The sequence below is a fragment of the Pundamilia nyererei genome, unplaced genomic scaffold (assembly GCF_000239375.1).
Source record: "Pundamilia nyererei isolate P.nyererei 1_Seehausen unplaced genomic scaffold, PunNye1.0 scaffold00018, whole genome shotgun sequence".
NCBI lineage: Eukaryota > Metazoa > Chordata > Actinopteri > Cichliformes > Cichlidae > Pundamilia > Pundamilia nyererei.
In genome coordinates, this window is record NW_005187419.1 from 4097129 (window position 1) to 4169217 (window position 72089).

At 40.5% G+C, this 72089-nt stretch overlaps 1 protein-coding gene across 1 annotated transcript; it reads left to right on the plus strand.

The window, feature by feature from the left end:
- The first annotated feature begins 27163 nt into the window (after positions 1-27163).
- Positions 27164-44439, plus strand: LOC102214671 (neurexophilin-1). Its single transcript, XM_005726204.1, has 2 exons — positions 27164-27685; positions 40281-44439. The coding sequence occupies exons 1-2, from the start codon at positions 27629-27631 to the stop codon at positions 41052-41054; spliced, it is 831 nt and encodes a 276-aa protein (XP_005726261.1). The 5' UTR covers positions 27164-27628; the 3' UTR covers positions 41055-44439.
- The last annotated feature ends 27650 nt before the right edge of the window (positions 44440-72089 follow it).

Consider the following 72089-nt stretch of genomic DNA (forward strand, 5'->3'; position numbering starts at 1 on the left):
AATTGACTAAGAAAATATGTGACATATTTAAGATGAGTAGAAGTTCTCTTAATGTGGACTTTTGATTTTATATACACAGACACATCATCAAAGAACTACTAAATAAAGATTAGGTACAGGGACACAAAAATGATGTTTTGTATCAAGAATGACAAATCACTGGATTAAAGGTCATGACTGACACACAAACAAACTACCATGAGTAGCACAGCAATATGCATGACCAAAAGTCAGGCTTAGTCTGAAGAAGAAGAAGAAGCAGCTGTAATTTCCTGTCACACTGTGAGACAAGGTGGTGGCAGTTCTGGTGTTACTGGTTTGGTTGCAAGTTATATGTGACATCTGACAGACTAGGCCAAGAGACCCTCGCAGCGCCCTTGCTTAAAAAGTAAAGTAAATTGTGTATAACATGTTATATATCAAACTGTATGCAGAAGCAGAGCTGACAAATATCAACCACTAAACTTTCACAGTATTTTAAATGTGTAAACATTGGTGAACAAAACAAGAATTCCAATGCTGGAACTTAAATTATTTTCTGAACCTTTACAAATCTTACAAACCTTTAAAATGAGTGCACAGAGCTTCTGAAATCATTCACGATTCAATCAAAATTGAAGGATTTTTAAATGAATTCTGTCAGCAGCAAAGCTGTTTGGAAATGTCGACAGCTTTGCAGTCCACAGCTAGTCCTGTTTCGGTGTGTGCAACTTGTCAAACCTGCAGCATCACCAGCTGGCTGAAAGACACATGATGAATCATGGAGAATCTATTCTAGGCCTAACCATAGCATAGTCAGACTTGACTGATACGGTGTAATCAAACCTATTTGAACAAACAAACAGAAAAAAACAAGGGTAAATAGTGAAATTGATCAGTTTCATTGTAAACGTTCATCTCAATTTACAGAGCAACTTCTTGATTTGACCCACTGTGGTTTCTGTAGTTTAAGTAAGTTTTCCTGTGCACTGACTGTGTTTATCAGCCAAATTTTAAGAGTGCTCACTTTCAAGCTGTATAAAGTGATCTAGATAAACTGTTTACAGCCACCCTGACATCTGACTACTCCTGTTTCTAGATCTGTCAAGATTTAAGCAATGCTGCCAAATATCTGCAGTTACTTTGATAAGTGTGCTATAAGAAGTGACAGAACTTATAGGTAAATATTTAAAACCAGACCCCAGATGAAATAAATATGTTTTAATTGTGGAAAAAACATTATTTTTATGTTCTATCTAAATAAATAAAATTGTACACACATACAGTTAGTGATTAAAGCAAAATTGTTATGGACTCAGACCTGCATTTGATTAGGCAATATATTCTGAATCAGCGAAAATAAAGTATGAGTTGTGCTGTGATCATCTAACTATAAATCTTTCAACCTCCACTGTGAATTTTCAAACATTTCCTACAATCTACTCCTCATGTGAAAAGAAATGTGTATTTCATCACCACAAATGCAAACTGGAACTGCTTAAAAACCTGGACGCATTTCACGTCTGTGAGATTCGAAGCCGTGTGAGACCCGAGTGAAGTGAGGGGGTGGAAGGATGACAGGATCATCTGTGAGCAGTGGGGGAAGACCCACAGTCGCCTCTGTTCAACGAAAATCTGCCGTGTTGTCAAAGAACATAAAGACAAGTCAAAGGTCAAATGTGGACACATTATGAGAGCAACCCTGAAATCTCCTGAATCAATAAGCCACTCTCCTATCACATACTTTGATGTTATCTTAGAGACTCACCATGGAAACCAATAACACACTGCTCTGCCTAATTGCATGAGAAAACAGAGAAACTCTGCTGATGGCAGATTATTGAGAATAGGGGGAGTGTAGGTGATAGGGGAGGTGGAGGCAGACAAATTGAGCAGCAATTACAGTAATCATCATTAGAGATTTCTGTGTTTCATTTGACTATAAATGACAAGTCTGTGCTATTACACAGACTGGGACCAGGTGAAATGGACATGTTTGTCAGCCCCCCGGGAAAAAAGATATTTTTAAAGAAATGATTGCATCATCACATTTTTGTTTTCATTTTAATCTATCATAGAGTATCAGAAAAGCACAATCAAGACATGATCACAGCTGATTCACAGCTGTGGTCGTCTCTGTGTGCGCTTCGTGAGTGGCGATCGTGGTTGAGGCAGGGATGACTCACAGCTTGCAGTCTCTTGCAGAATGAAAGTAACTGAAGAAAAAGCTGCAGAAGGGAGCTGGGCTTTCCATCTTTTATATTTTCACGTAAATTAAAGTACACTGAATTTGCTGAGTAGAACCAGAAAACTAAAAATAACCTTGTACGCACGAAAAAAAAAAAAGTAGATGACGCAGAAGCCTTTTTTTTACTTTTGAAAAACTGTGTTAATAATGTATAATGAAGGTTCGGGAAAAGAAACGGCTTTGTCGATTGAAATCAGTTAAAAAATTGCCTGGCTTTGAACCAATAACAATTTTCATGCAATCTGTAAACTATCAGTATACAGTGACCTGCAGAAATTGTGTATGTGGTATTGCTGTAGTTAAAATTATTCAGCCCATCAGAAGTACAAAACTTGCCTCACAGTATTGGATCATAACTGTAATTGCAGTACTAGAAAGCAGGGAAAGCAAAAAAACAGTACTACAACATGCAGATTAAACTAATTTGCCTCAATAAAACTATCAGTCATAGCCCGACAGCAACATCTAAATGTTGCACTCAATTGAGTGAGTCCAGAGTTTAGGTTTTAAAGCACACATAATGTTTCACACATATAATCTAGCTGCGGTTGTAGTCAATGATTTAAAGGACAAGATAACAAATTTACCCAGTACAGATGTGTCTTTTTGAGCCCTAAAACTATTTTTATTCATCATCTTATTCATACATCTAAAAGACAGGACATTTTTTTAATGATGACGGGTACAAATAGTCCTTGTACAACGTGAAAATACATTCTAGCTTTCACAAACTCTGTGAACTGAGCAGAGTTCCTATTTACCAGAGTTACCATCTTTATCAGAAAGAATTTCCCTGTTTATTAAAATGCAAAGGTGCAGTCAAACAGGAAGAGACTGGCAGCGGCTTTGCAACTAGAAACCATTCAATGTCAATGAAACTGTAGCAATGACAGGCAAAATAACAGGTAGCGTCACAAAGATTATAGGTTCTGAGTTAAACATACCTCGGCTTTGAAGCAAGCAACTTGACTGACTACTACAGAGTTTGATATACACAGTTAGGTATGGAATTACCACCAGCGAAGTAAAATGAGGCAACTGAGTTGCTTTACGTTTAGAAAGGGCTTAAGCGTAGGGCCTTTTTACACAGTAATGTCAAAAAGAACATTTTCACATGATTCTGTGAAAACTAAGTACACCCCATGCTTCAAAGACCAATCTCTAAGGTTGTTGTGAATGCCTTTTGGCCCACTCTTCCTCATAGTCTTGTTTCATTGAGGTTGCTGGGCATTTATTTTAGCAGAGTTTATGCAGACCTCACATTTGACTCTAGAATACTTTGGTATATAAAATGGTCAACTCAATGACGGCAGAGTGCTCGGGTCTTGTGTCTGCAAAACAAGTCCAAGTCATCATACTGTACCTCCACCTCTGCACTAGTTATGATGTAACATCACCTCTTCTGCCTCATCTGTCCAAAGCATATTATTCCAGAAGACTTGCTGCTGTCATCTTATTCCATGCAATATTAGGGGACACAGCTGAGCTGGCTGTCCAGTAACTCAAGTCACTGAAGCTGACTGAGCCTCTCAACTGTGTTTGCAGTGCTGCCGCCTTTTGGAACATTTGCAATTATCTAACAAAAGTAATCCAGTACTGGAGAACCATCCACGAAGTCTATGCTCCAGTGTTAGGATGCTGTAGTATTCTGCTATACGGTATTTGTATATTGATTTACATGTACCTGTGTCCGTGCAATGCACCAGTCCATGGCTGTGGCCTGCTAGCCAAGCTGTTAGCCTTTTAGGCTTAGGCCAACTAATGTGTGATGTTAAAGTGGAACTTCTTTCAGATACAGTCTGAGTTTTTTTTTTCTTTTTTTCTGATGTTCTGGTGTTTAGAGATAATACAATTAACTTTTTTTTTTACTTTAAAGCTCTGGTTTTGAAGGATATTCACTTGATTTGGCTGATTCATACAACTAACTCATCATACCAGATTTACATGAACTTTTAAATGGACTATTGCTCTGAATGATGGATATGGATTTTCACTCAACAAGTCACTTAAGAAAGCAGCCAGTATAAACTCAGGGAATGTTTATGCCGAGTAAAAGCAGGTTCAATGTTCATTTAGGTACCCGACTTTTGTTTTAAGATAGACTCCAAAAATGTTGAACTGCAATTTAAACAGACTGAGAGCACTGATGGAAGTCTACACAGGCATTAAAGTTAAGGCTGCCCTCAGTGTACTCAGTGGTTCCTCACATATTAGTGACTATGAGGTTGTAATTGGACCTCAGATGTTACAGTAAACACGCACTGAGCACACACCTTAATAAGGTCTTATGCACTTACTCACACTCACTCACACACACACACACACACACACACACACACACACACACACACACACACACACAAATGTAAGTGTACATTTTCACTGCAATGTACAGACGCACACACCTAAGAGCTAATTCTGCTGGGAATTAATACCGTATAATATTACAGTAATGCATTACATTGATATGTTAATATGATATATGATGGATGATGTTTACATTTTTACATGATGTGATCTAGGAGACTAGTGCTACACTGTCTAAATGGCTTTGGATTTCTGAATCGAGTCTCTTGAAATCAACGTTTTTGGAGAAATGATTAACTGTGTAACAAATTCAAGTAAAAGAATCACTATTTTCAAGTGCTAAATTCTACCGAATCTACCTGCATACACACAGCATAGAAACAAAAGTAATAGTGTAGTATGATCACGAAATTAATGCCACCCAACACCAGAAACTGCAGAAGTGTGTACACCTAATGTGATTTTAAAAGTACAGTGGCGCCCAGCAGTCAGTGGGCTAAGCATTCGATGTATGAACATGTGTACGTGTATCTCCACCAGGTTGCCCTGATAGATTTTTCTAGTCGCCATAGATTAACACACAAAGTTGAAATATCAGCCGAGCCTCAGGAGAGCACCTCCCAGCACTGCCAACTGTGCAGAGCGGCTAGCTGCAGAGCTCCAGCAGAGGAGATCTGCAGGCTGCAGTATAACATTTCACTCTTATGCAGCAGTGGTCTGGATTGCGGTCATACCCCTTAAACCCACCGGTGACAACCGTTTACATACCAGCCGAATCGACTGCATTATCAATCACACATGTTAAAACTGGATCGCCCGCTGTTGTGACAAGCAGCAGATGTATTGTATCTACAAAATGGCTGCGGGTAACAATGCAAAACTCTGGAAGTTGAAATAGAATCCAGAGTTTAACTTTAGTGAACTGCCTTTGCATTTTTGACCTGGTTTATTTTTTATTTATTTATGCAGAAAAGGTCGATCCTACTGGTTGTTATCCGACAACAGCTTATACTCACAAAGAGACACATTCAGAGCTGAGTGCTTCTCAGTGCAACTACGGACCTCAGTGAATCATTTAGCTGCTCCGCTGGAGCTGTTTAGTTTGGAGGTGTTTTCACACTTGAACTGATTAGCATGTTGTGCACTTAAGATCACTTGAGAGGTGTTTTCACCCTCAGAAAATTGCTTCCATACACAAGAAAATAACTATAAATCACATCACGTTCGTGTGTATCTCTCCATGTCATCAAAAGCACTTTTTGTAATTTCACATCGCAATCACTGAAGAAAAAGATGATAGATGCTATTTTTTCACACGAGATTTTATTACAGTCAATTTAAAATCATGTTACAGTTATTGTATGTGCTTGGCTCTCTATACATGAAGGTGTGCCTCCAGAGCCCAAAAGTGAAGTCAACACAGACGTGCCAAACGTTAGGGTTCCCAGAATGATTAGTTGAGGCCTAAAAAGTAAGTCAGCCCTCCTGACCTCTCATGTTAAAGCTGACAGCTGAAACAAACAAGTTTATAGCTTGAAATAAAATAAGGATTTGGTTGTTGCAGCTAATTTCTTGAGTAGAGATGGGTTTTTTATACTATTGCAATTTTTTAAGTTAGAGAAGTTGTTGCTCAGACTGACAGCTTAGCTTACATAGGCCATGCATTAGCTGGCTGTCTGCAAGACTTAACATCTGCTAAATAAACTAATTGAATTGGATTTCTCATGTCTGTTTATCAACCTATCAACCTGCATTCAACTCCAGGCTGCAGCGTTTCTGTGTGAACTTGGTCTCCCCATGCTTGTGTGGGTCTTCTCCAGGTACTCCAGCTTTCTCTCACAGTGAAAAACATACGGAGGTTAAGTGACTATAATCTGGCCATAAGTATGAATGTGAGAGTGAATGGTTGTCTGTCCCTCTGTATCAGCTTTGCAACAGACTGCTTACCTGTCCAGAGTGTAACATGCCTTTTGTCCCATGACAGCCAGAATGCGCTCCTGCAACCCTGAACTGGATAATAAGAGGAGATATATCGAAGTTTATGTGTTTATGTTAATGTGGCTTTCAGGGTGATCAATCGTACTAACAGCTGTCACATAAATCTGTACTCCATTTTTGGTGAATGAAGTTAAAGTCTCATTTGAATGTTACTTAGAAATAATTACCTAGTATGTGTGTGTTAAGCAAGCTTGCTCATGACTTAGTCCACATAATCATCCTAATACAGTATGCCCACATCTGGTTCCAAAAAATCTAGGCTTCAAGCTGGAAATCCACAATTCCACAAACAACATTGTGACTACATCCATAGTTTCAACACTGTAATCTTTTACAGTTTCATCCTCTAATGCGTACGCACACTGCAAAACGTTGCAGTACCTAAAAATATTACGCACAGCTGCTTTCATCCATGCATGTGGAAACGGCGTTAAAAAGACGCTGGCTACACCACAGCACCCTTTTATTATCAAGAGTTTTGAGACCAACATACACACAGACTCATATGCAAAAAGCACCCTACAGAACTTTGCTCAAAGACACCGGAAGGACAATTCAATTAATTTTTGCCCACCTACCTTTAGTCCAGAGATTCAGACACAAAACCATCTAGTTACAAGCACTCAATTAAAATAAATCAAATTCTCTAATGCATAATGCAGCAAAGCACTCACTTGATTAGTATTACACTTCAGTAAGACCAGTGCTATGCATTAAAACTGTCCCTTTTGCATAATTAATGAGACACTTGGTTCCAAGTACCAATTACGAGGGGTACAACGGCAGAGTCCAACTGAACACTGCAGCCATCTGGTCCAGAGCTCGCCTGCCTAACCAGGAGAGAGGCATAAATAAAGCTGGAGCAGCCGGCCCACATGCAGACCCACACCAGCTGTGTCTTTGTCAATATGCAGCCATGAACAGGATGTTTCCGGCTTGGATGCAGGGACAGGAGGGAAGATGAGAAAGAAGGGGAAAACATGTTGAGACAAATAAATGGAGAGAGGATAGCAGACAAAAATTAGATAGAGTTACAGTAAGGACACAGGAAATGCAGTGGGGGGGAATTACTAACAGAAAAGAGAAGTTTTACCCACTTTGAACAATTATCAAAGAGAATGCCATAACACTGTGGTGTGCCGCCAGCATCAAACAGAGGATTTCTTTGACACTGCTGTTTAGACACAAAGAGAAAAATATGCATAAAGTGCCACACTTAAGCCAAAAATATGCATTTAAAAATGATGAGTGTTCATGAAATGCAGGTTTTCTCAACATCCAATCAGAGCAGTTCATGTGGGAACAAACAAAAAATAAATAAACAAAAGCACCGACATACAATCAGCCGAAGCATGTGGACAAACAAGCGATGGAAAACCAAATACTCCTGAGGGCCACAGAAAGGCCAGACCGTATAAAAGTACCCTTGATTACAGACACGCTGATGAAGAGTGGCTCACAAAACACAAAGGTCGACGCTGTGGCAGAAGAAGAAAGAAGGTAAGAAAGAGGGGAAAATACAAATACGCGGCTCTGTTGGGATACATCAGTGTGTGTTTTGGGGGTGGGTGCTGGAATGTGTTTGACAGTAAATCACTTCCTGTGAAGGAAAAATGAAAGCATTAGAGGATCGGAGGAGAGAGGAGACAGCTGGCAGGGAGTGCTGAGTAAATCAGGACCATCTTTTTATCATGTCACTCAACGACTGTCTAAGATACCTTGTAAAGCAAGCAGAACTGCAGTGTGTACATACACTGAAACACGACAGTGGTGCTTTGTGTAAATGGAGAGAATTAGATGAGTTTAAATTGAGATAATCAACTACAATCAGTGTTCAGCAGCAATCTTCTTTGTCCATCAAACAGCAACCTAAGTCATAACACTGCAAATCCATACACAGCCTCAGCATGTTCCAATCAAAGAGGAGGCTTGGGAATTAAGCTACACAATAGTCATGAAACCCATTAATCTGTAATAAACTTCGACCACCTACAACTGAGATGCATGCTGAGGGCCACTGCAGTAAACAGACAATTACAACAATCACAAGCAGAACTGTACTATTGTGCAGCATCAGGTATTTAGATCAAAAGTAGTCTAATATATGGAGAACTAACTGGACTGGGTGATTTTTCACAAAACAAACAACTACAATAGATGTTGCTGCCAGCTAAGGGTTTTCTATCCTTTTTTTCTCCATCCTCTTTTTTTTCTTGGATGGCCGCCTAGCTCGGTTTAAACAGAAACAGAAGCCTGTAATGAGAACTGACTGCCTTTTACTAAACAAAAGCATGAAATGAAAATAGTCTAATGTCCCTTTTTCTCTTTGGTTTTTTATCATTTGAAATCTAACGCTGACAGAAAAATTTTACACTCAGCTGTGAAAAAGCGTGCGTATGCATGTGCGCTTTCACGTGATTCTTTTCTTTTCCCACAATTCCTGTGTGTGTTAGTTTCTGTGATGGTGTTTTGAGCATGACATTTAAATGTGTGTGGAAGATGGAGAGCACCATTAGGTGCTCTGATGCACATCCTAAACCTATTGTCTAAGCCTGATCATCGTTCACTCTGATCGCCCTCTACAGCAGAACCTTGTGAGCCTTTAAAAACAGATTAATAAAAATAATTTTCTCCTCCTTCTGACAGCAGCCTGGAAGGCATTACAGCAGGCAGACCCCGGACGATCTCCAGGAGCAGGATTAGCAGCATTAACCAGACAAATTAGGGTCTCAGTGCCTTCACAAAGCCGAAAGAGAAACTCTCCCTGATGTTCATAAACAAATCTCCCCAAGTTGTTAATCTAACTGCTATTCCACTTTGAGGCCACCCGTGCTCAGCATGCCCTTGCCACCTCTGCATATCGACTAGCTGGCTGAGCGTGGCAGAGTCAAGGTTGTGTTAACCTATTGGAAGTGATGGAAAAACAAACAGGGGAGCACAAGTGTATAGAACAAAAATGGATGTGAAAATAAACAACAACAGTGCTTCAGTTTTAGCACTAATTGCACTTTCCTGGTCTTATTTGCTTTATGAGCCAAAGTTTAAAAAACTCTCCAAAACACCACAGATGTGACACTGAAAGATTTCAAGCTCAGAGCCATTTACATTTGCAGTGAAAGGCCTGCGCGAGTACTAAGAGGTTGTATTACACCACATATCAAAGAACATAGGTCATACCACATCTCCTGGTGTTGCTGCTGCAGATTATGTGGCTCCAAAAGAGCAGGAGGTTTGTTTTTAGCAAGGTTGAGTTTCTGTGGATCACAGTCAGCACACCTAAGCTCTATCCATCATGCCACAGGGCAACACTGCTGCTAGAGCAGGGCAGAGGCCTCGACCCAAATAACACCAGATAACAAAGTATAGGAAGCCTTGCTTGTGATGAATAACCCTGGTGAAAACCTCCCCTCTACCAGGTGGTGGCTTGTAAATAAAACTTCACCCTTCGGCTTGTTTCGCTCCGTCCAACATACCTCCTTCATTCAGCTTATTTGTCACATTTTCACTCTTAGTGCTAACAGAGTAACTAAAGTTCAGTGAGTGGCTTACATAAGCGGAGAAACTTTGCTGATCCATTAGATGCTATGAAGCATATTTTCTTTGCATACTTTATACTTTAATGTAATCAAAATGCAAGCAAAAACAAAATGTAGATAAAAGTTGTCGTACATGTATATATACCTAAATTAAATCTTATGAAAGCAAAACTGTTGGCAGCGAAGATTTGAGTTGGTGTTTGGAAACTAAAATCTACAACAAGCAGGTACATAAACTGGAGTGACATGCACATGTTATAGGTCATGACCCCGTGCTAGCAGGATTCTTACATGATGGGCTTAAAGCAACGCAAATTACAGCCCTCAATACCTGCTGTGATAAAAACATATATTTCATAAATGTTTTCCAGTTAATACTTCTCCCCATATATGCTCTTTTTCATTTCCTCCAACTCCCTCAATCTGCTGCTTCTACACTGAAAACGGGACAATTGTCTGAAGACGAAAGTTGCGTTTTGCAAAATCTTATGACAGTTCTGACAAATTCCAATTTGAACACTGACAAGCATGCAAGTGGGATGCAGACTTTGGGAACCAATCTTGTATCTTAATCCCCTATGGTCCAGATGAAAATATAAAATTAGCATATAATCTTGAATGTCACTTTTCTCCCATTAGAAAAGAAAAGCTCTGTCTCAATTTGACAGACGTTAACAACTTCTCTACAGTGTGTCAGAAATAGGAAGTTGCTTCTTGTCTAACATTATGAAACTATCTCATTTGGCATTTTGGTGCCAGTTTAGCCTTTTATACTAATAACCATAAGTCGTGTACATTATTGCATTATTGTACATATTGCACCCCGTTATTATTTATTTAACAAAAACTAAGTGAAAATGCAGAAACATTTGCATTTTCAAAATGCAAAGGTCACCCCGTGATTTAACAGTACAAGCAACTATAGCAGTAATGACTTGAAGATTTTCTGTATGACTTTATCAGTCTCTCAATCGTTGTGGAGGATTTTGGCCTGCTTGTCTTTACAGCATTGTTTCATTTCACTGAGGTTTTTGGGCATTTGTTTATGTACAGCTCTCATAAGGTCCACCCACAGCATTTCAAATGGGTTGAGGTCTGAAATGTGACTTGGCTGTTGCAGTGCCTTTCTGTCATTCTGTTGTAGATTTGCTGGTATACTTGGGATCATTACCTTGTTGCATGACCCAATTTTGGTCATGCAGCAGGACAGGCATCCCAAACAGATGACCTCACATTTGACTCCAGAATACGTTGGTGTACAGAGGAGTTCTTGGTCAAATCACTGATTGCAAGGTCATGTGATTGCATAACAAGAATCGAAGTCGTGCTGCCATGTTCCTTTTTGAGAGAAGAGGTTTTCTCCTTGCAACTCTTCCAAACAAGCCACACTTGCGTAGTGCTTTTCTAATTGTACTGTCATGAACTTTAACATTTAGCATGCTGAGAGTCTGGGGTGTTCTTTGAGTATTGCACAGGCTGACCTTGAAGTGAGTTTTCTGAAACATTCCCTTCTGGGAAGGTTGGCATTTGTCTTGAATGCTTTTTTACTTGGAAAAAAAATCTTTTTTAGTGTAGAATAATAGATATCAAATTGTTCGGAAAGCTCTTATTAACGCTTCTCAGATTGACAGTGAGCAACATTTGCTCTGCTACGACCACTGCTGATTTCCTCCGTGGCGTTGTGTCAACACACACATGAATGCTCCAGATCAGCGAACCACCAAAACTGCTGCATTTATAGAGGTGGTCATACTCACTGATGATCATTTAATCAAGTGGATTTGATTAATTGGCTGCTACTGATCCTTTTTATGGAAACAGTAGAGGTGCACTTGGTTTTTCACAAACTCTTTCTGCATTTTGATTTGTGTTAAATAAATAACTGTGTAATATGTCATGTTTTGCAGTTCAGCTGAGCTTATATTTACCCAATTTTAGGACCTGCCAAGACTCAGATAACTTAATTTGTCCTGATAAAATCTTATAATTTAAAAAACCATGTCCTTTATTTTTATCATAACAGCAAACACGAGTGGATTTAAAGGATGTGAACATGGAGCTGAATGAAGAAAGCAGAAATAACATTTAGTGGACAATAAATTTCACAAATTTGTTGGAGAGTAAGGTATAAACTGCAGACTTTAAGAAAGACTCAGTGATGAATAGAGAACAAAGTAACTGTGACAAGAAGAAGGTCATAGGAGAAGATGGTATAGGGTCTATGTGATGCATATCCTGCCAAAGCAGAATAATTACATTGATAAGACTGGTCTGCGGCAATAAACCACCCCCATGCCCTAAATGCAATCAAATGACTCTAAAGCCACTTTGTATTCTTTAAACACAGCCACACTGCAGTTGTTTTTTGCTGTAGGTTTAATCAATCACACTTGTGAGTCACCGTCAGCATCATAAGCACCTAATGAGTCTCACAGTGACAAAGTGCCTAGATAACATAACTCCCATAAGACAGCTAGTCACGTACAACTTTTTCATTCATCACCACGTGGAAATTGTTTAAAAGCCACACCAGAGGCCTATGTTTAGCATCTGTATGCACACAAACAATATGTACACAAAGTTAGAAAGTCAAGGGCCAAAACTCCACTCATCAGATTCTCTTCCATCACTGCTGCTCATGAAGAATCACTGTTTCTGAGCAATTTTATACTACGAGAGTGAAACATTTCATATCCTCTTATGTTGCTCACCAGATAATCCACCTGTAATCTAGGCCTGAGAGCCATCAAGAGGGCATCTCTGCGGGATCTGGATGCTGTCGTCATGCTTGACTTTATCACTCGAGCCACTTTCATGCCTGACATAGTGTGGAATGCAGTGCAGATTGCTTTTACTACCATGCAAGAGAAAAACCCATCTTTGTGACCACAGAAAATAAGATATATATGATGATGAGATATAAATATAAAAAGCAAATTATATAAGAGGATAATATGTGAACTTTGCTGCACTGATTCTTTGTCCTTTGTTGGAGTAGCTGTGTTTACCCTGGAATCATCTGTGTGCAGTTCAAGGGCAAAGGTTTGAAGTATAAAATAGCTGCCAGATATACACATGGTCAAGATTAGCACTCTGGGAGAAGTGTGTGTGTTAATGATAACAAGGATGTTGGGATAGAGTAAGACTTTTCTTCATTTGTTTTTTGATGTGGCGAGGCACTTTGTGAAAAGAGTGAAAATATGTATATGCATAAACCCACTCGCAGAAGTGAAGAAAGGCTGATGATCCAGTGCTGACAGTAAAATCAACAGCTTGGCATTTTAAATTGTACTGGGCAGCTTTTCAGTTGAAACTTTCACAAAAACAGCTCCACTAAAAATTGTGTAACTTGTCAGTAAACTGTAGATAACAAGTGGGTGTACGTAAAGGGAGCATTTACTGCGGACAATCATCTGAGGAGACCAACTCTTCTGATGTGGAAACTAAAATTTTGCAAACAGAGGATTCCCATTTTGTCACACATGCACTTGCAAAATAAGACTAAAGTGAGCAACAGGACATACAAACAGTCTCAAGGTTAGTATCTTAGCTGTTTACCTCCTTCAAAACCAATACCACATTTTAAAAATAAAGTAAGGACTGGCATAAGGGGGACATATGTAGGTTAGTTTTGCAGCATGGATTTTGGGAAGAGTTTCTGCTTCTTGGCACTTTCAGCAAATTGTAAAACCGCTAATAACAACATTTATATTTTAATGTTCTCACTGCAGTCAGTCCAGAATCGTTTGCACCCAAGTAAAGAATCCAGTTAAATAAATGGTCGCTTAGACATAATCTTCAGTTATTATATAAACCACTGTGACCTCACAAGCCTGTCACTTAACCACTTTTACACATATAAAACAAAAAACAAAATAAGATTTTAAGAAGCAGCTTAGCTACATTTATTTATCCCGTAGTTTTCACTGATGCTATGATGAGCAATTTGCTGTTTATTCCACTTTATAGAAGGATACAGTCTTTTCCTTTTAGTGTTACCATTGCCAAAAATTCAGCTTTATAGATTTCGGTAGTTGTTAGTCCAAACAAATATTCTTTTATCTTGTTCTTTAGAAAGCCAAATTAATCTTCACAGTGTCGTGAGCATTTTTGATTAAGCCTGGGAATGTGCAAAGTGTTCAGCCAGGCTGAGTGGTTGAAGAACGATCCAAATCAGACACAGCATGTGCATTTGTGGGTGCTTTGAACACAGCTCACAGCCTATACTATGCAGTCCTGTGAAAAACTAAGTGACTAAGCATGACCGAGACTATGAAGGCAGATGTTTTGACATTTTGATGGTCTGGAGCATTCAGGTTACCAGGAGAAAGATTCTTTTCTCTAAAAAGAATATGACAGCATGGTTTAAGTTTGCAAAGTTGCAACTGAACAAACAGGAACACTTCATAGATTGGGATAAAAGTGGAGCTGATTGGCTAGAGTGCACAGTACGACATCTGGAGAAAACCAAATGCTTTAACCAAATACTCATACGCAGTATACACGATGTTTTTAACTTCTGTAAAGAGAAACCAACTCTGAAGTGCTTTAAACCAAGAAAGTGAAACATTCATCTCAAGGACTCAAAACTGGACTTGAGAAACCAGTGGGTGACATTAGAGTAGCTTTGTTCAACTTTTATAATGTCAATGATAATAATGTATACATGTTATTTACCAGAAAAAAAGGAAACCACAATAGCTCTACTTTTGATCCAAAAAGTCATTGCCAGCATGGTGAAAAGAGAGCGATGAATTAAGTTAATAATTCAATTTTATGACAGTCTTCCCCCGTTGAACATTTGAAAGGTCACTGGTTGTGATTGTGCATTGAACTAAAGACTAAACTCACAGAACTCATCTCAACATCGGTTAGATGCCAGCGTCGTGTTTTGGTCCAGGGAGCTGCACAGGCAGATGGAGGACATGTCCTCCCCACCGACCACAACTCCACAGGACTCAGTGCACAGCAAGCTGGGACAAAACATAAAGATCTGACCCTTTGAAAAACTTGGCAAACTATTTCTTTTTCTCCCCAGCCTTGTTCAGTAAGGCTGTTTTGTCTGCAGAATGAATAAATACACTTCAGTACTATCGGTTTTCCATACAGCACAACTCCCCTGGTCAACAGAAACATGTCAAACCAGGCAAATAAATAGCTCCCCTGTAACCCAAATAAGGTAATTGCTCGAATCCTGTACCCCTGCCTGCTCTTTTCCTGAACATGAGAATCAGTGTAAAAACACCCAATCCCCCACCTGGGCCTGAGGACAGGAGACTCAGTCTGCCCTAAGCACTTTAACACCTCCACCTTTATCCACTCGCTTATCCCTTTCCCATTTATGAAGCAAGACAGGCTACTCCAGTCGCCCCACAAAATTCATGCCAAATACTGTGCAACATTAGTTTAAATGAATGCTTAATAGATATCCACAGGGAATTATGGTCATTCAAGGAGCAGATAATAGGACACAGTAAAACAAACAAACAAAAAAAACATACACACACACACTCACAAAAAACCCCTTATAATAGCATTGCAGTAAGTAGGATTAAACATACAAAACCCGCAATTTAAAGTGAAGCAAATTACAGTATATAAAGGGCACAAATTAAAACTATGTGTGGTTTAAAATATGATGTGCTAATTGGCAGCTTGCAATGCTGCATGATTACACAAGCAATGAGGTCAAGACGTATTTTAAACTTGAAATCTCAAGCGCAGACATAAAAAACACATTATTACATGCTGCATGCCAAAAAAAAAAAAAAAAAAATCCACATTTGTACTTTTAAACAAAAAAAAAGCAAACGTCAAAGCTCAGCTGCCCAAACAGCATAAAGCCCGACTGCATTCACAAGCTTGTCACTTGTAGTTGAATGTAAATAAAATGTTAGGATGGATAATGAGCGTGGAGGTAGAGGTTGTCCAATGCACACACCTTTAACCTCAACCTTTCTTTAACACTGACCCTTGCCTGAACCCAAAGCTCACACCTTCTCCCCCCTAAGTCGCTGCACCAACCAGTAAGCAGATGATTCCCCCACCCCCCACTTCTCCCTGGCGGATATTCAATAGGTTCAGTGGAGATAAACTGTGGTGCACAGTAGTTGTACACACCGGGCTCAGAGCTGTTTGACTCTCTGACCTCCTCTATATGACCCCAGAGGCCACAATAACGTAGGTCTGCTCCACTGGACTGCTGCGAAAGAGTGGAATCATTTACCTTCATACAGGGACAAGTGTGAGAGAGTGACGACTGGGGTGCTCTTCATTTCGGGGCCTGAGGAAATGAAAAGTGTTTTCAAATGTTTTCACAACCTAGGAGGAGGGGGATGTGGTGATGCTGGGTGGGGAGGATGGTCACAGTGGCGGTGGTGGTAGCGAGGGGTCACCAACACACTCTATTACAGTATAGTCTCAGCTGTACGTATGCCAGTGCCAAACTCTTAAACACAAATCTGTTTTTGATCAAATAACCCAAATCAGCTAACTTTAATTTTGTGTACTGGAGCCACTGTGTAATATAATCCAATCTTCTGTTTTGCAAGTCCAAAATCTCATTTATACTATCCTCTAATTCAACCTCTCCCCTGGCTCTAATGAATATTTATGCATTCTAGTGTGTTTAGATTCGAATTTTACACGGTTATCACTTGGGGCATGTCCGAGTCTTGTAATTGTTTCCATCCACATACAAGTGTTTACGTTACAGAGCTTTCCCAGCAAAGTAAATGTTTTCTATGCACATAAACAGAGCCTCTAATGGCATCAAGGATGGTTCAGTAGTGTTATGGTCAGGCCAGGTATACAGTAGTGTGCCACTTTAGATAATTAGTGCAAAATTGTGAAAACTGTTGTAAAGTTTTGTCTGAATCATGGACATGCTGGTGAGCAGTGACCTACAAGCTACATGCCCTCAAGTTAAAATCTTCTAAATACACTTTTTCCTCTTTCTTCTTGTATTCCACTATATACAAAACCTGATTATAAACTGAACCATTTACTCTTATTTATTTACTCTTATTTTTTGAGTATAGTAATTTAATTTTTGCTCAATAACAATTCCTGTTTTTTTTCTTCTCTCCAGAAGCCTATACATCCTGGTCTTTTTTTTGTCTGAAGAAATTTTGTTAAGGCTTTTCATAGCCTTGCTACCATCTAAGAATTCAGATTTCTGTGACTTTAAAGTACAACCCTGTTCACCAGTGTTAAGGATTGTCCGTAGCGATAAATGGTTGTTCTACAGAACTTTCTAATTCTGACCATTTCAGCTGCCTGTTACAAAATTTTACTGTTTTTTTGTTCACTCTTACAAGTCTAACAGCATTATTTTTGACTGAAGCAAATTGGCTGTTTTCGGGGGAAAAAAACACACTGCACGCTATCTGCTCACCACCAAAAAAGCATTCAGACACAGTTAAGAACTTTCAGTTCATCACAGTGACTCATTAAACAGCTAAAGTGACGTTTTCTCCAAGAGAAATAGATAGAGACCAGTAATGGAGGTTAAAAAAATGACTGTTGGACTCGCTTTATCCGATACCCAGAAATTATCATTTTGTTCTGCAACAGCCAGCTGAGAAACACAGTCGGCGTACAAAGCTTTCACTGCCCTAATGTGACCTAAAAAGGTTTATAGCATACATCACTTTCAGTTTAGTCTTGATATTTTAATATGCATTTTCAGAATAACAAGCTATTCAGCAAGGAGAGGCTCATCATGTTCCAAATAACTGTTTGAAAAGTAGGCATACAGTCAGAGGGCATCACATTTTCTGTCATTTTTCCAGCATGCCCATGCAAGATGAGCTCTTTTTTCAGCAATCAGTAGCAATGATTAGTCTGATACTCGCACCAGCCCAACATCACCCCCACTGTGGTCCCTTCAGTGGCACGCCCTTCTTTAAAAGCTTTTTTAATTATGGCAGCCATTAAAGCAGGCTGGCTCTGGGCTCTAACTGATGGTAGTGCATGCACCACTGCTCCTCTGAGCCAGCCACATGCTTACTAGCACTTACACGACCATACACACATACATGTATAGTGCACACAATGACTTGCACACATGCATACAAAATGCACTTATGGGGACAAAATGGTTTGACCAGACAACCAAACTGGCTCCAATGGCATTAAATCTGTCAAGTCATCTTTTTTTTAAGGCTGCAAGAGTGATGGTGGCATGGCCTTATCTACTCAAGAGACGTGGAAAGGAAAGCAAGAAAAGAGCTGCTCCCTTGAGCCAGACACATGCTTACAAGCACTTATATGGTCATACACACAGACATGTATCGTACATACATCAGACTTGCAAATGCACTTATGGGCACAAAATGCTTCGACTGGACAATCAAACTGAATTATGACAAACCGATAAGGTAACTAAAAAGCAGCAAGGAGCAGTGACATAAAGCACTGATGTTGAGGTGTGTTTCTGCTACTATTCTAGCTGTTCCACATCAGTAAAATAGAGAGGGTAAAGCCAGGTGTACTGGATGTCTCATCCACTTAAAACACAGCACACTTTCAATTATTGATCTCCTATCATGAAATAAAATTGAAGAGCCTGACATCATGTTCTTGATGAGTTGTAGTGCTATTGCCAGAATATCACAGGGAACCCCAAAGTAGGCTTGAGTGCCTCAGAGCCAAGCAACTAAAACAACATGAGCAGTTCTTGCTTGACCATGTAGAAGTGCAAGTGTAAGTGCTCCCAGGCCAGTTCAACCTATGTAAATGCGTCTGAATGTGTCTGGGTTTATAGGATCCCATGACTGTCTGGTCTACATAAGTAACTAATCCAATTGTCACTGTTCTAAGAGACACATTTGACCCCGGGGCTTCAAGGGGTCACGCTTGCTTCCTGTTTGGACCAATGGGAAGTCTCTAACAGCGGTCTGACAGGCTGCTACAACCACTCTCAGGTTACACCGCCATGGTCTGTGAGCCACGGTGCTCCCGAAGGGTAGTTTTTCGGAGGCGTCCATATGTGATGTGCAGAAGAAGGGTGGGGTTCTGAGAAGGTTGCACAGAGCTGCAACCCTACCCACTTCAAAGGGTCACTGTCATTCACGTCCCTGAGGGCATCCTGCTGTTCTCTCTCTGCCGCTGCTCTACCGATCTGCCAAATACATAAAGGCGTTTACGCAGGTCCAGCACAAAGGCCTTGAAGTTGGACACCTTCCCACTATTCCCTCTTGATGGCCTTCCCTCTGTGTCCCTGATTGTCAGAGCATTTCAGCTGATGGTGGCTCCACTTTGATCAACCCTAAAAAAGCGGTGTAACTTGAGGACACCACATTAAGATCTATGTTAGCCCTTCAGATAAAGCTACATAGAACATATGGAGCAACCTGCAGGGGCTATACTCTGTGTAAAAGTGCACTCATTTTATATATAGGTTGAGACATATTGCAGGCTTGTCTGTAATAAGGGTGGATAAAAGAAACGAAGATGGTCACAACAAAGCCTCTCTTGTTCGTGGTATTATAGTTTAGCACGTGAAAGAGCATGCTGACTGATAAGACTTTAAGAGGTTAGACTGACGATTTTCATGCAGACAACATTCAGAATTTAACACTTTAGGTCAACTGTGTGACTTCAGATGGAACTATAACCTTGACAGAAAATGATATTGATTCAATGGAAAATAGAATCCTGATTTTACCACTTAAAAGTCTGATTTATTGCTGTTTCAGTGTGTCAGTGACAGCACCATAGGATGTAACATAGAACAGACGTACAAGTTAATTGGCCATAACTCTTAATCCTGCTCATATGCTCTTTTAATCTCACGGTTTCCAGGTGATGGATGTGTTAAGCGAGACAAACCACTTAAAGACACCTTCATTTGGAACACTGGGGGATGACCTTGTGACACAGCTTCCATTTTTCTCTGTTGGTTAACCGATTCTGATTGCCATCACTCGTGCTGATTAAGTAAACCTCAGTGTTAATAGAAGCAGTTCTGACAAAGGTTCAAATGTATTCAAGCTGGGCCCTGGAGGCACTCAGGCATAATACATTGCTCTAGTAATGATCCAGGAAATGTTTGTGAGTAGACCAACTGGCTTGTTTAAGGTCAAGGGTTATATAAAAGTTGGATTGGTTTAAAATTTGTAATATGATGGACACAGGAGAGTTTCAGTGAATGTCATGCCTCTCAGTGGGTAATCCTAAGCCGGCCCTCTGGGCTCCCTGAGATGTTTATTTTTAGTATTCAAGGGAGGTTTATCATTATAACTAAAGGGAAAGTGCCAGAACTGAAAACCAGCGGTGTTAAAGTTTAGCCACTCTCACCTCCCATGTTGTGAAAACCCAAGCAAACCGATACACAACCCTGAGCCACTAACATCTTTAGACATGCTTGCCCCCAAACACATGCTGCGAACGGGTCAGGTGGCGCTCTGTCACCAGTGATCAGGAGCATATGAGCAGATCACAACGTATCCTGACTAAAACCATGAAAATGGTTCATGGATTATTCCAGAGATCAGGTGTCATCCAGTCCAAGCATAACCTGCTTTCATTTAAACTACATCCCTGACAGTTTGGTTTTATGTTGTAACACTTTAAGAGTTGCCACGAAATAATTGTAAGTTGTCATGTAGTTATGGTGCTGCTGTTTGGTGTATAACAGCTTGGTTTTAATCTTGATGACAAGGCATTTTTGACAATTTCCAGAGTATTTTAAGAGAGTTTTACGGCATAGAAAGTTTAGGGAGTTTCCTCAGCCTTCAGAGAAAAAATATAGCTCTTAACACTCTCTTGGCGGTCATAGAAAAAGACACTTATAATTCACCCTAACAATCTGAAAACATTGTAGGAAATAAAGAGTAATGACAAGAAAATTTCTGTAACGCATTAATAAACTCTGACAAAACAGTGAAGTAAACCATACAAAATGACACAATCTAAAAATCGCTATGGACCTATGAAACTTAGACTGTAAGTGAGGCAAAAAATAAAAAGCTCTACCAGCTGGTGGTGACAGACCACACCATGCTGTCTGCTTTGTATCCATTTTAAGAAATGTCAGTCTCGCCTTGTTAGGATCAGCTCTGTGATGCTTTAGCAGATGTTACATCAGTAATTTTTTCTTTTGTCTTTTTTGGTATTTAATCCTCTCAGTCAGTTCTCCTTCTTACATGCCTTGTATTTTTAAAAAAAATATTAGTGTATCTGACTGATGATGTTCCTTTCTTTGAGTCTTAAGAATATTTTAATGGCTTCGCTCAGAGTTTCCCCTGTTGCTTTACCTTTCTACCAACAGCAACATCATTTGTACTGAATTCAAGCATTGATGTGTAGCGTAAAAATGGCCTCATAATCTTTTAAACAGTCAAACTTCAGCACTCTGCATACAGCTGCACAAGTTTTAAAGTAAACTGTTATTTAACCACAAAACTGCAGCAAACGTTACACACTGCTTTTATACTGAGTGTATCATTTCAGTATCAAAAGGCATAAATTAGTCTCTATGTGGTTTTGTCACACGAAGATTTAAAATAATGAAACAGAAAATGTAATCAGGGATTTCCCTGCCTCAGCCTGGTACTGACAGAGATTTCTTCCTGTTAAAAGGGAGTTTTTCTTTCCCACTGTTGCACAGTTCTTGCTCATAGGGGGCTGATTGTTGGACTTCTCCAATACTTTAGGTTTGATGTTAAAATATTTATTTACACAGCGCCAACAGAAAACCACAACAATCATATAACCTTCTATGAGCAAGCGCTTTGGCGACAATAGGAAGGAAAAACTCCCTTTTAACAGGAAGAAACCTTCAGCAGAACCAGGCTCAGGGAGGGGCGGGGCCATCTGCCGTGACTGACTCGGGTGAGTTACAAGGTCTTCACCTTATAATATAAAGCGCCATGATCTGACTGTTGTTGTGAAGGTTCCTAGTTTTCATTCATGGTAGAAGCCTTTACATAATATGATCATAATCACTAATAGATTTTGGGGTTTTGTTTTTTTATTTAAAACATCTTTTTATAAACTGAAGTTCTCAACAAGTGGAAACGTTGGCATGTTTGTAAGACTAAATGAAGTGCACAGTGGGAAAAAAATAATTCTCTGGGGATCATGTGTTGTACCAAAGTTCATTAACATACTGTATCAGTGTGGACTGAAATGTTGCACCGAAACACCGGGCAACAAACCACACCGCAGTGTGGCTAAAAGATTTGAAACATTTGTACTGAACCAGCCTCTGTGTCTGGGCCTCCTTGTCATCATCTGGAAACAATCAAGTAATCCTCTTCAATAAGGAGAAAAAAAAATGAAAGAAAATTATAAATCTGACAAGTCCCAAATGTGTCTCACTTCCCTTCAGCAACTCAATTAACCCTCTGTGGTGCATTTAAAGTTTACGTCGGATCTCAAGACAATCCTGGAAGGAAAAAGGTCATCTTGTGAAAATATTTTGGTGAAAATGAGAAAGAGAATTCAGAAGCATATTTAATACTGTACGATCAAATGGGGGATAAAAGATTGGTATATGGGGAAATATCCAATAAATTTAAGAATGGAAAGGAGGAAATGAAACATAAAGAACAAGGGATTTATGTGGGATTAATGGGTCCTGAGAGTGTAGACCTCCCCAGAGGTAAGAATTTAATTCATTTTCATCAATCCAGACCTCCACATCTAAAACTCTCTTTATCTGGCAATTTCATATTTTTCTACTTCCAGCATCTGTCATCACTCTTACTCTGACCTGTTCTCTTATTGTGACCTAGCTTCTTCTCAGTAAAGGCAATGATTAGCATGAGACGGAATGACTTACTGCACTGTCACAGAGCAGATCAGGAGGCTCAATCAGCCGGATGTTAGCTTGAAGTCCCTCATATATTTATGTATCCAAAAATTTAAGATTAACACTGGAGAAGAGAGTGGTGATGTTGATGGGAGGGGCTGAGAGTAAGAAGATAAACAGAAAAATAAATCTTTGTGTTGACCTGCCATTTCCTTATAGGACATTTTGCTCCTCCTAATGATACCACTGTGTTATCTTCTTTCAACGAACGGAACATCCAGTTGAGTCAGACTGAAACAAGATAGAGACTCAAATATACGTCAGACTTGAAGCCTGATGTTATCGGTTTCCTCTAAACCGCCAACAGCAGCCAGAAAAAGACTCCCAGCAAAAGTGTTTCACGCAATAGAGCAAATTGTCACAGTGAACAAACACTGACACAGCACCGTGTTCATGATGCCTCCACTGGTGGATTGATGGATACTGATATCAATGCAAGTGGAGTCCAGACAGAGCCTTAAAGTGTAACCTTTGGTAACAGCACCCCATAGTGGCAGCTGGTGTTGCTCATTCCTAAATCACAGCTGGGCCATTGTAATATGTGCATTTTATCAAGCACATCTGTATTAAATCAGAGAGAGGACAATTAACAAATATAAATATGTTAATGCAACCTGTGTAGTTTGGGTTTTATTTAAGCAGTTTCTGCCATACTAACATAAAGACCTAAATGTGAATGACATGAAAATTCAAGTCCCCAAACGTTATGATAGTGCTTTTTTTTAAAATCCATGTTTATTTTTTTATTATTTATTTTGATGCCCACAATTCAAAAAGGTGTTTTCACAGTCATTTTGTGAACCTTCACAGAGAGCTCAGTTCTTTTTTCAGGACCCTAGTCTCTATAACATCTCTGCTAGAAATGTGAAATGTGTTAGAAATGTGGTCAGAAGACTCGGATAGTCATTCATGCATCCTTTGCTTTCTTAAAAATCTCTTATTCATCATTGGCACCTGGGAAAAACAGACACAGAGATGAGCAAAAACAACAAAGAGATCCAAAGAAGATGAGGACAGGGGTGGGAAGCCATATATCGTTAGCTTCATAGCATAAGTGCCTAAGTCATTTTTTGGTCAAATTGAGATTTTTGCCTAACTTTACTCCCCTACCACTGCTGCATCATCCTGTCCGTCTGCCTATGTCATCACAAAAAAATGACTTAGGCACTTATGCTATGAAGCTAACGATATTGTAATGACCTGGCTGGGGTTGTTAGCCAGGTGCATTCTGGGTATTGTGTTGTCTCTGTGTTTTCTATCGTTCTGCTAGTTCCTATGTGTTTGATTTGCATGTTGTGTTAGTGTTATGTTAATGTAAGCCACAGTGAAGTTGATGTGTGTTCTGTGGAGTGGGTTGAATTGGCATGGTTGGCTGACACCGCGACTCTATGTGGTGGGAGCGTGATAGGGGTTCGGTGTCAGCAGTGTTACGTTGTTGTTGAATAAGATGGTGAATAAATGCCTGGTGTGAACCACTACTGCCTCCTGCTGGATTATTCGGGAATTACCAGTCTGCTGCTGAGACGCTCGGGGTCGTGCGGTGTATAAGGCACAAGCGCTCTCCATTCGCTGTAAAGTTTAGCGATAGCTGCTAGCGCCCTGCTAGCCGTTTTAGCTAGTGAGCAGTTTAGCTCCACTAACCCACGGTCGTTACAATATGTTAGCACAGCCATGTCTCTCCATATTCATGATTTGCGTTTTGCCCAAATTACATTATTTTTGTTATTCATAAAACTTGCATTTAAAGTTTAATCATGGATGACAGCTCAGCTGTCAGCCTTGTTCAGAAATAGATATAAGTGACCTTCGAGGATAAATGTGAACAACCTACACAAAAACTGATCAAACTAAAAGTCTTAGTTTGATCTGTAATAGGAAGACACGTTACAATCACCATGTCTCCATGTGTGAATGAACAGGACAGAGTGCTGGGCTGCTCTGACAGCTGATATCTGCTTCTGTCTTCTTGTTTAAAAAACAACAACAAAACAGACTTAGATCAGGTTTTGTGTAGGTGTTTCATATTTATCAGAACACATGGAATGTGAATATTTGCAATGCCTTTAAATTTTCTTTACATGTGTGGTTACATTCTCTTCTTTTCACCGGCATCAGTAGCAGTAGTATAACCTTAACTGTGTGGGAACCTCATGAACTAAGAAAATATGACTCCACTCATTAAAGAAAAAAACAAAAAAGGAAAATGGGAAAAAAGGAAAAATGTTTAAATATGCATTCAGGTGAACTGACCCTTTAATGACCTCTCCTGCTTAATGAAGCTTTGTCTCCATTCTGAAGGTCCAGAACTAATGAAAGACACTAGAGGGCAGCCAATACTCATCTATAAACCTTTCAGCCTGGGTCTGGACTGTCTGTCGCCTGCAGCTCCACATTCAAGCTGAATTATACTGTGAAATAGGATTACGTGTCAAGCAATGCAATGATTGAGCACAATTGTTGGAGTTTGCCAGGAGAGAGGAATAAAAAGGAAAATACACAAACACAAATTCCTATTTGTCATGCTGATGTGAGTCATGTGTGAAACAACATTAAGATAAGTCGATCCTGGATGTCAAATGATGGGTATCTTAGCATCCACAATGCTTCTTCTTTTTTTTCATATGAGTAAAAAATAGCAGCAGCCCTCCCCAGAGAGTATACAGGCTGAGTTATGGCTCCATAATTATGTGCAGGAGTGAAAGTGTGCGTATAAATGAACGTGCTGCGTTTTAAAAAGGAGTTTTATTATGGTTGCTGTTTCTTCAGATTGTGGGCTGGGGAGCAGATCTCCCTTTATAGGTTATGTTTCCTCTCCCAAAGACCCGGCTCATACCTAGGGTAACTGAAGAGGCTTGCTTGAATTATACAGAGGCACGTTTAGTGTTTGAAATAATCCAATAAAAAAGGGAAACAGATCAAGAAACCTCCTCAGTTGATGAGCTCATTCCCACCTTCCATCAGCATTTCCTGCATCATAATGAGCAGCAAATCTGTATGTGTGCACACAGGCAGATGGCTGGACTAGAGCGGCTGTCTTAAAGAATTTATTTTTGCCCTAACTCTTTGAAGTTTCAGTCACACTAGATTGACAGGGCTTCCTCTCCTCCAGTGACCCCCCAGGTGTTACCTAGCTCCTTTAGGGGTCAGGTCCCACAGAATGCATCCAGCTGAGCCAATTAACCCCATGAAATGAGATCAATAAACCCTTTTATTGTTGCACACAACATCATATGCATTATTAGCAGGTAGTAAAATAACATTAACAAAGGGTTTAAATGGCTAAATCCGAGATAAAACAACACAGATATAAAAAGTTCTGACCTAGTGACAAAAAGATATAGAGCAGGTCTTCCTCTGGTGCTGCAGTGTGTGTAAAGATACAGGGAGGACAGCTCACGTAAAGCTCATCTATAAGTGCAATTAAGCAGAAATCGAGCCGCTGGGAGCCAGGGGACCTGTGTAGTGATATCACGCATTTCAGTCCATTAACCTGCTTCTAATGAACTGAGTGTTATTGGGGAAAACGCTTTATTAATCACACCGGACTGAGGTGACGGTCACTGGTTCATCGTGTACGTCAATATCCTTCAGCAGGGCTCCAGTTCGGTGTCCTTTGGGGAGGACAAACAATCTGACGATACCGTGTATGATGTGACAACGTGTGTGAGGATCAAATGCATTCTAGGAGATCCACAGCTCAGCATTAACCTCCTCAGTTACCATATGACAAGAGTTGTTTTTGTTGTGACAAGTGCAGTGTGAAAAAAGATCCAGTCTTTCCCAATCAATGATTTTCACCCACCCACAGTGATGATTATATTTAATGACAGGGTTGCTGGTGAGAAATACCCACAGAGTTGTCAGTGGATTAGTAATGCCGACTGCTGTAGGCTAAAAAAACTCATGTCAGAAATACTCACAAGGGAATGGAAAACACTCAAGCCCTCACACAAGTGGGACAGATGCTTATTGTTGTGTAACTACTGGATATTTAGGTTTATTGTAACTTATTTAATTATATGTTGGATCAACTGAGTAAAGAGAAGGTAACTGAAAGAGGGAGATGCTAGAGAGGTGGGAAGAAAGTGAGATAAGGGAGGGGGTAAGAGAGGGAAACAGAGATTGGAGATGGAGAAAGAGGGGGACAGGCACAAACACATGGGTAGGGGAAGGGAGTGAGGTAGAGGCAGAGTGTGTGTGTGTGAGAGAGAGAGAGAGAGAGAGAGAGAGAGAACTGTTAAAACGTCTGTTTGCTCTTGCCAGTCTCAGCATCGCTCAGTTTCTGCAGGAGGCTGCAGCTCCATCCCTCCAGGATCTCCACTGGCACCAGTGACCAGATATGATCTACCCACCACCCTGTGCACCCGTTTAACTCTGAGCCGGAATCGCTTCATTTTTGCATGGATGATAACAGCCTTCCGCATGTTCATGGATTTCTCACACCATATGTAATCTGACTCAAACACGGGATTGGTGAGAAAAAAAGAAAAGACAGTAGAGTATCACTCCAAGTGGTTTCCTACGTTTTTTAGGTCTGTGGAAACAGCACTTTAGTCAGGCATGGGCATGGGACCGTGCGCCAGCCGAATGGGACCGGGTGCAGTAGGAAGAGCATCTTCCTGAAGGAGGAAAAGCCCGTCTTCGGGAGTTTGTTGTTCTTACCATTAACAATTTATATTCTTTTTTTTCTTTTTCTTTTTTTCCTGCCGGGGCAGGGGACTGTGGGTTTTACGCGCCGGAATGATGCGTCCCAACCGAGGCTTCATCCTGCTCCTCCTCAACGGAACCGCTTGTTTGGTAAGAAAAGAGTGGGAGTGTGCAAAAAGAAAAAAGAAAAAAGTCACACCGGGGTCTTTATGCATCTTTCTCCGAATTACCTCTAAATACCTTCTGCGTCAGAATATACCGTAGAGTACAAACTTCCAAACTCCGTGATATACGCTAATTAAAGGGGAAATGTTTGCGCAGACGTGCGTGGATAGCAACTGACAGCTTAGATTAATTTGATGGAAATGATAAATTACGAGACGTGCAGGTCATTTGTGCTTCTTACAAAGATGCAGAGATAATCCTCGACTGCTGCACGACAGCACTGTGTTGACCGCAAACCAAATTCTGCTGATGTCTGGTTTGTTTTTGTTTTTTGTATCACTAGTAATTGTTAAGACAATAACATTCACTCTGACCCCGCTCGTCTCGGGTACGCCGGGCGCAGTGTCACTATTCTCGGGGGACACTCGTGCTGGCAGCGTGCGGAGCGCACCGTGCCATCGGTGTTTGTCACATATCTGTTTTACTCTGTGCGTCTTTGGAGCCGCTTCAGTCCTCAGCTCTGTAACACTGTCAACAAACACTACATGGCCATTAAAAAGTTATAGTGTTACAAATTTATGATTTACTCTATCAATTGAACTCCAAAATATCAAACGCAAAACTGTGAATCAACTGAGGAAAAGTTTATTTAACCTTCCGTGAAAACCAGGCGTTAAAAAAAATGCATTATACACAAGATATAAGCCACATTTCAGCACTCTTTAAATTATGGCTTTGATTTGATATAAGCTGTAGCACCTTTACACTACAGGGCCATGCCCCAGGGTTCTTGTGTGTGAAACGGTACAGCAGAATCAGCAAGACAAAAAGCTTGAATACTTTTTCATGTGAAAGATCCACAGAAAGATAAAAGCGCTGGTTTGTTTTTGTAGTCTTTGCTGTGAGAGCTCTTACCTTATTGAACGAAGTGATTAAAGACTGAATTTATACAGTAGGTGAGGAGAAATTTATGAGATCTAATTCAGCAAATTAATGCTAAATTGATTCATACACAACACTCCTGCCAATGGATATGTAAACACTGAAGTTTCTGTAGCTTAAATAATACTTCCAGCATTGCATAACCTTACAATTTAATTTGGATCACCCACTCCTCTTTCATGTGCGCTTCTAGATTTATTAAAAAGCAGCCTTTAATGAGAAGTCAGCTCTTAAATCGCATGAGAAAACTTGAAAACATCCTTCTGTTCGGAAACCCCTAGGCTAAGGGGAGCTCAGTCATCTCAGGGCCCAGGGAATGAGCCAGATCCAAAAAAAAAAACATAAAAACATGAGTGACTGAAATACTGAAGTGAGGTTGAGTGGCTGTTCAACCCGTCTGTGACGGCATTCCTTCAAGGATGACCTTGTGGTTTTCATATTAAGGTATTATTCAGATACTCAGAATAAAGTGATAGCTCTTTTGAGGATCTGAGGTCTAACAGACATTGGTTTTAAGTGACTTAACAGACTCAGTGATATTCTTGGCTGAGACGGAGCTCTTTCAACGGATTCTTCTGTTCTCTGTGAAATATGAGACCACACGCTGTCTTAAAATATGGGGGACGAGTGCCTTTTCAGCTGTTGTATAACTAGATACAAGAGTGGGGATAATAGGCTTAACACTCACTTGTTGTTTTGGTTCTGGAAGCGTTTTGTGAGCTGCAGGGCCGCAGCCTATTGTAACCCAGAAGGTCTGTGGCTAAATGATAATGACATTAATTAGAGCCTTTTTTTCTCCCTCTCGCCAGACCATGTATCTATGAAAAACGTACACGGCCTCCCTCAGCAGGGAATCTTGGGTAATTCATTAGCCCTGTGACATTGATAAATTATGGAGCAATTAATAAATTAAGTAACTTTTTATTAAGTAATGGAGCAGTGATTAATAATTAAATGAGCCTGCTATGCATTAAAAATTTGATTTGGATGATTTCTGTTGTAATAGCGCTGCAATTTTCAGAGAGGGTTCAGTCTCAAGGGATCTTTTGCAAATGGCTACTAATACAGACGACTATTAACACAAGGTGCCACTCTGGTTGTTGTTTATGTGATGAATGATGTGTTTCAAATGTTAATTATTCCCTGAATTTGAATGAAGGGTTATGAATAATAAAAGCCATCTCAGTTGTATAATTGACTGCTTGAGAAATTATGTTTATTTTTGGCAGCAGTTGGAGTTATTTTTCATCAGTGAAGCTCAGCAATCTGACTGCATTTGTTTCACTAAACTAAATCGCTAGAGTGAATTTTCTCAAGATAGTCTATTGAATACTTAGGATGAAAGTGAGTCAGCTCTAATGTGAAAATGTTTAGTTTTGGAAGGGCAAATAGACAGGTGTAGGCAGATGTAAGAATGAAAGAAAAGAGATGGAATGAAACAAAATATTGGTGCTAAAAAAGGAGTCAGCTAAACATCTGCCTCAGAGGTTTATACCCCTAATTGACAGTCATCACAGATTCTGTGTGATTTTCACAGAATTACACATGTTAATCCACTTGTAATTACAAACGCAGCCGTGTGGATGAACCAGGGTTGATGGGATGAAATCTCAGACCAGCCAGTGAAACCTGGGAGGAGTGAGGTCAACGAGATGTGCAGCTCTCTCTTTCAACAATCTTAAGAACTATCAATAAAGGCATGAAGTGTCCTCGAAAAGGGCATTGAACTCTGATACTCCGGTGAGCTGCAGAATTTCTTCTCTGCAATTGTTTGAAGAACCTTGTGCTTTTAAATGCATTACTCGCATTCAACATGGCACATTTGTGTTATTTTAGACTTGAAAATGCAAACCTAACTATAATTTTACTGACAAGGAGAATTTCGTCTCTACAGTTCAGTAAATGGAGATATTCAAAATGAGCTTTTTGTTAAGTAATTTTGTGCTGTAACCTTCATGTATTAAAAATCTCTGGGGGAACGTAGGCTTGACTATTTGTGAATCACAGATGCTCTTTCTCACCAGATTTTTCTGGAAAGGGTAGCCCCAGGTAGCCTTTCTGTGGCCGTGAGAGACAGAACCGCTTTATGCTCACACTGATTGCTTTCTGCACAGATGAAGACACTGGCCATCATGCTTGATAACTGAATTTCACTTCTGTAGCTGAGCACCGAATGTCACTTTTTACAAATTGAATTTCTGTGGAGACATTCACACATATTTCAAGGTCTACATGCCACACCGTTCCCTCTGCGTGTAAGTAATTTAAAAAAAAAAAGAAAAGAAAAGAAAATGTGACACTTTGAAGAATTCACACTGGGAAATTGGGAAGTAGTGCTGTTCTGTTTTCTCTTTCTTAACTTTTACTCACACCCTCCATTTGACTTTGCCATCAGCAAGGAAACACTCACTCAAGACGGCGCATCAATTAATAACAAATTGTGCTGTTACATTTAAAGCTGGAGAGCCAAAATCACTCCTGTGACAAAGACAAGATTTTACATCACAGAAGCATAACAGCACAAAAACTGAGACAACAAAAGACATTAAATCCAGGCAGCATTTGCTGTGTCTGAAACAGCAGAAGACAGCATGGTGCGACAAACGCACTCTGTGCAAACCTGAAGATTTGTGCGTGTAGTTAAAGAGCAGAGGCTGCCTGACGCTAATTCTAACCACATCAGACTCCTCTCTCTATTCTGGCCTGTCACAAACTCTTAGATTCATGTTTCTTAGATACCTGTCCTCCTAGCAGGGTCACTGACCTTGTCCACCCAGATACATACCACCTCATCTTGCGAAACAAATAGAAGAAAACTCAGTCCGATGCTGCATACATTGCATGTAGTCACAAACGTGCACAGCTGCACCAGACCGAGCTCAGTTTTTTTCAGCCTTCCCGCTCTCGTCCTCTTTGCCATCGGTGTTGCAATCGGCACGTCAGAGCTTATAAACTTTCACTCTGCGCCTCACATCCCACGCAGATGCTGGAAACACAAAAACTCATTCATAATTGTCAAATTTCTATCATAAGGGAAGGTCGGCTCTGTATCCATGCAAGCCGAGCAGTCTACTGTGCTGAGTGTATGTGCCGTATAGTTATGAATGTCATAACTGGGTGACGTGAAGAGGAAAATGATCATCTCATTGTATCTTTATCATCAGCAGGAGAAAATGCGCATCATGTTTTATCCATCAACGTAGAGGAAAATGACAATTCAGGTCATACCCTTCAAGCAAGCAGTAATTAAATAACCAGAAAAGTTTACTCAAATATCTAAACTTCAGTATCAATAGGAGTCTTTTTTATTCAGGAAACTAAAAATCGAATGGACTTGTAGATAATAGTGTTTTTAGGCTTAACCACTTCCACATAATTCTTAATTCTGGGGTAATGATAGGAAGATAAGTTAAACAATATCCCCTTGTTACTGATGAAAACAACATTTCGAGTTTATTGTTATTACAGCATCAATCAGCTTCAGCGTTTATTTACATGAGCTTCTGGATCTAGCACTATTTGTATTTTTTCCAGATCAGTTTGTAAAAAGTATGCAGAGTACTTTATCTTTGCTAAGATTAGTGTCTTTTATTAATAATGCATTTAGAAAAGTAATTGGTTTTCTCAGATAATTTAGGCATCCTTGAATATGGCTTAAATTTGATGTCTTTGCTTTTTGATTCTTATTCTCTTCTCGTCACTTTACCTGTGTGGCTCTGGCACTATTTTCCTCTTTGTTTCATTCGAACAAATTAAACAGCTAGGAGCAGTCGCAGAACATATAAACAACATATGACGCAGCAGCGGATGAGCAGTGCTGGACAATCTTTGTAGCCTATTGCCTGCAGGGTAAAACGGCTTGAGTTATGAACATGCACAGCATGTAGGACCCCAGAGGTGCACCTCCTCCACCACCCCCGACCACCCAGTGAGCCCCTCCCACAGGCTCCAGGCAGCCCCATAGCAGAGACCCAGACAGACAGAGAGAAAACACACACCCTGACACACTGACAGCCCTTCATATTGAAGCGCCAAGCTGTCCTCAGACAGAATACGTTGTCTCCTCAAAACCAGCACAATTTACTGTGGCATTGCTTTCTAGGAGACTGCAGGGAAGACAGAGCAGACCCTGAAAGAATATCTGTAGGTTTGTCTACTGGTTCAGATAGTGAAGTGTGGATTACAGTGCACAGCTTAAAGAAAAATGACTCGTTGCCTCGGGTATAATGAGTGGGTGTAACTCCCCGGGGAGCCAGATAAAGATGCGCATGACTTTAGCACAAAGGAATAACTAAGGATGGGAAAATCCATAACCGACATTTTAATTTCACAGAGCTTCTGCCTGAGCTAACAATAGTCAAAGTTGTTTGAATGTTTTCTGAAAATACAAACCGTTATAGGAAGTATCAATATAAAGTAAAGCTTTCATTGTTTTAAAATCTGTAGGCATCTCAGCAATAGTGGAAAAGGCAATATGGGACCAGGGGATTTGGGTTTATTTGAAAGGGGAACACTAGGCTGTCAGTGTAGTTTAACACTGAAGAAAACCAAAGCTTTCATGCTGACCTCATCATGGTGTTGCTTGAGCTGCCAGACCAGACTGAAACCAGTGTGCAGAAGCCCATTAATATTCTCATTTCTCTCAAAATCTGTAAACAGTCTGTTCTGCATGACTGACCATCTAGTATGCAGTTTACCAGCGTGCCGACCAGTGACGGTACAGTGATTTTCGGGGTCAGAGTGGTGCACATCTCCAGACAAGGCCTGCTGAGAGTCTATACATGGGGTTTCCAATTATAGGAAATGCACAGCCACGGGAATGCAGGAATAAATGGATAATGGGAATGTTTATGCAAAGCACATTGATTTCGGATTTTTTATTACATTGCTACATGAAACACCAATTTGAGGAGTTACACAGATCACACAAGCCATCTCAAAAGTGACACCTAAATGTCTATTAACTGCTTAAGCTAAGGTAACTTAATTAATCTATCCATTTTTTCAATAAAAGAAACCAAAATTGATTTTTAGAGAGTTTTATCATGGTCAAATTATTTATAGTTTACATTTACCATTTTATAGTTGCAGGACACTACATTAATGTTAACAACTGTCATTTGAGCAAGATATTATGTAAGAATGGTTTAAAAAAATGATGGTTAAATGTTCAAATATGCAAATCATATTGAAGTAATGCACATACTTTTCCAAAACAGACATTTAAACATTGAACAAAGCCAGGTTCCCAATTCTTCTTGGCACATTAGAGTCAAAGGGTTTCATAGAGGTGCCTTTGGCAATTTCCTTTCATCACTTCATAAATGTAAAAATGCTCTCAGTTATCACCATGGTTGTAGGAGTAAAATATACCATGAAACAGGCTCTTAATGATAAAAAAAATGAACAAAACAAGAAAATTATCTTCATAGATAGATAGAATAAAGCTCTATCTACAGGACTACTTTACCTATAGCATCTCTCCTTTAGAAACTGAATCGTGTTTCTGTTCCTCTGGTGACATTTCCAGATTGTGTCCAGTCCAGCTGAGATGGACTGCAGAGTGTCAAATGTCTTACAAGCAAGCACTTGCGATCACGTTTCCCCTTCCTGCTTACATTTGGTTTAATCAGTTAAAACACTGAAAAGTCTAAATTCAGCTAGAAGACTGCTGAGACGGCTGGAACTTCAGACATCTAAGTGCCTGACCTGTTTGTCATATGTAAATGAGGTTTACATACTCACTTTAGCAGCTTTATGTGTATGCCACTCGTAATGCCAGACAGAACCTCAAAGCAGTCGGCTAGGCATGCGCATTTACCATGCTAATGTGAACACATCTAGCCTACGTATAAATTAAATGACAGTGACCCAACATATTCTCAGTTCAACCACAGCTGTCCGCTAATGAGAGAATTCCAAGATTCAGTACCTTTTTAGAGCTACTATAAGTGTATAAGGAGCCCATTCACACAGTTACACACTTTCTCAGCTGGGAGTTGCACAGCTAAACCATTGTCTGATTTGGCCACTCAGCACCTCTACACTGAAACAATTTAACAGCCTCCCTCGGGAGCATATTAATGGTGGTTGTGCAGGAATGACAAAATTATTTTCATTTATATGGTTTCAAAAATTAACAGAAACTCTGTCGCACTGTATCAGACAACAGCCCTTAATAAAAAAGGGCATTTAACTGAGGGTTTTATGCCTCCATGAGACAATCCTGCAGTCCTCCCAGCCTTTACCAGACAGGTATGACTACTGTAGCAGTGGCTTTAATCAGCTGAGTCTCCCAGCCCTTGCTTTGGTCCCCACTCTGTGGGGAATAACTGGGGAGAAACCATCCCCTGCTGCCACTTTCCATCCTCCCTCGCACTGCCAACTTGTCGATATCTTATAATGTAAAAATTTGATAGCCAATTCAGAGTCTAGCTTCAGTCTGAGCATACAAAATGAGCCCAAGTCCTCTGGGACCGCACAAGTGAACATGTCCAAAATGGGCTGGAAAAAAGAAGGGTGGAGGATGCAGAAAGACAGAGTATGTTAGAAAAAAATAGTTTCGAATAAAAACTATTCAGTGTATTGAGTTTGTTCACGTACCTCAGATCTTAGTTCCAGTGACCCCAGAGAAGCTGGAGTAAATTATTCATTAAGAGTCAAATGGCTTGTTTCTTGTGAAATTACCTTTCTCTCGCTCACCTCTTCTTGGATCTACACTAGCTAGAAGAATAATTAGTTATAAGGGCACAGCCATTTTCAGACTTTAATCATGTAACAGAGAAATCTCCTGCAGTGAGCATATTACATCTGGAGATGGGGAAAGGAGGCGCGGGTGGGGCGTGGGTAAGGTGGTAGTGTGGATGAAGCATTGACTAACACTTAAGAAATCTGAGCTGCCTCGGTCTTTAATTAAAAATTGATGTCATATTAGAGATGAATATTTCAACTCAACAGCCAGAGGAAAGTGGAGTGCTTATTGAACTTGTCAGCTCTGCAGGACAAGCACATGCTTAAGCCCCATCGGGTGGCCCCCACTGAAGGATTCAATCAATAAGTTTACTCTTTTCCAGCTCATGCATTCATATAACACGCAAAGATACATATGTAAGCTGTATGTCAAAAAACTGACACACTACATTCAGCTCAGGTGTCCCAACAAAAGCTTCACATAAACCCTAAGATGAACACTACCATGGCAATGCCATTTTAGCTAATAAGGCAATCCATTGCAATATTATCGTTCATTTTGACTGTTTGTTTCCCACTGATTGCATTTTTATTACATTTTGGTCCCTCCATTATAAAACATCTAATTCTTGAGCTGCAGAATGCGCCACTGTGTTCATGAGATCTGATGCTCAGCAGCAAGTGTACAGTCAATGGGATTTGAAGTGGTTTTAATGGGAACAAGTACATGCTGTGACCGAAAACAAAGCCTGAAGATCAGTGAGAGAAAAACGCACTGAAAACGCAACAAATTCTCATCTCAAAACGTAACATACGACGCCATATGACAAATTGTCGGTATGTTACGCAGTCGGAAACATGAGGAATGAAGCTACACATGTACATTCATTTTAGTTTCTCATCATTAATCGCTTTGGAAAACACTATCTAATATGATTAGGGATAAGATTATGATTAGGATTAAGGTTAGGCCTGGAATACACGGCTGGAACTTGTGTTACCGCCGGGAGTGTCATTCTATTGGATTCCATTCGCAATACGGCGCGTATCATGTCGACATGGAAGATTACCTTTCACGTTCCCATGGGATGTCTCGGGACGTGACAAATCGTCGGTATGTTACATGGGAATGAGAACGGTCTCGAAAACCAAGACAGTCTGCTGAAAGACAATAAGACGGGCGTAGATAATGTAGTTTTGTTGCTACAACTCCTTTTTACAACAGTAGTTGATTTAATTATTTGATTTTTTGTTTTGAAAAAAATATCAGCAAAGCTACAAAACAGATGAAAATGCCAAATCCTCATTGAGAAGGAAAAAAAATCTGAAGTTGATTACCTAATCTGTTCGCAATAGAGATGCGAAATCCACGTGTCTCTTCATCTGTGAAGTATATTTTGCAGGATATCTCCAACAGTCACAAGTTACGTCAGAATGTGTAGACTACTTCTTAGAAACAGTGGTCTATCACCAGTCCCTTACTTCTGTGAGTTATGGTGGAGATTTTACTTAAGTCACCCCATGATCTCTGCGCTATATTATGGCAACAGAGTGTTTCTGTCACCAGGGGAAAGGGGTTAAAATGGTGTACCTGTCACAGTAACAGGCTGATTATTGCCTGTGGAGCAGCCAGGCTTCTGAGGATCGCTCCCCTACCATACGTCCTGCTGCTAGAGAGGCTTGGGGCCTGTGCTCACTGAGGCTGAATGACTCACAATTACCACAGCGACAGAGCCCGCAGCCACCTCCCATCCTCTCCAGCCGTTTCACTGACTCACTTAGTGCACATGACAAATGACAAAATCACCCCGAACCTCCACCCCCTCACTAAGACCCGACTGCCCATCGCCCACACTTTGCATACAGTATTAAAGCTGGGATACATCTTGCCAAGCTTCATGAAACAAAACAAACTTACTCTGAGAGAAACTTCTGATTTTTCAAAGCAACATTACACTATGTTATAATATATGGCTGGTTTATGTTGCATATTTTAGGATGACCTAGTGAACAATAAGACTTTGGTATAGTGGCTACAGCCCTGGAACAAGTGCACATTTTCCAACTCTTTAAAACACTTCTTAAAATTTTATGAAACTGATCATTAAAAAAGGCAAGGTTCTCACAGTACATCATCATCTGTTAGATTAGATTATAAATCTGAAAGCAAGTGGCTTATTTAAATACCCAAAGCAGATGGCATTTAGTGCTGGATTGTTAACAAAACAATGTTTTTGTTTCCCAAATATAAAAACATTCCCCTAAATTGAAGGAAAACGAAACTAATTTCAGTTATTCTACAATATCTTAAATCACAAGCTTCCTGTACTTTCATAGTTAAATGCAAAGAGGATAAGAATTGTAGCACTGCAATGTCATGTGCTACCATATAATGTGTGACTTCATTTACCTTTAAGATACATCATTCAACAGTGAAACCACAAACAGTAGTATCCATTTACCGCCAAAAACACAACTCCAGTTAAAGGCATTGTGTTTGGACTGGTGCTCAGAGCGTGTTCTGTTACTCTAGTAATCATTGTCGCTCTAACTCAGGTTTTCTTCAGGGCCAAATTAAGCTTATTCTTCCATTTGCCTTTGACAATGATGCTGTACACTGGATCTGACACTTCCAGCAGTGCCAGACATTTAAATCTTCTGTTTAACAATAGCACAGCGTTTACTTCATCTCTACTCCTGCAGCCCAGCCTCTCTGACTCCCTAATGAAGACTGTGCAAAAGAGGGAAGGAGGAGGGATACTTTGCTTAATGTGTAAGCTACAACAAAGCATGTTGCAATATGTTTCTGCTCAGATACGAGCACTGGCACCATCTGAGAATTGCTGGCAAAGTGATGAGGATCTTAAAACAAATGGGCAGTTTCATAGAAACTGTAGGACACCGCAGGGGCTCTTGAGTGCTATCTGGGGAGGCAGGCAGATTGCTACCCTCTGTGCCCAGCAGCCATGGGCTCACTGAAGAAGAGAAATCAAACACAAACTAGTCCTTCAATAGGAGCCATGGGTAATGGTATGTCATCAAAGTCATCCTGTCTAGCCTCAACTTTCTGGTCTAAAAAGAAAAAATGAGAGAAAAAGAAAAAAAACATAGATATGTTTGAAAAGATTAAAATCAATAAGTCTAAGCGCTTTTGAATTTTGGTTCATTATTAATGAGTTTGGGATTCTCAAAGAAGCTATCTGTTTCAAGAGGAAGGAGTCTTTGTCAGGACTGTTATCGGCCCCCGTGGGGAGACTGAAGGATCTAAGCGGCAGTGTAGCGTAGCAGCAGACAGGTAACTAGAGCAGAGGGCATCTGGCCTGTAACAGCCCCATGGGAATAAAACCAGATTAAGGGAAAAATGGTGTCCTCTCATCTGAGTCCACACACCAGACCACAACCACATCAGTGGGAATCCATTCAAGACAGTTGAAATGCGATACACGTTGTTATGAAAGGAAATACATGTTTTTAGAGAGACAGAAGAATCAATATCACTGACTAACTGCAGAGCAAGTGAACAAATCTGAGTGAGCTTGAAAAACCTGCATAAAATGGAATAAAAATGAGTCAGACTTAATAATCCTGACTAAGCCTGTATAAGGAAGCCCTGGCAGTCAAGACAGTAGATGGATCAGAGCACAGACAGAGATCCATGCATTATGCATCATTGTAAAATCTCTCTGGGTAGAACGCACTCACACACACGCACGCAAACACATACACAAACTTACCCCAGCGCTCGCATTTGCATCACTTATTGTTTGCATTTACCACAACTCAAAATTCACAGACGATGTGAGTGTGTGTTCCTTACTGTCAGATCCAAAGGACACAACAATTCTGGATACCTCCATGGCACATTAGACAGAAGCTACCTGTTAATAGATCATTACCATTGAATAATTACCCATTACTTTGCAAGCACATTCACACACTCATCACAAAGCTACTGCTGAGCACAGCAGCACTATGTTATCTCCCTCCTTCCTCTTCCCCTCCCTTCAGTTGATGTTAACATCTGACAGCTTTGTGTGTCTGCCGATACAGATTTTTTCATTAATTAAAACACTGGAAGTCTTAATTGGACATTACACTTTATTCTCAGGCCCTCCCGTTTGCCCACCTCCCCACCCTCAAACACTTTGATCCTCCAACCAAATGTTTCGAGGCCATAACAGCTTCCCCATGCACTCATACCAGAGTGCTTAAAAAGCAAAAAGCTCACTTTAAAAAAAGAAACATAGCTTAGTCTCTACTTTCCACTGACATTTTTCCTTTAGGATTTTAATACAAGGCAGAAAAAAATCTTTCCAGGTGGATTATCTTGCAATTTAGTTCTGGCGAAAATTAATTAATTAATTCTCAACTTGGAAAAAATACTTTATAACAGTTAGTATGAAGGCAAATACTTGTGCAAAAACTCCACTGATTGTTGTAAGAAACAACTTCAGGACACATTTCCTGATTGCTGCTCTTCATTGTTTCAAATCCTTTGCAGAAAAATATCCACTTTCACATATATTGATTAAACTGTACAAGAACACAGGAGTCACAAATGCCACGTGAATTCATTTATGATGTGGATTTTGTGTTTGAATCTGTTCTTTGATCCCTCTGGCCTCCCAAGTAGCTGATGGAGTCTAGTGAACTTAGGGAATTACACTGCCTCTGTGAGAACGTGACATAGGGGAGTATTTCTTTCTCAGCCAAGGTAAACAAAAGATTTTAATAATAGCACTACGTGTAAAGTTATATAAATATATATAAATAAAACATTGATAGAATGTCAGTTAAAATCTCTCGAGGTATGAACAGTAAATTAAGTATTGATCAAACTGTTAATTTGGTTTCTGTCTACATTTTTTTCTACCTTGCTAATAATTGCTTCTACCTTTTTTTTTCTCTGTTTACCTTCTCTGATCCCCTCCTCCACAATACTCTCCAGGTGGCACTGAGTCAAGAAGATGACTCCTCAAACTCCAAGAGCTCCTCAGATGACTCCTCCCAGACAGTGGGCCTCCTGGGCGGGCAGGCTTCGCTCTCACCCCTGAGCCGCTGGATGCTACACAGTAAAAGCAGAGCTGCTAACGCCACCTCTCTGGAGCTGCCCTACCACTCTCCAGTCCCTTTCTCAAAGCAGGAGTTTTCAAAACAGGAGTTCTGGGAGATGTTGGGCAGTGATCTGCTCAAACCCGACGCCTCGAACCCCAGGGTCAAACGCCGACCAATTGTTAAAACCGGCAAGTTCAAGAAGATGTTCGGCTGGGGAGACTTCTATTCCAATATCAAGACAGTAAGGCTTAACCTGCTAATCACCGGCAAGATTGTGGATCACGGTAACGGCACATTCAGCGTCTACTTTCGACACAACTCCACAGGCCAGGGCAACATCTCAGTCAGCCTGGTACCACCTGTCAAGGCAGTAGAGTTTGACCTGGAGCGCCAGAGTGTGGTCTACCCCAAGGACTCCAAGATCTTCAACTGCCGCGTAGACTATGAGAAGGTGGATCGCCAAAAACGCACCTCGTTGTGCAACTATGACCCATCCAAGACCTGTTTCCAGGAGCAGATCCAGAGCCACGTGTCCTGGATTTGCTCCAAGCCTTTCAAGGTCATCTGTATCTATATTTCCTTCTACAGTACGGACTACCGCCTGGTGCAGAAGGTCTGCCCGGACTACAACTACCATAACGAGATGCCCTACCTGCCTTCGGGCTAGAGGACCTGTAGGCGGGGAGGAGAGGCAGGAGGAGAGAGGAAAAGGGGGATGAGTGGGAGTGACTGCAACTCGTGAGGAGGAAACCAAGGCTGTGAATGTCATAGCGGCAGCGAGACACTTTAAAAAAAACCTCTCTGTAGCCTGACTGTTGTAAGATGTATAAACATATATGCAAAACATAAAGTACAGTATGCAGATAATGAGGCATTCGGAATGCTTAACTGCAGTATTCATTAACTGGACTGGTAGGGAAAAATCAAATACCGCCAACTTGCACATTCTTACCTCAGACCAGTTTCTATATGCCAACTTCTCGCCAGCTATTTCTCTCTTCCATTAAGTCATTTGTTAATGTTGTCTTAACGTCCTTTTAAACACCCTTTACAAAATTCTTCTTTTTCAAAGTCACAACGCAGTATTGTATCTTTGATATGATCCACTGGAGAGCTGAAGCAAAATCCAACTTTATAAATATGGTTAAGTTCCACACTGACTGAAACATACCACAGGGAACATAAATCATTTTTTTCTCATAAAGAGAAGATGAATGTAAAGTGTAACCAACCATAGGACCATTCAGGTTACACTCTCAGTCTTTTTAAAGGGCATATATTTAATGTGAGGGAACGTCCACCCCCAGAACAATGTTTAAAGTCCCATCTGCATTCTCTGATGCAGCCACCCTACCGTATCACTGATGTGTAGTCTTTACCTGCAAAATCTAATCATAATATATCCTTCAGTTACATTACCCCAGTTCAATAAAAGAGAAATAGGAGGTGGAGAGAGGAAAAATAATAAAATTTACAAAAAAAAAAGAGAAAAAAAAGAAAAGAAATTGCTCATTAAAGATTCAGGACTGGGGCTTAAGACAAGTTCAGTGTGAGGAAAATAACTAGATTCTGCATAGTGATAAAATTGGCCCTTCACTCTTAAGAGAGAAGGTAGGGGAGTGAAAGACGGGGAGATTCGGTGTGCTCTTTTAATTAAAGTGGAGAAGGAGACGTAGAGTATGCAGCGCCTTCTATTGTCCCCTCTGTATGAAAAAGATTACATTTTGTTGCCGTCAGGATTCCTGATTTCACGCCTTGATAACTTTGACTGTGTGAGGGAGATTGCTCTCTCACGACAAATACTGTGTTCACTAAAGTCAGCCCGTTATCTTGAATAAATGAAAATATTATCATAATAATTACATGTAATTTAATCTCCTTTAGAACTAATTATGGTTTCAATGAGAGGGCAAAATGTATTCCTGAAAATCAAGTCAGCGGGTAGGAGGATAAGAGGACGTTCAAAGGGATTGCTGTGTTTTTGTATGGCGGCGGCAGCCAAAGCTCAGCCCAGAATTAACTGCTCTCATTAAGATAAATGGCCACTGGCTGGCCCATCTCATGTTACTCTCACAAACAATATCAGTGGAGAGCAGCCACAATGGAGCTATGAATTAAATAGGGTGACATGTTGTGTGCTGAGAGGTTACCACTGTCCTGTTTATGAGGACACAATGCCTTCTTGGTTCATTAACGATGAACAGTCACAAGACAGGTGTGAAGAGTCATTAAACAGTGATATAAGATAACCAGTTTGATGCTAATGTACTGTGACATCAGTGATGTAGCCAGATCTGTGCACACACACGTGTGGCTGCAACTGCACAGCAATCTCGCAAGTGGACCCAAGCAGCAGTAAAGTCACCATGAAGCCGTCCTCCTGTGGGGGGTAGCATAAGGCCAGACATAAATGCATCGCTCTGGCTGCGCTTTATGAGCTTGGAGAGCAAGAGTAGGAGGTTAAAAAAAAAAATCGTCAGCTAAAGATAGTAACAACGACCTGTACATCTGCACGTCAGAGCTGGATTTTTAGTTTAGAGTGGGGTGATTCTTCTCTATATGCAACACACAACCTGTGGCCCGGAGCAAATGTCAGCTGTGCACAAGCATGTCTGCAGGTGACAGATAGCTACACCACCCGCAGCCATTATAAATGGTGTTCATCTGTCTGAGTCAAACCTCTGTCTCCTTCTGCATGTTATTGTTTTATCTAAGCACATATTTCATAAATGCTTGGATGCCCTGCTTGTTGACAGCACACTTATCTGTCTGCTGTGCCTCTTATTCCATACGTTTCACAATCAACAATCACTGAAGGGATTTCCCTAAAGAGGCTCAATCAATCAGAGTTCCAACTATGTGAAAGCAAGCAGAGGCAGATTTTGATTCAGCCACATCACAGTTACAGTCTGAGCTTCTTCGTCTTCTTTTTTTTGGAAAGCATTCACAGAATCCCAGTGGAACATTCAAAACAGGTTTGACAACAACTCAAACTATAGACCTGATACTTGTCTGAAAGTATACTTGTTGTCTTAAAGTCTTTTTCCTTGACTGGAGGAAGTTTCACCAGTTTAAAGTACATCCAGCAGCATGAAAGAACCACTGCCTTCTGCTCTGTTCATCCATTTCCTCACCCACCAGCTCTCTCTGCCCCTCTCCTCTCCAGACACCCGCATGTTACTCAGCCATGTGCCCCGCCGTCTTCATGCTGTTGTCTACTCCCCACGTGTGACCTGGCTGACTGGCTTCAGCCTCTGTACCCTCCCTTATCCTGAAGTTGAACCCTGCTGCGGGTAGTTCCTCACTACTGCCCTGCCTGCCCTCCAGCACACTGTGCTGAGCTGAGCTGGCTAATCTCTGCGAGCTTAGTGTCGAGCCAAGTGAACATCGGCAGCGAGAACTCCTGTCTCCCCTCTATCTGTTTCTCTCTATAGTTATATCCCATCAAACAAATGCGTGTGCACACACAGTCTTAAGATGTGCTGGTTTAAGTATTTTCTTCTCTGCTGTTCAAAGCAGAGTTCTTACATAAACCCCTGGAATGTGAGGACGTGAAATCTCTTCGAGAGCACGCCATTGTAGTGCCCATCACAGATACGGCCCAGTAACCTTGATATTCCTCTCCCCGTGTCCCGCAGGGCATCTGGAGAGAAGTTGGATACTCATATATGAAGGAATCAAACTGGTCAACATGAGCCCTCAACACTGTACCATTATAGAAAATATCAAGGACACATGTTGGGCTACCCACTGAGAAGAAGCTCCTCACTCTGCTCCTTACCGATCCTCTGACATCTACAGCAATACTCTCACAGAGACTCCACCCTCTCCGCCTCTCCGGGGCGAGATAAAGAAAGGCTGCTTGGCAAAGCTGAAGAGAAAGTCATGTCGCTATGGGACGGTGTTGTTGGTGGCAGCAGCCTTATTGTTGACCCACCTGGTGCCAACAGATGTGGATTTTTTGGCCTTAGAGACTGCAAGACAACACTGATCCACACGACAAACATTAGTAACAAATTCAGACTGTCAAAAAAATAAATATACATATAAATAAATGGATAAATAACTAAATAAATATATATATATATATATACATATATATATATATAAAGAATATGAGTCCTCAGATCTGAATAAAGTTGTATTTAAATGTGGGTCATGAAGTGAAGGTTGTCTGTTTTACCTTTTTGTTGCTCATGGTTTTGTCATGTGGATGATATACTGTATGGATGAAATGATGGAATTTAATGTGGTTTTCAACATTTTAAAAATCAATAAAGTACACAGAAGTACTTGAGCCACTTCAGTTGTAGAGAAACAGGCTCCGGCATTAATATCTGGTTGTACTCTGTGTGTAGGAAGAGTGTGTCAACAATGCTGAAGTCTCTATTTTCTTGTATTTGCATACCCATACTGTGTGCCAAAGGCAAAGAAAAGATGTGACAAAGAATTTTGCCAAGGGCTCTTGCAGATTTATATGCAGAGAGAGAAAGAGGAAGAGGAAAAGAGAGTAAGGAGGAAAATGGGGTTGAGAGAGACCAAGGAAATATTTCAACTGGAGTGATGCATGAACATAACTTCATCCCCTAATTAGCCTCCTCTTTCGTTTTCCCCCCTCTCGTCTCTTTCGCTCTCAATTTCTTTGTTGTGCGTCTTCGCACTCCTCTTTCATTTTAAAATACAACTGACGTTACATTCATTCTACTTCTTAATTAAATCCCAGAGAACTGTTAATGAGGAGACAGGTTCAAATATTCGGCTCACAACATCCCTTTAAACACAATCGATTAAGGCATGGCTAGCGGCAAAGCCAGGCCCTCCACCCCATTCCCTCCTCACCTCTATGTTCCCATAAAAGAGCTGTGTGCCTCAGGATAACCTTGCCAAAAAGAATGAAAGGGAAGCAAATAAGTCAATGAATAGAAAAGAATAGCAACCTTATTTTAGAAGAAAGCAGCAATTGAGGTTAATTTTAAAACTTTGAGCAGAATACCGGGCCAAACAAGCACATGGACACATATGCGGCAGGATGTGCACGGACATATACGGGATGGAAAATTCAGGCAACAGTCACTGATAATACATATCAAAATTTTAGAACAAGTACAGATATTTTTGTTGTCTAAAGAGAAAAAAACATCAAGAGTATTGCTTCTCAAAGAGGAAAGGGCATTTGAGCATGAGTAATGAGAAACTGGACGATAGTCAATTGAGAAAATAACTAGTCGCGGCACAGGGAGGTGGGAGAAGGCGTGCAAAGCTTAAAATGATAAATAGACATCCAGAAAATAACCTTGAGTTATGAAAACGTGTGTCTGGGGGGAAAGAAAAAACCCAGACAAAATATGAAACAAGAGACCAGGAATGAAGACAACAGGGAACGGCACACTTTGTTTTGAATAACAAGACTATCAGGTCTGCAATTTTATCCTGTGGAGTAACAATTATGAGTCATTTTACTTCATGACCGGTTACATCACAAAGTGTAGTATAAGTGTAATAATATCCACTCTGCTAGTGGATATTGCACCTTACGACATCATCCCTTACTAACAGTGTTGACAGAGCCGAAGCTCAGGCAGGACGCGCTCATTTCTTCACACTTTGAAATTATCAACAGGGATTAGATTAGTACACACGCATGCTGATACACAAAACCAGAGTACTACTGATGGTTCTGATTTTATCAGTCGTCTGTTACTAATGTGTTCCTGGTTTCTCCTTGGCAACACTCACATCAGTCTGTAAATGGTAGAATGAGACTAATTTTCTCAGAATATCGCATTGGTTGAATTTTAATATATTTTTAAATAATTTTAATGTCTTTATTTCCCCCAGGATCTCTTTTAATATCAAATGGACTTTTTTCACCCCAAGAAAAAACTAATCTGATGAAAAAAACATGCAAGGGTTGTAAATATGTTTCATTTTAAAAAAGACCATGTCTTAAATTCTGTATGAACACTCTCGCCCACCATTTGAGTGCCTGTAATCTTGTCTTACATCATGTTGGAGACCACAACTGCAGATCTTATAGAAACTGATTAGAGCTTTTGTTACCTGGATACCAACTCCATCCAGATGCAATTTATCATCATGTATTACCTCGCTGCACTTGCTGAATTTAAATGCACTTGATGTTCTTTGATATTCTGGACTGCATGCTGGGGTGGTCATGGTCATGCTTTTACTACGGGCAGAAATGTAAAATGCAAATGTACACACGCACTCCTTTTATGCTAAGGAACACACACACACACACGCATTCACATAAAGCAGTTTCATGCCCCAGCATCCTAATAGTCTCTGTGCACTGCTATGCCAATCATGTAACCCCAGGTAGAGTGGACAAGCGGGTAGACCAAGTCTGAGCATCATGGGAGACAGGGTACATCAGACAAGGACAAATACAAGATCAGCCACTCAACACCCCAAGCTCCTTTCATGAGGGAGAACTACAGCTCCCCATCTGCAATTCAGTGTAAATCTACACAGGACTGGACATACAATGCAGGGCAAACACGCTCAACAGAGGCCAGAGAAGAGGCTGGAAAATTATAGTGTAGTGAAGGGGTTGAGGAAACAGCGGGGGGGGGGTAGTTGAGAATGTGAAAGCTTGTTGCGAAAAAAGCACAGATGGCCTAAGGCTACAACATGGTGGGAGGAGGAAAGAATAACTGAATAAACTAATTAGAAGGGCAAAATTTCACACACACCTCCATCGAGTCAGCACTCCTTATTTTCCCTTGAAAAATATGTTTTATCTATAAATCATTATTATGCAAAGAAAATAAGGCTTTAAGCTGGAAATGCAATAATCAAAGCTCAGGTTTTTACACTTGATTGCATTGTGTAACACAATAACACAGAAGTTTGGGTTGCGGTGGGCGACAGCAGATAGCTTCACACGTCGATGTCAACACGGAAATGCAAGCTGTGCATCTGTGTCATGCAATGTGGCGGTATTAGCTGAAGGCCACGAGGAAGACATTAGGGCCATGATCTCTGTATTAGCCTGAGAAGAGGACACTTCCACTTAACTGAAGGAAGCGTTAGAGAGGAGGGATGATTTAAATTCAGTGACAATGCTTTAAATACCAGCCAGGGATCACAGTTGTGCCCTTTGGCAAAGTAATTATTCACTCCCTTAGAAGACGATCAGGTGTGGATGTGCGGTCGTGCATGCGCACGTGCTTTTGACGGGGAGTGCGCCAGCATCTGTCTGTGTGCGTGTGTGTGTTCGAGTGAACTGTGAGGCAGCGAAGGAGGTGTGAAATGCTACAGTTTCTCCTCTTTTCATGTAACTGAGAAGTGTTTATGCCAAAGTCTTCAGAGGAGAGAAAAGGGGTGTTCAACTACCGGCTCGATATCAGGTGAAAACCGTGAGAAGGAAAAAGGAGGGAGACATAAAACAAGAGTTATTAAAGGTTAGCTTTCCACCTCTCCATCACTGTCTCTTGCCAGCCTGCTGTCCTCCCGTCCATTATTTTTCTTCCTTCATAACCTTCAACCACAGGCATCCAGATCTCAGAGGGAGGAGCTCTTTCCTGCTGAAGCAAGACAGAGGCCCAGCCCAGGGGCTGAAGTGATGAGACTCATTCAGAAACTGTCCTTCAAAAACTGTAGTTTGATGGATTTTTTTTTCCCGTTTTGTTGTGTTACTGCTTCTAGATTTCCTAACACATCTTCAGTCCTTTCCTCCTTGCAATGCTTCATCTCCCTAGAGCTCCATCCACTGCTCCTAAGTTATCAAGTAGCCTCAACACACACACACAGCCACACTCAGATATCTGCGGGTGTGTTTCTGCTGACAGTCTAGCCCTTTGTACTGCAGGGCTGTTGTTTGATAAGTCAAACACATAGTTAGGGGCCATGAAGCTTCTCGTTATCTACCCCCCCCCCCTCCCCCCGCGCACACACGTATACACATGCAGACACACATACAAAGTAATTTCCCTTCTCAGGCTTGTCATGGTAACAGTGTAAAAAAAAAACAGTAAAAATACAGTACAATGTATAAATGTGAAGGAATTTTCCGTATTAGTTATTAATTAACTTCTGCAACGCTTTGTGTGAGCAAGGAGGGAAAAGTACCAGCGAGGGCAGCCATCACACTGACAGGGTTCATTTGGATTTTACTCTGGAGCTCGAGAAACCGCCTTCATATTTCTGTGGTAAATTAAAGCTCATAGTTTATTTTATTATAAGAATGTTTTCCAAAAGAAGTCAAAGAGGAGGTACTGGTCCATGTGTGGGCTTCCGGTAAACTTTGATGTTTTGGACATTGAAGAGAATGGCAACCTCAACATCGAAGTTTACCGGAAGCCCACACACACGGACCAGTACCTCCTCTTTGACTCCCATCACCCTCTGGAACACAAACTTGGAGTAATTAGGACCCTACACCACCGGACAGAACATGTTCCCTCTAAGCCTGAAGGAAAAAAGAAGGAACACACACATGTAAAGGAAGCTCTTAAAACATGCGGTTATCCTAATTGGGTGTTTATAAAGTCAGCAAAGAGGCACAGAAAAGAAGACCAGACACCAGCGAGGAAGGATAAGAAAGACAGATGCAACAACATTGTCATCCCCTATGTAGCCGGTTTATCAGAAAAACTCAGGAGAGTTTTCTCCAAGCACGACATCCCAGTGCATTTCAGACCCAGCAACACACTCAGACAAAAACTGGTTCACCCGAAAGATAAAACTCCAAAACACAAACTTAACAATGTGGTGTATGCTGTACAGTGCAGCGAGGAATGCCCAGACCTCTACATTGGAGAGACCAAACAGCCACTTCATAAGCGCATGGCACAACATAGAAGAGCCACCTCCACAGGACAAGACTCAGCAGTCCATCTGCATCTTAAGGATAAAGGACACTCTTTCGAGGATGCCAATGTTCACATTTTGGACAGAGAGGACAGATGGTTTGAAAGAGGAGTGAAAGAAGCCATCTATGTCCACTGTGAGCGACCATCTTTGAACAGAGGCGGGGGTTTACGACACCAACTCTCTGCCATCTATAATCCAGTTTTGAGATCCCTCCCCAGACGCCTTAACGCCCACTCACATCCTGGGCCATCTGATATCAGGAAATCGCATGATAAGGTGGGGCCAGGTTTCACAATGAACTCACCCGAAACTCTGGCTGATTGGGACCCACACCCAGTTTCACACCTTGGCTCAGGTGATTAGAGGATCATCAGGGGGTCCTTTTGTCCCTCTTTGAGGGGATACTCCCACTGGGTTTAAATCTGGGACTCTCCACCATTTGACCTTAGAACTGAAGAAGCTTCTCGGATGAGAGGTGAAACGTCTACAAGCAACTTAAAGAAGTCCAGACGCTTTTCTTTGCAAGCTCCTTTGACTACTTAGAAAGAAATGTTAATTTATTTGTTAACTGGTGTCTCCTCTAAGCACAAAAGTCAGGAATATTATGCAAAATCATTTGAAAAATAATCATTATTTAGGTTTAATATGACTTATTTTTTACTGAATACCAAAATTATTTTTTGCTATGATATGATATTTTGTAATCCAGTAGACAGGTCAGTATTCACAAATCCAAAATGTAGCTTTCTGCTTCTCTCTGGGTTTTACACAGCTGTAACTGCTAGCTAGCAAATGAGCTAAAGTCAGTGAAAACCTCATGGTTCTACCGATATATAGACAGGAATTTTAAGACTCTAACAGGACTTATGTTTTAGTTACCTCTACTTTGGACTTTAAAAGGGTTTCAGGCAAAGTTACTAACTCCAGTATCACTGCGCAAAGTGACATCAGAGTGACATGTTTTATATGTCATTCACGGGCTAACATGTGGCAATTGTGGATGTGTTTTCAATGTCAAACGTCAACTTATTATAGACATTATAGACACAGTTTGCAAAATATGCACATCAATAAAGACTGCCGAACGGACAGTCCAGTTCATACATACACACAAACTTTTCGTGCTTTTTGTTGCAACTTCTCTCAGTCCTGCTACCAGTCACAACCGCATTCACTTCCTCTTACAAAACTCTTTACAATAAAACAGGAAACTTGTAAAAATGAACAGTATAAAATGCAAATGCTCATTTAAGCTTATTAAACACTTCTCCTTTTTTCAAATTTTTTTTTCAAAATACTTATTAGTTTTCATTTTAACATGGATTTTTATTATTTCAACACAGTTTAATAAATGGCAGTTTTAATCTGGTCACAAACAAATAAGTTAATTCACTGAAATTAATAAACCAGTTAAAGAAAACAGGAACATGTAAAATAACGAGAAAAACCAACCCAAAACAAAACCCACATTTACTGAATAAATCAATAACTTAACACGTGATGTCTGCTCTGCATGACGTCCAAATAGTTTGGACATCATATAGATGTTTAGAATTGGTCGTGGACCGGCAGACCCAATGTAGACATGATCTGCACGTCTATCCAACGTCCACTCCTGGCTGATGCTAACAATTGCTAACTTTAGCCTCTGATTTGGGTTGCTAAAATGCACTAGCTAGCTCACCAGCATAGACTAATCTGCTGGTTAACAGACCACACTGGTGAGATTATTGAAAGTTTAGTTTCACCTCTGCATATTTATCATTATGTCCATGTTTTTGCAAGTACAAATTTTTGAGTCAATGTTTGCAGACAGACACATTTTCCATGTAACTGTGTCTTCGCTCTAGCATTTGTTGAAAATGTAATTTATGTAATGCTGAGCAGGTTATTTCAAGTATGTGGCATATTTTTGTGAAACTGTTGAGCTAATGTGATTAAATCATAACTATCCATCCATCCATTCGCTTCCGCTTATCCTTTTCAGGGTCGCGGGCACTGGAGCCTATCCCAGCTGTCATAGGGCGAGAGGCAGATTACACCCTGGACAGGTCGCCAGTCTGTCGCAGGGCCAACACACAGGGACAGACAACCATTCACACTCACATTCACTTGCACATTCACACCTAGTGGCAATTTGGATTATCCAATTAACCTATCCCCACAAGCTGCATGTCTTTGGACTGTCGGAGGAAGCCGGAGTACCCAGAGGGAACCCACGCAAACACGAGGAGAACATGCAAACTCCACACAGAAAGATCCCGGCCTGATGATGGAATTGAACTCAGGACCTTCTTGCTGTGCGGCAACAGTGCTAACCACCGTGCCACCGTGCTGCCTCATTACTATATCTTTATTAAAGTATAATATAAGCTTTTTTCAACATTCACGACATTAGAGATTATTTGAAAAGTGTATCACTAGCTATCACCAAAATAAGCACTCTACGCCCTGCACTGGAAAAATATCCCTTACTTCACCTGTGATCACACAATTTGGTTTTCTAGACTGCAGTGAGTGAAAAAGGATAAAAATACAAGCTGGTGATGATCCAGTGCAGCTGGTCTCAGGAGATGAAGCCTGATCACCTTCTCTTCAAAAACAAGGTGAGTTTAATGTTGTTATTGATTGAAGTTTTTCAAGGTAGGTGTGGTACTTTAATAAGAAAACTGCTTATATTGCAACTGAATGCTGTTATGTGTATCTAACTCGATGTATTATAGGAAAATGAATAATGATAATCCACAGCTGATCTGATCAAAAGCAAAACTGTTCTTTCTTGCTAGCTTTGAATGCTAACGTGTTCAAATCCATTAAATTTGTATTTTTTTATTTTTAGCTTCAAAGTAAACAACAGCAACAAAAAAACATATTAAAATTTCATTTTGTTCTTCTTTTTTCCTCTGAATAAATCCTGACCGGGTTCAACGGTTGAGATGGAGGAGCAAAAAAAGTTTTTCTTTAAACTTGATGCACTGAACATTCAGACTGCAGGCTGCATTCAGGACTTCATCGCACTGGTACATGAAGAGAGGTACCAAGAACACGTGTGCACACATGTACAAACACACAGTGTCTCACTTTGTGCTTGCTCTTCCCCTATCCCCAGGTGTCACTTAGTCTTGTGTTATCACTGTCTTATTCGTTGTGATTTAGAGTTTGTTACACAAGTCGAGGTTTTTGCTTGGGAAATAACCGTGACCTTGTTTTCAGAGACTTCTCAAACATATGGTCGTGAAATATGTCAAACCTTTCTCCCCTCCCTACAGTTTTACAGCTGAGAGCATCTTGAGCACAGCGGAGAAAAGATGTGCACTGAGAATTTTGAACTAGGACATTTAAGCGTGGTCACCGCTGAGGATTTTTGGACACGGGTGCGATTCATATAGCACCACTTAACAGTCAATAAATCTTGTCTCAAGGCACTTTATATGGTAAGGTAGAGACACTACAGTGTTAATGTAGAACAACTGTTCGCTCGGATCCATTGATGAAGTGAGTTTGGTAATCAAAAGTGAGTGTTTGGCCATAACTGACTACATGTGAATACAATATCATGGAATGAACAGACAATCTGGCTGAGGCAAAACAACCACACCTCTAGCTTAAACGTACTCTGGATATTGTTAAATGTGCAAATATTGTTACATTTCTTTGTTAGGTATCCTGTTTGAAGAAAACACTCTGGAGCCACTTGAATGCATGTATATGAACACATTTACATAAGGACAAACTGACTTCAAGGAAAACAAAAATGCTCAGATTTTAAAGTTTTTGAGTTATGTTGCTCATGTATTAGCTGTGTAGTCATTTCATGATGAGATGGATGCTGTCATTATATTTTAGTGTAGTTTCTGAGTCGAAGAGGATAGAATAAAAGGATATTTAACATAACTAAGCACAGATTATTTTAAATTTAAGAATTTTTGAGTAAAGGGTGTATTAGGTTTTAATTGCATTGAAATGTATGAGTAAGAATATAAAGAAGTATATTCAATGAGTTACATTACCGTGTGAGAAGTGCCTGTAAATGGTAATATAAACAGAATTTTCCATTTTACCATTTATGAAAAAGTCTGTGAATTTACGTAAAAAACAATGTCCTGGCAGAAAATTAACAGGAGATTTTCTGTTTTTCTACAGATTTGTTTTTAAATAATGATAATTCAATATCAGCTCAGTTCATCACAAACCCAATGACGTGCATATTCAGCTGCAGACAACACACAGCACTTAATCAGTCTTCATTTGCCTCCTTTTCTGTTTAATATATGACCATGTGTCCTCTTGTTTAGAAAAGAGGAACTCTGTTTAAACAGTTTTGCCTATCACCTCTTCCTAACAACAGCATGTCCTCCTGCAAAAAGCAGGAGCCATTTTAACTGGCATATACAGGCATGTTAAAACAATGAGGCTCCTCACCAGAAACAAGATGTACTAACAGTAGTTTCACCTCAAGAGTTTTCCTTACAGAAATAGCAAAAAATCCTATAACAGCATTTTTTCCCCTACAAAACCAAAAAGTCTGGTCCTAAAGCCTCTGTAAAGTATCTGGAAAAAAAACTTTTTTTGCTGCAAAGACCTCATTTTATTACACTGAATGAAGTGAAATTGGTGACTGGGCTTTGCCATTTACTACTCAGTAAAAAGAGAAAGCTGCAAGAGCAGGATCATTGCAGGAAGGTAATTGGAAGACTAGACTTTAACGTGACCTCTCAATGACAATGGACGGTCATGCAGTAAGTCGCAGTCTGACATTTTAACAAATTATAAGGGGATCAAAGCACACAGTTGATTAATTATTTCATATATAGTGCTAGAACATCTGAAATGCTGGTCAAAAAGAGCAACAATTAGACAGCACCTTTACAGCTTCTCTGGTGGGTATCATCTAAAAGTGGTGGGAGAATAATTTATATTCTTTACTTAAGTAAAAGCGGCTAAATTAAAATGAGAAAGAAAGAAATAAGACTTTCATGTTCCAAGCCTTACTTAAACCTCCATTAATCAAACCTTGTCCACTTAGGGCCATTGCAATATGTTGCAAACAAATTATTACCTTAACCTCACGGTGCAGAAACTAGCAAACACTGGCTGAATCCAGTTACAAACAAGCAGAGTCCTATTTTTGCCCTCTGGATGAAATAAACAAGGCATTCATTATTATTTTATTTTTATTTGTGCTCTGCTGCTTCCTGGGTAAAATTTTTGACTAACTTCCTCGTTCTTTTTAATGCTGCTAAGGGGGTGAGATTGTGCAGTTTACAGTTAAGCAGCTTTGAATGGTTATCTGATTACCTTTAGATGTTGCCACAGACTGTATATAAAGGATGGACTTAGGCTAAAAAAAACTAAAACTGCATTCTATTAGATGGCCAGCAGGGGGAGACTGCTCTTGATTCGTAAATATTTATCTGTTGTGTTTAAAGTCTTGTTTGCTAGTCTTATTAAATACATACATTTTGTAAATTATGATTTCCTTTACTGTAATCAATATATCATACCATTCAGGACCGCTAACATGGGTCACTTCAGACTGTAGAAATAGATATGACTGTGGACTTCTTCTTAAACTACAGTTCTTTGGAGCAGTTTTGGAGCTCCTGTGATTATAAATCATACAGATTTCACCTGTGACAGTTAATCAGAACAGTAAACAGCTTGGTTCAGTTCAGCAGTTTTGATTTCCTTCTTTAATTAACAATGCAGCTTTAAAAGAAAAAAATAGCTAAAAGTTTAATTTTGCCTCTAAAACATAGTGAAAGAGTGGAAAAAATACAACTGTTGTATTCTAGTAATTATTAGGTGACCTTCACCAAACTGTGCTCCAGAAGAGTCAGTCGTATACAAATGATTCATCGCACAAATTTCTAATGTGCACAAACACACTGTAATCAATAAGCATGGTCTATCTTCCACTTAAAAGTATTTACAGCTGAAGTAGCATTGCCATCGTCTCTGTTCTCAAAGGGTGCTCTCTATAATGTGCTGACATGCTCATTTCAGTGATAGATATCTCTATTCAGCAAATATTTTTTGCTCATTACCTGTAGAACAATGTCTCCTGTACCTTCTCAGACCCCTACTTAAAATAAAATTATGTTTTGAAACCAAGTCAGTGCACAAGTCCTAAAATCTTCTGAGTAGCTCACGATTTTATGATGCACCTTTTATCATCCTGTCGTGTGTGCAAAGTATGACCTCATCAAGAGATTGCTGTGCAATTGTTGACGTTAGCTAGAAAACACTGCCATCGGGGAACAACAGTGCACCAGGGAGATGATGTCTTTTGCCTTATATTCCTGTAATATGATGACCTGCACCTTAAAGACTGTAGTATATAACTGAAACTTTTTAAAAACAATTAAATTATTGAGGCTGTATGGGCAAAGGGATTCTAATTCATCGCTGGATGCCTCCTGCATTATGGTGTCTTTTGAGACACATACACACAATATTTTCTACTGTGAGATTTTATAGATAGAAAGGTGGATACATGGATAGATGGATGTGCACACTAGCACATGATAGAGATGTAAGGGTAAGACAATTCCTTTCACGCAGTGGGATTTTTTTTTTTTTTTTTGCTGGATCAAACAAGTCAGACGATTGGAATTATGAGCAGGGTCAGTGCTCCAGATGAAACAGCAAGCCTCTTCTCTCCCACTAAATTCACTTTCCACCTATCCTCACCCTGCCTCTGTCCTTGACTCCTCTTGACCCTTCAAATTCGTGGGGAATTGAGTTATTTGGTGGTTCAGCTATCACCCTGCAGCCATACCTTTAAAAGTCGACCTTCGCCTCCTGCAAACATGATAACCTGAGCACCGGCTTATTGATGAAGGCTCTTTAACATGGTTCTTTTGTCTCTGCCTGGGGCGTAAGGAAATAAATCAACCTTACCAGTGTCTTTTTAATCCTCTTCCTATATCTCTAGAACACAGAGAGAGCTGACAGTTACCTGGGTTCAGGGGCAAAGGGCTTCCATGGTCACTGTGTATACACATTGTGACATGTCACTGCAGAAAACTGACACATAATCTGATGTACAGCTCGCAGAAATGTCCGATTGGGGCTGAAGGTGTGCTGCTCTCTCGCGAGTCCCTCTATCATTATTTGTATTCCACAGAAGGAAATAATCAGGTCACTTTTGAGGCAGATGACTACAATTGCGAGCACACATTCACAAATCCAAATGTCTATCCATCTAAACACACAGGCATCCGAGTCCTAAGACTGTTAACATTTGCCAGGGACTGATAAGGCAGCAGTGGACTGTGGGTGGAGATTTACGGAGGAAGGGGAGGGTGATTGTGGGAGGGAGGTGTTTGGGTGATGTGGGGGAGGGCAGCACAGGACGAGGGCGGGAAAGTGGATGTTTTATGAGGCCCTTAACATTTACTTCCCCAGCGTTTCAATCCGCCGTGTCTATTAAGGAAGGCTGCTCCTCCTACGTGTTCCCCATCCATCAAAGACCAAGAGACACGAGGCCCCACACTGACGGACAGCTCGATATGATGGAGCGAGAGAAAGTCGACATAAGGCAATGGAGGGAGAGAAAGTGAAAATACTGAGAAATGAGGGAGGAAGAAAATGAGAAAAAGGGGTCAGAAAAGTGGAATGCAACTGAAAACAGCAGAGAGAATGGAGACGGGGAAAATGGTCGAAGATGAGTTCCATGCAAACAGCTGAAGCAGCATTTTGTCCCGGAATATGCTTTGTTCAAGGTGGGCCGCTGTCTCTACACAAGAGCGGGCATATTGTGACTCTGCATAATAAACAAAATGCATGCTACCTGCCGAACAATATTTTGCAAGAAGCAGTGAAGTCAAACGAGTGTAAATATAAAGGAACCCCGAGAAAATAGATGAGGTCTCTATTCCCAGTGACAGAGTGTTAGAGGTGTGTGCGGGTCAGGGGGTTGTCCAGCTCTGTTCAGACTTTAGTAATACGTATAGCTCCTGCAGGTCACTGCTATTAATTGCAAACTTACCCAGCTACACTTCCATTAATCTAAATTTAGGGTCTAGACTAAGTTCCTGCTTGACGTTGTCACTGCAGACCACTGTGCCAACCAACCAATCACATGATAGATTTTCTGCCCTCTAGCTAACCGAAGACAAGGTCCACTATCTGCAAACTAATCATACCCCCAGTCTGACACATTCAACCTGCTGGCAGCCAAGGTCAGCCAACCACTGACCAGTGCAAACTTCAGACGAAAATTGCTACAAATCACAGAGGGAGACGGTGTGCAGCTGAGCAATCCAACCATATGAAATGCGTAAAATCAGACTTGTTAATGAATGCATGCCATTAATGATGATTCCAGTGATGAACAGCTGGTTTACGGTGCTGTTCATCTGTCTTTGGCCTTTTTATCTTAATTAACAGCACACATATGTGCAGCAATGTTCCCACTTTGAGGCAGCCCTGACCGGTACTCACTGACAACATACGCAGGTCAGAGAGAGAAATGTGGAGATTTTGTTTTACAACAGATATACAAGGAGTCAGGGGAGAATGAGAGGGTAAATGAGACAGAGATGAAGAGAGGAGAAAAAGAGAGGAGTTGCTGAAACAGAGAGATAAAGGTAGAGAGGGAAGAAAAGAATGGGATGGAGAGTGGAGTGGGGTTACACCATCGCGTAACCTTGTGTTCCCCCAGCCATACTGCCCCTGGGCTGCTGTACCCCCCTCTAGCAATTAATCATCTGATACTGAGCTTACTCAACCGACAACCAGCTCGCCCACATCCTAATTAAGCGAAGGGAGGAGGAGAGGAGAGAAGAGGGGACGAGTGAAAATGGATGGCCGCTGTTAAAAGAGAAAAAGAGAAGAACAGGTAAAGTGCAGTACAGGAGAATCAAGGAGTAATTTTGAAAGAAATAAAAGGGAAGAAATCCCAAACTCACGGCCAGTTCCTCTGGAATGGTGATGAACTTAATGAAAAGCCCGTGCCAGCCTGTGCTGAAAACCATCTATCTACCAGACTGCCTCAGCAGGAACCATGCTGGTGCCAAGGTTATTCTACGAAGCTCAAAGCCTGTGCTTGTGTATGTGTGTGCTGAAAAAGCAAAGAGAGGGAGTGTGCATGCATACAACTAAAATATATTAGATCAGTGTGTTCAGAGCAAATGCTGCAAGACGTTTAACTTTATGGATGTGCACGTGTATGTGTTACAGCTTGCGCTGTTTCTTGGAGTGTGTGTGCGTGTGTGGCTGTGTGTGCATGACTTATTTTCATGCCGCAGAAGCCTTTTCATCTTTGATCCAGGATACAGGGAGACTTGATGTCCTCACTCTTCTTCTTCCTGGCTGAGAAACACTTGCGTTGTCCCGGCCACCTGCCAGCCTATTAGCTGAGCGGGTAGAAGCAGCTGCCCAGTAGCAGGTGGAAGTCCATCCCAACATCCCTTCCACATGCTAATGCTAATGGATATGATCTCAGGGACCACAGGACTAGACTGCCAAGGGAGGTAGGTCAACTGTGGATAGAAATCAGGCTTAAGTGAAATCTTATGGAGACACTGTGGAACAACAGGCATGTTAGGAATCCAGCATGTGCTTTATCTTGTGTAGTTCAACTACATAGTGCCAAGTCCATTGGGAATAGCAAACTTGCAGCTATTATGTCTTATGTCCCTTGCAGCAAGCAAAATGTTTTATAAGTTTATTTTTGGTTTATTGTTTAAAAATGAAAGGAGACTTATGCATTTAATTAAATGAAAGGACCAAATCAACACACACTTTCTTCCTACTGAGACTGAAAATTCAGAAATATAAACTGCACATATCTTTGATGAAAACTGCAGCTGTTTCCCCGAGCACAATCCATATAAGTAATTATAACTTATATATTGTTCTTCTAGGTTTGTAGAATTGAAGATAAACAATGAAACTGATCAAAAACATTCATAAAATTATAGAAAAATAAAGAAATAAAAAGAAATAAAGTATTTTATTTCTAACTTTAAACATCTTACCTTATCTGTGTTTATGGTGGTCACCAGGAATGGATACAAGGAACCAAAGACCTTAAACCATGGAAGGGTGTCCTCTGGATCTCCTTTGAAAATTACACTTATGTCCAGAGTAATGCAGCTGATTGTTGTATGTAAACAATACAAAAATTATGCCTTTTAAAATGAAAACATAGTAATGCATACGTGGATAAATGTGTCACCAACTTTGAAAAACAAATCTTCCGTGAACTGGGCATAAGGGACTTGTCATGGCAAGTTTTTGGATTATTATTTGTTCCTCAGTCTCACTATCTGCATCGTAACCTTGTCCCCACTATTGATTCCCTCTTTGCTTTCCATCACTCTGCACGGAGAATAATTACTGTAGCTGAGTCCACAGGTGGGGGCAGTGATGCAGTAGCTTTTGAGCTCCAACCCAAAATAGGCCTGCTCCTCTCCTCCTCATAAAATGTCTCAGCCACAGTAATATATGGCGTTATTTACGAGGACAGGGCTTGACAGATTTAATATTTTAATTCGGTTTTTACGACCTGAACATAGGGTCGCGCAGAACTCTTTATGAGCCACCGACATTAATGGACAAAGCGGCAGAGACCACCGGGTGGAGACAGGAGGGCAGAAAGTGACAGACGCAACCATTCCTCATGTATCTCTGTCTAAATGTCATGCATATCTCTTCCTGCTCTGCCCATACCGGTACTCCACTACGTTTCTCTATCATCCGTCCTCGGCATCCCAAACCCTCCCCTAACTGCAACAAGAAGACATGGCCATGGAGCAGATATTGCAAGTCTAATAAGGAAGAGATTGATGGTTGAAACGATTCTGGGCTGATACTGCGAGAGGGGGGGGGGGGATTCATGCTCGAAACAACTCGTAGCTATTGGTTTAGAGACTGATGAATCACGAGATACAGCTCAGAACTTTTCAGGCTTTTCATGGCTTCAGCAATACCCTGCCGATACTCTAAAAGTTCAGGGTTCAGACTATAACAGTTGGTATTAGAGCAAGACATAGGAGAGTTGATTGATGAATGCAATGATTCAAGCGCTTCTGTGTAGATTGGTGGTCATTTTAAAAGCACAAGTCAAATACTTTTTCACAATGAAAGAAAAAATTCCCACACCCATCTAGTACTATGAAAAGTTTGATTACTTTTAATGGAAATCAATAGGGTTTCAGCACTCGCTCACAGAGAGAATTTTTTAATCAAGAGAAATTCATTATTTTACCGTGCCATGCACACACACATGCACGCACACACACACACACAGAATCAAGAATAAGAATAAAAACCAAGATGCCCTATGCCAAATGGTTTTTTGCTTTTTTTGGGGTTCACTTTTACCACCAATTAAAGCATCTATTAGTTGATACAAAATTAACTGCACCAGCGGTTGATTTAGTAAAACTTATAAAACTGAAACTTTAAGAAAAAAATCAAGCAGGTCTTCAAAGCAGCATGTCCAGTGGGATTCAGAGTGGTTCCCATGGGAACTGGCAAATGAGCATCTACCCAGCCTCACCCCTCAAGCACAGCGCCTGGAGAACACAGTGATTATTGATCTGTCTGAGGGGGGAACAGCTCAACCAATCAATGGCTCTTTGAGTCCCCAAGGATTCTGGAATAGCCAAGGAGTAGTATATGTGTGCGGAGAGGAAGGTGGGGTGCTAAAGTGGCAGTGTAAAAGTGATTTCTGTTCAACACAAATCGCCAGTTTAATTGACGTGTTAGAAATTGGTTTAAATGGGTTAACAGCCTATCCCAGGCTGGCATTAAGTAAGGGTGCCTTTTTTAGGTGTGAGAGCCCTCCCGAGGGTGGAGGGAAATAGTTGGTCAGGGGCTGACCACAATGTGATCACAGAAATCACAATACTTCATAGTCTCTTGCGGTTTAGTCCATACATTTCACCCACACTCACGGTTCTCATGTAGGAACAGGTGTTCTTGCATGAGAGTCTGTGTAATACTTCACACTTGTTCACTGTGTCACTTCCCATCAACTAGATGGCTCCAATTTCTAATTTAATTAAATAAACAAATGGTATGAATTTTTATTTTGCAATAAATTGATAATTGAAAAAACTGCAAAGTAACAGAGAGGCCCATAGCAATGTTACTCCTCAGTGAGCAATTTTTAGCTTTTTTTTTTTGTTTGTTTTGTATTTTTCCACCAAAAAACAGAAAACACAATAATTTTTACTTTTCAAAAGTCACAGGGAGGTGGTAATCCATATTAAACTGGTTGCAGGTAGGGATGGGTATCGAAAACCGGTTCTTGATGAGAACCGGTTCCCACTGTTTCAATTCCTTGGAATTGTTTGCCATTTTTGCAAACGATTCCCTTATCGATTCCAGTCGCCCCGAATGACGTCACCACGTTGCGAGCGTCATTAACCTGGCAGGAAACACGGCGCCTAAGCAGCTCAAACGCTCAAAACTTTGGTTATACTTTACAAGAACATATGACAACAGGGCAACTTGCAATACTTGCAAAGTAGATATTTCATTTAAGGGAGGAAACACTACGAATATGCAAAAGCATTTGCTCACAAAACACACGATGACCTTAAATGAATGTCGTGTTTTTAATTCCGCTCCGGACTCGTGAATCTCAACCCAGCAGCAGCGGTAACGTTTGCACGTCCTCTCCCGTTAATGCGGCAGGTAAATAATCAGCTAACAGTACATATTATGTTAACGCGATCTGCCTTATTACAAAACCTGCCATTACTGTGCATTTAGGTGACCATGATGAGACAGACAGAGTCTGGCTGGCTCAGATGCTGGCAGTTCTCGCTGCAGTCTACCGGTAGATTCTCCTTTCAGGCCAGGATAGACGAATGTCACAGAGCAGTGACAAGTTTGTGGTAAAAGGCTTGCACCCATTTGCCCAAGTGAATGTGTTTAATTGTAGGAAGGGACATTTCTGGATATTCTTGTGTAATCGCTACAGAAGAATATTTATTTTATTATTTTACATTTAAAAAAATTTTTCCTGGGCACGCTGTGACACCCCATTGAAGAGCCGTAGGCTGTGGATCTCTTAAGATCTCACTGTTGGGTTTGTAAGGCCATGTTACTCCTACATTTCTATCTTGTTCAAAGAGAAGATATAAAACAAAGTTCTAAGCTAATCGACCTTAGTGTTCTCCTTTTTTTAAAAAGAATCGATAAGAGAATCGATACAGAATCGAATCGTTAAACAGAATCGAAACTGGAATTGGAATTGTGAAAATCTTATCAATACCCATCCCTAGTTGCAGGTAAGACTGCAGATTTTGTGTAATTCAGTTAGTAGGTTTGCCCTCTCTCATATCTCTTATAAAGTTCAGTTTTTCCATTTAACTAGCATTCACCAAATGTTGTTTATGCATCAACACAACTGCAAGAACTTTGCTGCTGTTGTATTTGTACTTACATTTGTACTCATCTCCATTCTTCTTGTTTTTACAGTTTCTGCTTACTGCAAACCTCACATGAAAAAAAATGAAAACATACCTATCACTGCATTTACAATTCGCAGCAAACCTTTCCAAAGATCAAAATATTATCAATTCAAAAAAATATATATCAATTTGTAGATTATTCTGCAGACACTAGTTTTTCTTTCATTATACTTGCCCAAGTTTTTTGTTTTTCCATTTTCCTTATGGCAGTTTTCCCAGATCGTGATGGATTATTACAATAAGTGAGATAGAGCTGATGGCCAAAACTTCACAACAACAATTATACATTAGTTATCCCAAGAAATGGGTTAAAGAACAAAGCAATTATGAGGGGCAACACTACAACAAAAATCAGATTACATCGCTTCACCTGTTAATGTTCAGTCTGTTGAGAGTATACGTGGACTTAGTGATGTTCAGCTGTGGACCTTCTTTTACATTCTACAGAAGTCTCAAACTGATCAAACTGGAAAGTCAAAGATGGTTTCACCCCCTGGAGTGAGCTAAATAATTAACAGCGCTATAATTGCACCTATAAGCAAGCAAATGACCCCAAGCCCCTGGAGAGATAAGGATGGCTGAGGGGGAGTAGAAATGTGTACCCGTGTTCATGTGTGTGTGTGTGTGTGTGTGTGTGTGTGTGTGTGTGTGTGTGTGTGTGTGTGTGTGTGTGTGTGGGATGGAGATCAGATTATAGCAACAAACAACGAGGAGAAAGTGGCCTGATGAGCACAGTCTGGCCAGCTCATTTACTTTGACATTTGAGCAGAGCCATCGCCGCAGGAAGCGACTGTAAGGAGGCAGATACAGGGGCAACTGACTCACAGGTCTGACTGACACTCTGAGCTCCAACCATCTGAGCCCAGGTGAATAACAGGAGAGAGGTCAATCAATAAGGTAATGGTTTGATAGCATGCAAGTGACTGTATTTCCAACTATCGAGCTCCCTGCATTTCTAATAAGAGGGAAGATTTATAATGGCAGCCAACTAATGACTGAGAACTTGAGTCGTGTGCTGACGCATTAATCGCTTTCACACATGCACTACAGCCTGGGACTTTTTTCAGCATTACCCGACAAAGATTTGAAGAGAGTGCAGATGTCTTATGCCGTCAATTCGAACATTAAAGAGTCTTTAACCTGCCAGATTCCTAGTACAAAGTCTCTGTGAAGGCCTGATATAGCCCAGTGAATTAATATGAAGTGAGAAGACATTCTGACTCCTGCTTCTTAAACGCTCAATCAAGGCAGGACGCTCAATAATTGCCCCTTCTAAAGAAGACTTTCTTCTCTTGTATGCTATATATGAAAAAGGGCGATTTCAGCTGATTTCGCCTGCAATTTTGACTTTATATGTAAAAATTAATCAGTGGAGGTAACGTCAGATTGAAACAATAAGGATACTGGAGGCACTCTTTCTGTTTTAATTCACAAACAAAGACAGAAATAAATGCTTTTTCTGATTGTCACGCATTAAATCTCATTTATGAGTACAATTCAGTTGTTTAAAAGTTACAGAATGAAACATCAAGTAATATTTTGCCAAGCTGGATGTTCTCGTGTGCGACGACTGGTGATTGGCGATAGATTTACTCATCGTTTAAAATTAACTGCTTAAAAAAAATCCTGCCATATCGTCCAATTAGTTATCTGCTTCCTACATTTCTAATTAAGCTCCCAGTAATGTCAGACTGCTCTATTCCACCAAATATTGCAAGACACGAGGCAGAAGATCTAAAAATGCAATCATTTTCATCAGCCTAATATTGCAGAAATAGGAGTAAGATGATCTTTCTCATTGGTTACAGTGACAGCACTCTAATTTAATCAAATTAAATCTCAAGAAGCGTGTCACACCATACACCCCCTACATATATATACTCTTTCAGACACACACATACACACACACAGATTTCAATCTCCCACATGCCTGCACGCACTTAGTTTCTTTTGCTTTCCAGTGGCACCAGCATTCAGAGATCCAATCAATCACATCTTTGCTCACAACACAAGCACAGCAGTACACACAAATATACACACAGGGCAAAAGGTGCCTACGTGGACTAGCTCTCAGTTCACTACCTGAACAATGATAACCATTTTTTCACCCATCAACCTTGCGGTTTGAGTGTGCCACGCAGCAGAACCGATCACTCTCTTTCCCTCCATTAAAGCAACTGCCAACCCTGAAGCGTGCGCCTTTTTTTTTTTTTAAATGGAGGTAAAAAGGAAATTAATCTCTCCCTGGGCTGCCGTGGCAGGATATTAATCTAGCAGCTTCACTCATCTCCTCATCTCTTCTCTCATTGCCTGATAATCCCCTCCTCATCAACAGCATATGCAAACCACAGGTGGATGAACAGTGTAATTGATTAGGTTGTGTAACTCCCCCCCAGACCTCTTCTCTCCATGTCTTTTTTTTTCCTTTTTGTCAATCATTCAGTCCATTGTTGAAGGTGTATAATTTTCCCATCAGTCCTTAATAAGTTATAACAAGTTATTGATGTGACTTTTTTATGTTGTTGTCAAAGGGGAAATCAGTTTTGAACTGACTGCAGCCAAGTTTGAACCTTCGGTTTAGCATCAGTTGCTCAAAAAGCTAAGAGTAATTATTGCTGTAATTAGAGTAAATGACATTCAGAATTAATTACTATGTTGAAGCCCCTTTCATTACCCCAGTCTACTTGCTTAATGATCAACACAGACATCTAAAACAGCTACATGACAAAAATAAACATGTTCCACGAGAATGAGGCTCACTCCCTCTGGGCCAGTCAGCGACAAATGCGTCACCTTGTTTTGATCTGTAATTATAGCTTCCCTCCTGGGCTGATCAATATCATTTTGAAAATGCTTCTACGCTGTAGTGGAAAATGTAGCAGGAAGTTAGATATCACAGAAGCTAAAACAAATTAATAAATAAATAAAAATAAATGTTGTGATGGGAGATACATCGTCCTGTAACTTTCAAAGAAATACACTTGGGTCAGTTTGACATATCACATGTAACAAATAAATGACTCTTATTAAAGTAGGCAAAGTAATCCATCACAAATAATGCTCCTATAATGTTTCCAAGTGCTTCCTAGGTAAATTAATAGCAGTTTTTGTTTTTTCAAGTGGCTCTCAGCTGAGAGGCCTCCAGTGAAAGCTGATAAAGCAACACGATTCTTATCGGAGCATTAACCCTTGCTGCTCTCAGAGTGTACACCCGCTCGGTGTAGCAGGGTGAGGCCGCTGCTGTGTGGACCCTCGCAGAGACAAATGGGCTGATAAAGCTAAGTTCATTATCTGTTACTGACACATTTGGCCAGGGGTCAGGCTTTACCTAACCCCGTGGGAGCTTTGCCGATTGGCCACTGTGCGACCTGGCTCTGCTACAGCCCCGAATCCGATTGGAGGTTAATGACAAAAGCAGCACAAGAGGGGAGAAAGTGGCTCTTCGCCTCACCGGGAGAAAATAGGCACCCTCTCGCTCTCCCTGGAGAGCCAACACTTGGCCCACACGACTGAGCCGTGACTCAGAAGAAAAAGAGCATGCTGCAAAATAAATATCATTAACCCACAATTAAAATCTTGTTCTCTGTCCTGACATCCTTTATTGTTCTCATATCTCTGTCCAATTACAACAAGCTGGAGTAATTATGGCTGCATTAAAAAGTAATGAAGTTATATGAGCAGGGATGTTTCTACAGGGCAATCTGACAGAAGGTAGGGAGAGAGAGAAAGGAAAGCTGCTGGAGGACCTGCTCATCTTTGCCCATGAGGTGAAATGTCAACTAGATGACTCTGCAACACCAGAGAACTTCCACAGTTCAGCTGATTTTCCCTCATGGCAAACTGCAATCAATCACTCTGCGACCTGGGTAGCCATTATTTTTTAGCTTTTTAACAGGTCAACACGATCTTGTAGCCATGGAGACAAGGGCTTGCCCAGAGGGCACAGGATATAAATTGCTGTCTGGCATTTGTAATGTCTGTTAACAGATCTGAGTCAGTAACACATCATGCACTGGTCAAATAAATGCAGTGGAATAAAAAATACATCTATATCTCTTTTGTTAAGGATTGTGAATATTGTAATATTTATTTGACCATTATCTCTCCATATTTCTTTTGTTTCTGTGTGTGTGTGCGTGTGTGTGTCTATGCATGATGTTGTGTAAACACACTTGTTTTTGTGTGTGAGAACAGGCGATGAATTGCCTGGGTGAGGCTGTTAAGTGCAGGTCAGAGATGAGAGCAAGGCAATTTGAGGTTGGAAATGAGTGATGTCCTTTCTCATTTGAGTGCCACAGAGGCCTCGGCCTCTCAGATGCCACCTCCTCTTATGTGTCAACGTGGGCATTGTGTTTTAGCTTCCCTCTGTTGTGTTGCTGTCTCTCAGTACATTGAAGACAAAGACAGCGAAAGGACAGAGATAAAACAATGGCTGGCCACAGTGGTTTGAAAATGAAACATTAGCCTCGGCCCGTGAAGAGGAGGTAATCTCACTACAGAGGAAAAGACAGCAGATGAAAAACAGAAGGGAATCGGGGGCAGAAAAAAATAAACAAAGAGAGAATCTGGGTTGTGGGAAAGATCTTGTATCTAAAGTGCTCCACACATGAGCGGGAATTTGACACTGACGCATCACCAGCCTGGTCCTGCACCGGGAGATTTGTTCTGAGGGAAACTTTCAAATTCAAATGGATGGAAAAAGCATGGACAGTGAACAGAGTTCGGACTGGGCAACAAAGGAAGGAGATCACTTTATAAATGTTCTGTGACTAAAGGTGTAATTCACCTAGAATAAAGGGGAATTTGTTTAATTTTGTTTATGTAATTATATCTACAAACACGTAACAGTAGATACAGTAGAATAAAGAGGGTAACAATTAAAATACTTACAAGAAAGGAGAAAAATGATACGTTAAGTAATCTTAAGTGGTAATAAACAACCAACAATTTCTCATCTTTTTATGGGTGTTTTAGTGGTTTCAACTATTTACATTTGGATTATTAGTGTGAATGGATGTCCCACTCTTCTTCTTCTCTTATACTACATATGAAATTGCAATCATGACTGTTCTCCCTTTCCTACCTACAAGAAAAACCATGTGATCTTATAATGATGGAGCTAAGTCAAGCTTGATTTTAGTCTTTAAAGTTTAACCATCAACCCGAACTTTCAAAAGATTAATTGTGAATTAAGACTCTGATGGAATAAATAGTTTTGCATTCTTATGCAAAACTTAACAAACAAACTGTTCTTATTAGCTGTGAATATTTTTATTTGCACAATTTAGTTATATCTTTGGTTTTTGGGGGCTTTCTTCTAAAAAGTGACTATTTAATGCTGTTGACGCTCCTATAACTACAGTATTTAAAGTGTAAGATGGGGAAATTCCACTAAGTTATCCATCCATTAAGTTACTACTTGTTTATTTTGCATCCCCATTTTTGCGCTGCTATAAAACTTACAATCAGAGGTTAAAGTTTGCTGGAACTATTCTAGCACCGTAAATCCGATCGGTATCTTACTACAAAATACTGTCAAGCAAATTAAGTGTTCATGCTGCAGTCTGGTGCAACTTTCAGCAATGCCACAGAGGCAATTAAGTCACCACATGATCCTATCTGCACTCTGTCCATCTCATCCCTGTGATACATTCATGGTTCGGATGTAAAGTTGTGTTCGTGGCACTTCAGCATCTTGCTAATTGTGCTGAAAAGAAGCGAGCATAAACAAGTTTTTAGAAGTGATGTTTCAAACAGCTCATCTTACAGCCAATGACACACAAACTGCTTCTGTGCAGTCTGGAACACAATAGCTTTATTTTAGCTAAAGGTAGGGAGCAGTTACTGAATTTCCTGGGAAGGAAAATTGGTTTCTTAGTTTATTCTCAGATGGAGAAAGATGCAAAAAAAAAAAAAAAAAAGACAAGAGTACAAGAAAGGAAGATGAGAGATTCTTTTCTCAGCAACTGACATAAAGTTTTTGAAATTTTAAGCTTCTTAAATTAATTAGCATTTTAAATTAAATCACATGCATGATAAATGATGTGATGCTGGAATTTCCTCATGTTTTTGAACAAAAGCAAAATTACATCTGAGCTAAATCCAAATCCAACTTTTACCCAAGTTTTTTCTCGTTTGCTGTAACACACCTGACATTATGCAGGACTTAAAATTACTTACTCAGCACACAAAATTACTGACAGTGTAATTATTTAATTCTTTCTGTTCAAAACTGAAGTTGAAATTCAGTTGAATTCTCAGGGAATCACATCCTTATTCTTGGGTTGTATTGCAAGGTTCTATCAAAAATGGTTAAAAACTCAATAGAGTGTTTTTTGTTTAGTTGTATTAGTATGAGTGTAGAAGGGCAGGAACCATGTGAAGCAAACATGAGAATGATAAAGGCAAAGTCAATTTCGAAGTGAGGGCACTACAGCTTTATTGCAAGCGCTTTCACCAGATGGCAACATTTTTTAAGACAAAATGCAAAATAATTCCTTTAGAAAACTCCGTCCCTCTCAAAGATATTGTTGACATACACATGATATCAAATTGTTTTACAGATGTGTTTAGAATGAGATCACAGCTATTTATTTGATTTGATTTTTCTACAGCCTGAATTGTTTTCTCCTCTTGATCAGACCTGGACATTGTACGCCTCAGACCACATCTGGCCCTGTGGTTGTCCCTGACCAGCCTGCATGAGGTGATTGGGAAATTATGTTTCAAATGTAAATATGAATAAATCATACAGTGTCTCCCACGTCAGCCACCAAGCACTCATCGATAAGCTCCCCATCAGAGAATGGCTTACTGCTTTTTAGAGTTTTGTTGGATATCTGGGAAAATCTGGCGTGTCAGGTGAAAAACACAGTGGAACATTTTTTGAGCAGCTGGCAGCAATATGCTCAGTGAAAGGGACTAAAGCAGAGAATGATTTGTTCATGGAATTAACGACACGATTGGACAGGCTTAAACTGAAATCAGAAAACAGGTAGGTGTTCGGACCTGCCTGTCCAAATCTAACAGGGAAACATGAAACATCACAGCAGATGCAAGCTAAAGTGACTAAAAGGAAGGAGAACTGAGATTGTTATTGTGTTATAGATCAGGAGGTGCTGTGTACATGTTGTTAATGAAGTTAATTAAAAGTGAACTTCTTCAGGGCAAGAATCACAGACGGTCTGTTGCACTTTTGGAAGAGCTGTCAGGCGGCTCAACCTGTGAAAAATGCTTAAAAAATTTTGGGATCTGAGAGCAGAACATTGAGAGTATTGTGAGAAAAAAGACAAAGACACTCTCTATACACTGAAGTTCTGTAAAATTTCACATTTTGTTAAAAATATTTTTTGGGATTGTTTATCTCCGGTGATAAAATGTTGGTGTTTTTTTTTTTCTTTATGTCTACATTTTATGTTTTACATTTTCATTGCCTAATCGTAGCATCTCCTATTATTAGTAGCACTTAATATATAAATAGAATTAACACTGAGCAGAAATAAGTTCAGCTTCTTGGCCCCAGTTTCTCATGCGCCCCCTGGAAAAAATAATAGCCCACCCCTACTCTAAATGGATTTGTTCAGTGCAAATATAACGTGATGGTCAATTTAGTTCCTCCTTTATTTCACGTTGAGACATCAGTGTAAACCACCTGCAGCACAAAACTTGAATTGAAGCCATTTCAAGTGAACTTTCTGGCTGTGCAGCGCACTGTAATTACATTTCACCTTTTTCTACCTGAACTACTTCAGATTTTATGTGAAATTAGTGCTTGCAAACTATTACTTTAAAAAATACAGTTAAAAAGAACTTACATAAAAGTCTTCGTCTGTGTTGTTTTGAATGTATTTTCCTGCCACCGGCCTTCTGTGGCTTCTGTAGCTTTGCTAGCTCCAATGTTTATCACTGAGGATTTGAAACTACATTACTCTGATATAAATGAGGGAATGTCAGCTTGTCATGGTTGTCTGGCACACCTGGCACTGTCTTTTATTATTGAAGATTGCTTGGTATAGAGCAGGAACAATATCTGGCTAACAACACTCCACTACAATACAGTGAGAGACATACAATGACAGTAGCACAGATGACGACTGAGGTGACAACACAGGTCAACAACAATAGATTCTTTGGTAAGCATCAATCAAGTTGCCGACCCTCTTGGGGTGTGATCGAGTGGTTGTGTGTTGTTGTTGAGAGGCTAGTTGGGGATGGAGGTTGGCGGGGAACTGATAATGGGCTTCAGTGAATCACAAGAGATGAACCCCCGATGAGAGATGGAAGAGGGGGAGGAGATGAGAATGAAGGGGGAGAGCAGCAGGGAAAAGGCAGCAGACAGCAGAAAAGGAAAGGATGAGAAAGAAAGCTCAACTTGGCCGCCTCCTCCAAATATTTTCCCCCAGTCCCCTGCTGGATGACCAACACGCAGACAGCCAGGCACCATGACGGACATTCTCCTCCTCTAATGAGTCCCAGTCACAGCTGAACACACCGCTGTGCTTAACAGCACCAACAGAAGGGCCTGCCACCGTGAAAAAGTGAGTGCCTGCTACAATCACAAACAAAACAACAACAAATGCACAATCAAATGAGGTCCTCCTGCACTAGATCTCCAATATAATTAAGTTTGTTTGTGTCGCTGAATGTGGGTAAGGACCTTCTCTTTTCTTTTTTTCACTCTCTCATCATTGCAAGGAACCAGGACACCTGCTGTGTGTTCTCAGCACGCACACACTCTGCTTTGCTTTCGCCTCTTTGCCACCTGTTCTGACTTCTTCCTGAGTGGAGTCATCCAAATGCCTACGCCAGATAGCAGCATATCACATAGGCAGGCTCCTTTGTGCCAGGAAGGGAAAAGAAAAAAAAAGTATCATGGAATGCTCACTCACATTTCACATTTACTAAATCCATTCAGTAATCTTCTTATGCGTGTGACGTGGTGGTATCAGAGGAGGTTGTTGAGGTAACTGTCAGGGAATTTGATGCGAGTTCCCTTGTCACAGTCACTTTGGCTCGCTCCCGTCACTCAGCCCGCTGTGCCCCGCGGGGCCCGCTGACAAGAGCAGTATCAGAAAGCAGACGAATGGCTGTGAAAATGTCCTATAGAGGGCACTTACTCTAGATACCAGAGTCACAATGCAAATCTGCCATTTCAGACAGGAAAGGCATTCGTGCACATTCTGCTCTGGCTTGTGTAAACAGTCTTTGATCAAATAAGTGGCATTGATTTTGTGGATCCGAGTCCTTGTTGCTGTACGTATATTGATTTTGCCCGTCTTTGACAGGTCTGACGGGTGGTGAGCTGTAATGTGAAAAATGACCACCATCTCTGCCAGAAAGCCAATGAGGCAAGGCCAAAACACAACAGGGAACTCTACCATTAAAGAAACACCCTCTGCTCATCCACATTATAGTCTATTATTTTTAAA

Coding starts and splice junctions, on each gene's coding strand:
- LOC102214671 (XM_005726204.1), top strand. CDS start 27,629: ATGATGCGTCCCAACCGAGGCTTCATCCTGCTCCTCCTCAACGGAACC. Junction 27,686..40,280: donor TCAACGGAACCGCTTGTTTG/GTAAGAAAAGAG, acceptor AATACTCTCCAG/GTGGCACTGAGTCAAGAAGA.